Source organism: Sinohyriopsis cumingii, chromosome 1 (assembly GCF_028554795.1).
Source record: "Sinohyriopsis cumingii isolate HCF-2022 chromosome 1, ASM2855479v2, whole genome shotgun sequence".
NCBI lineage: Eukaryota > Metazoa > Mollusca > Bivalvia > Unionida > Unionidae > Sinohyriopsis > Sinohyriopsis cumingii.
This window is the reverse complement of record NC_142961.1, coordinates 76,238,790-76,306,768: the sequence shown is the minus strand read 5'-3', so window position 1 is coordinate 76,306,768 and position 67,979 is coordinate 76,238,790. Positions and strand designations below refer to the sequence as shown.

Genomic DNA, 67,979 nt, shown 5'->3' with positions numbered 1-67,979 from the left:
TAGTGAATTCACCATTTTATGTGAAAATCAACGACGTGAAGAAAAACACCCCTCATATTCGTTACGCGGATGTGAAAGAAAAATACCTCTTATTCACAGGTTGACATAAAGAATGAAAGAGAATGCTCAAATAAATTTTGATGTACAAAGACTCAACACCATTCTTCTCTCTTCAAAATCAACACGATTTAAATAAGCCTCGCTCACTGAAACAAGAAGAGGAAGGATTGGTGCATGTTCCTTACTCTTTTCTTTTATTAATAGCTAAAGCATCAAACATGGACGTATTTACTTAGTTGCTAAAGTCATGGAGTCAGCGTAGTCATTCAGTGGTCTCGTACGGTGTCATTTTGCTATCGATGCCCACTAGTTTATGTGCTAAGGAAAGTAGATATACATTATATTAATCGCTTCGAAAATACGTCACTTAGTGTTATCTAGTCAGATTTGTGATTCTCTCAGCCAAGTGACTAGCAAAATAGGCAACTGTATGTTGTTCTTCTTTTGGGCATCTTGATATCATGACTGCATTTTTGTCTCGTTCATGTTTGGTTTGTGACTGCCGATGTTCTGCATAGAAAATGTCATATTCAGACAGGGGTGCCTCCTTTCACTCACTCTCTTCAACATCTACTTGGAAAGGGTCACGTCCGATGCCTTGGAAGTGTCAGTGTTGGAGGTAGAACGATAACAACCTGCGCTTCGCTGATGATATCGATGTCATTTTTTAAAGCATTATTTACTGACCACGGGTTTTTGAGATAGGTGTTACTATTCGAAAAACTGATTTTAACGTATCTCCTAACTATATCATTTCGAGTGACTCTCTCATATACAGGATGCATCTATTACAATTCGTTTTCGAAATTGTAGTTTCGTGGTGACAGTTCCTTTCGAGAATAAAACATTTTGTGCAAGATCTTTTATGCTAAGATTGATACCGAACATACCATTTACTGACAGGAAGATAATGAGTAAGTACAACGTTTCGGTGGACATGGTATGTGTTTCCTCCTTTGTCGTAAACAGCTATGACAGGATAAGAACAAGAAATCATCTTTCTCAGTTTTTATACCCATCAGTGTTTACGCTTGACACATCTTTGAGCTCTCTTGATACATTAGTTGCACCAATTAATTAGTAATGCATGCGTAAGCTTCTCTCATTCCAAACGTTTTAGACATTCTACTCAAAAGCCGAGCGAAATGACTCATGGGATCTTTAAAATGTCTTTTTTCTATTTTGGTTTAAATGATTTTGCATGCGTTCATGATAACTGTTGGAAAGTCGGTTCCTTGTTCTGAATAATTCTTTGGAAGAAATATTTCGTCGTAAGTAGTAACCAGGAGTGGCACGGGTATCTACAGGATTTAGCATTGCACAGTAGGTGGGAATGAGGCTACGTTGTTACTTTGTTAGGAGCGCTTGACCTCAAATAGGGCTTCATTGATATATCGTTAGAAGTCGCTGATCTCATTGTGGGCCAATGTGGGACATAACGGAAATTTAACATTGTGGGTCTTCAAAAAAATACGATAACAGTATTATATAAAGCAGTCAGTTTTACATTTTCCGAACTTTGATAGAATTCTGTAGATCTCTGAAAATTCATTTATAATGTTATCCTTTGGATTGCTAGGAAAATTCATAATGCTAAACGTATATTAGCAACAAAATAGTTAAAACGTGTCATTAGATATACTTTTGTGTATATACAAGTGTATGCAATGTTTTGGAGGTATTCCACATATTAATATAGATTGTAGAAGGGAACATGAAAATAAAGTTATCGGAGTACTTGAATAAAAGTAGATTAACATACTTTCAGAAAAACTTCTCAGTTCATTTGCTTCTGTGTTATATTTCAGTTTATATGCTTTCTATGTTATATCTCAGTTCATATACTTTCTATGTTATATCTCAGTTTATATGCTTTCAGTTATATCGTACTTCATATGCTTTCTATTTTATATCTCAATTTATATGCTTTCTATGCTATATATCAGTTTATATGCTTTCTGTTATATCGTAGTTTATATGCTTTCTATGTTTTATCTTAACTCATATGCTTTCTACATAGCTAGTTCATATGCCTTCTATTTTATATCTCAGTTCATATGGTTTATGTTTTATCTCAGTTCATATAATGCCTATATTGTATCTCATTTCATATGATTTATGTTATATCTCAGTTGATATGTTTGTATTTTGTGTATATATATATATATATATATATATATATATAAATTTCCATAAGAATGTTTTGTTTTAGGGAGCGACCATTTCGTTTTCGCCACAAACAATAGCCACATTTTTAAAAAAAAGATTTTTAGGGGCTGGAAATTACATTTTATTTTTTTAATAAATCTTATCCATCCCTACCAACCCCAACAAAAAATTAAAAAAATAGTCGTGCCCTTAATTGTCGTTAATATGATAAGAAGGAATTTGGCAAAGTGACGATTCTTATAAACGAGTTTACCTTTTGCCTTGCCAGCTGCTTCGTTTGGCGTTAAGCATTAATAGGTTAGTGTTAGGACTGGTCGGCCCCTCTCTCTCTCTAACCGACATATAACAATTTATTATTGTTATTATTATTATCATTATTATTATAATTATTATTATTTATATATTAGCTTCTAACTTTTCAGTACTGACTCGGTTTAAAATCAACTAATAACAGGACTGTCTCCAAATATATAACACTTTCAGTTTCATACGCTTCCACTAATCAAGACAACTGTATATATTGCTTTATTTCTGGCCATTATTCAACGAATTTCATAAATTTAATATCAAATTATTACCCATTTGTGATTCTGTTTATTACGTAGTTTTTATTTACTGTAAAAGATCAATTTTAGATAGAAAATAAATAATTTTCTTCATTCCGCCTCAGATCATGTACCTTTCATTTGTTGCGCGTAAATAATAGTCCCAAATTATTGTCGATCATCTTGTGGCAGTTTTATACCCAATATAAATTTTAAACCGATTTTTTTATCAAATTAGAATCAAAAGAATAATTGTCCTTCATAATAAATGCAACAATTGACTCAGAGAACATTGTTTCTCAACACAGAATGTGTATGGAAGTTCCGTGTGATGTCACATAGTTTGATTCGTTGAGGTTAGACGATCAGTGTAAGTGTTGATACCTAAGGTATGTCTATTTAAGCAGAAGGACGGGGTGGACCGACCCCTAAAAAATGGCGGTAGAATTTTATTTACCCATCAATACCACCTCCTATGTGGAATCAGACGCTTTTATGAACAAGAGACAAGAAAACAGCAACATTTTCAATTTATTCGAGACTCACAGAAACACCATACAGTAATCTGACCTAAAAAAATAGCAAAAGGAAGTGCCTGCGACCAGATTGAATGACGTTCAATATCTGTTGAATTTTTGGTAATTGTTATATTTTTATTTTTCCATTTCTTTCCCCATTGTAATTGTTGGATTGCTAAATGCGAAAGTTTAGAGATTTAGAGGGTTTTTGGTTTGTTAATTTGTAATCAAGCACTTCCACTCCCCCAAGTGAACCCCGAGTACTTTAGCAGAAAACACCCTTATTGGGGTTCGGAGTGGCCTAGGTAAGTACACCTGGGTTAGTGTTATTTTTATAAGTTTATAGTTACTTATTTAACGATATTTCGTCTTGTTTCATTGCATCATACAACTATAATAGCATATGTCGCAGACGCTGACAATAATTTTATCGCATTTTTTTTTGGAATCGAACCCATAAATTAGTTTCCATTAGTCGATCGAAAGTTTGTCTGCATGCCTTATCCACTCCACCACCGGACTCTTACATATGTACAGCAGAAATTAAATGTATAAATATATCTAACAGATAGACATTAAACATACACAATCATTTAGATAGTATAATTCATTATTCTATTATTTTGAAATTTATATTTAATGTAACAGGTAGATTTCTCTAATGAGTGTACAATTATCGATTTTAACTTTCTAAATCACAGCGAGTTATTAAAAGCACATAGGTATTTAGCGCAGTGAACTACGTGACCGTGTTGTGGGAAACTCTGCGTGTTAGTAATTATAGGTTACTGCATTTGGATGGGAAAATATGAACGAGTTTTTTGGATCGAATACTGCACGACCTTGGGAGTACAATATTTCCATCCGACAAAATGAGTTAATATTTTCCCATATAAATTCAGTAACCTTTTTATTATACGCTCATTTTCTTTTTCTACCTAAGGCTCAATTATATAAACAAAATACACTACAAGAAACAGCGTCAATGAATGTATGCCGTATTCCAAACTAAATACACAAGCGCAGATTCGTCATTACACAACAATGCGCACATAACTCCGCTCAGATACATTTGAACTTGTCGCGCGATAGACATAAGTTTCGAAAGAAAATGGCGGTTTTGTCTACTTAAAATTGAAATTCGGAGTCATATTGTGTATGAAAGCGCATTACAACAAGTTTTCCATTTGATCTGGAATAAATAGATCTTGGTATTTTTGTCGATTCTACGAAATTTCGTGATTATGGACTGGATTCATCTTTGAAAATTGTACATGAAATAAATCGGATTGAAACAGCGCGGGAGAAGCGTGTTTACATCTGCAAGTGTGTTTGTTCTGTCATTGACTATTTGAAATCATAACGTGGGGGAAAATATGAAGTGTTTCAATTGCAATTATCAAAAAGACGCTATTAAATTTAATGTTTATTTCATTTTGAGTGCAGTAAGGAGGATGTAATTGCACTTGGAATATAGTCGAAATTACAGTACAGTTTCGAAATGTGTAATCAAGCTTGAGAACTTATGACATGGTTCATGTAATTCGGATTTGCAGAACTAAGAAAGTACATTTTGAGGAAATTAAGAATGTATAACTGTAAGTATACTTTTTGCCATTCTTATTACCAGCTAAAGGAGACAGTTTATGCCTTTATAACTTGCATGTTGTTTGTAGGTACCAAGCAATTTTAAGAAATCTGGCGTCTATCGCCAAAATCCGAAACATTGTATCAAAAAAGTTAAGTCTGAATGGAGCAAATGAGCTGGTATGTGGCAGTCCACGAAACATCTGCTATAGTTCATTCAGAAACAAATTTAATCAACCAAAACATAAACCGTCTGGTACACGAGAGTAGATGATTTGTTTACAAAGTAGTTCTTATTACACTATTGGGCACACGTGTCCTGCGCGAGAGTGTAATATGAAGGTGTGGAATATCGTAAAATACTGAACGATTCTGACAATGTAAAGTTAACGGAGAGAAAAATTGGTCTGACTTGGATTATTCGCGATTAACTCGACTCTGCTATGAAATCACGGCGACATCACAATGTCGTCATCATAGCCAAAAAAAACCCCAGGTATTTTCACCGGAATCGACAAACCATATTATAATAACACATATCCTGTGACAGCAATTTATTGTTTGATTGAACCAGACATATATGCTCTTGCTCCGATGAAAACAGGCTCGCTAAATTGTGTGGCTCAACGTGTAAGAGAACATGTTGTAAACTCAAAACATAAGGATGGACTTACAGGATCATGAACACATAAAAAAAATGCACAACGGGAAAACTCTCTTGTCAACGAAGCTATGACATATGACATGGCTATTTTAGAAAATAAAATAGCCAATGAAATTTTTAACAGTTCTGGTAAATACTGTAGTAAGGGTGCTCCAATAATATTATATGATCATAATTCACATCCGTGGACCGACTCGGTGACAAAATTTACAAGGGAGAGAATAATACGATTTTATGACTGCGATACTTTTAAAGAAATCTGCAGTATAAGTAAGCCTGACCCTGTATCGGTCTGGCTATTTCAATGAGTCGGATGAATCAACATTTGATCAGTTTATTCTGCCATCAGACGTTCTTTAACGGAAGGAATCACTCCAACGTGCGATGAAACTAATTTTAGTAAAATATGACGGCGACATCGATGATTTACTCGTTAACAGTTTTACTATTTCGTATGTTGTGGCTCATAAAGCCCAACAGCAAAAGATGGCGTTCACCTCCAAAAGAATTTCTCGATGATATATCACGGTGCTGTGTTGAATTTGGCTATGGTGGTCTTTGGAACAAAAAATATAATTCTTCCCATATGATTTATGTTGACAATATCGCTGCCTTTCAGTGAGCTTTTCTTGGACTTGGCGGGTGTCATCGTTATTTGGAACGATTCGGGCATCCACCGTACAAAATGACACGAGTTGCAATAAACGGGCAACTACCAAATATCGATCTTACTGCATTTGCGGAGATTGAATAGTTCGAGTTTTCAGCGAGTATTCATCCGGTTATATAAAACTGGTTTGGTAGATATATTAATAAACCAGATTCCACTGTCAATCTCAACGACATTTGAGCAAACAAATCAGCGTGGCTTGTTTTTAATAGTGTTATTACGACACATGCTCGATGATAAGATTCTCATATCGTGACTGCAAATTCTAAAATAATTTTATACAAATAAGATAAAGCTGCCTGGTTAACACAAGACAATAAAGATATCTGCAGAAAAATTATCGGTCAGTTCACTCAGGATTCGTCATCTGATAATACACGTCGCTGTAAAGATTAATCATGGATCCAGCAGAATTAGGTATTGTTGTCAAGGACTAGCGGAAAAAGGTGTGTTGTTATCACGAATAAATGCAATCATGCAAGATGGATAAACGTAGGTACAAAGGCTATCTACTACGAAGGCAATTCGACTCAGTTTACCCATTTGAGATCATCCATGCTGGCATACTCGTAAATAAATGGGCTGATGAAGATCAACATATTTCATAATGACGTTAGAGTTGCCCCGGATTCTTTCTATATTAGTCGTTTTAAAATGGATCCTGTGAAACCATTTAGCGATAATGCCAGCGATGCCGGTTGGGGGTCGTGCCGAATAAAACACGAACAAATACGTAAATATTCCGAATCAGCTGACGTTAAAGTACCTGATGTTTATTATTGCAATGATAATTTATCACAGATTTAATCGGCACCGTCAGTGTATGATCCAATCGCGAGGCATTGTACGGTCTATCTTAGCGGTTCTGGTGATTTTGGTTAAACAATGCGTGCGATAGAATTACTCATAAATTCAGATATGATTGTGTTGACGCCAACTCACCGGCTTTTCAGAGAGAGATGCACCATCGTGGTGCTTGCGAATGCACATATCAGTTTCTTTAGATGGCGTAGTGATGCATGGATACCCAAACGAATGGGTGAGAAATATATCCCGAGAATATTTATTTGGGATGAAATATGCACGGTGTCCGCATGAAACAAAAACTTATTCTCAGGCCGTATAACGGGCGTTGTCGTTAATCCCATCCTGCAGGACTCTGGGATATGCGATAACAATTCAATTGTCCTAGGGATTAACAATGTCAAATACCAAGATATGGATTGTCGATGATCGCATCGAATGGTAAAGTTTAGTTTATCTGACTGTTTCTAGAGTGACAAAAATATCTTAGTTACATCGGGTTGTTTACGTGTTGGAGCTGCCAACAGCAGCAGTAGTTACGCTATCGCCATCACCAACAACAGATTCACCAGGAATTATCAAAACACTAAAGAAAAAATAGCTGGTTATGCTCGAGATGACAATACAAAACAGCGCCTATTTGATCTTGATGTGGAATTTGTCATGACGCTGAAACAATGACAAAATAGTCATTGTTGAAATATTTTCCTAATGACGTAAGACAATTTACCGTGGATAGAATCAATAGTAGTCTCGGCAACACACGCCAAAATGTCTCTCTGACATGTCTTAAATGTAACGGGCTAGAGGAGATTCGTTCCCCAGAGCTAGTGACTATTGTTAGCTTTTTTTTGTTGGTAACTGGGTGTTTTCAGGAATTACGTTGAAGAGCTGTTGAATCTAGTCTGTAGATTGGAGGCTACACAGTAGATCTTACCACGCTGAAAATGTTATGTGATGTTACACTTCACACGGGATCAGTTGTTCTTGCTGCGCCGCTCTCAAGTTCACCAGGTTCATATGAATACCTCACTGTTACTTTACTACCCAACACTGGTTTTACTTGATCCCCCAGTGATCTTCGTAGTGGTATGTGTATTTTCGCAATTGCATTGACAGATTTCATAATAATTTTACTCGTGACTTCATTGTTTAACGCGGCCACCACATGATTTAGTAATGTAACTCGTTCACGAGATCAGTCCTGAACGCTCAGCATTCCGCTCAGTAATTTTGGGGATATTCATGCCCAAAGAGTTGCTGTAAAAGTGTTTGATTAAATCGTTGAACGATTTCCTGATCGCGATGTATCGTGGCGTGTCCACGGCTGCTTTTAACGTTATGTTGTTGTATTAGCATCGTTACTGAAAAGAAGAAATTCTTTGCAAGGATCAACCTGTAGCAATTGTGGCCATCACAGGCCGCCATGAGGCCCAGATCCTCCCGAATAAATTCGTTCAAATATTGCTGAGACTTCAGTTGCCGTTCTAGACGATAACGGTCCAGCCTCTTTGTATCTACTTGCAACGTCTACAAAGTCAACTCGTATTTGCAATTCGTCGGTTATATACGTCATGTGGTGAAAACAAGATATCTGCCCGATGAACTTCGTTGGGTGTGCTGATATCAAGCCTTCCATGTTGAATAGTTTCGGGACGTGGAAAAAAGGTTCGACATATGACCTGCCCTGACAACGAATCTGCGTCTACATCACGTGTGACACCTGCTGCATCTGCCAGTTGTTAAACTGCTGCTGTACCTGTCAAATATCCCCTTGATCTATAATAAATCGACTCAATTATGTAATTGTTGGCGCTTAATTGCCAGCTCGGGAAGCTACGCTCCCATTACTATTTAACTTTTCATCCCCGATCTTATCAACTAATTCGAGAGCGATTCTCGTATGTTTTTATTCTTTATCAAATTCAGAGTGTGTATCAACTTGACATTCGCAATATGTCGTTGTTGAAGATCTGGATTTTCTTATACGCGACATAATTAACGTGGCACGCGTGATCAATAGCATTTACCGGAAATTCGCCTAGTTTTGTTTGATTTTTTCCCGTCAAGTCTAATATCAAGGCGAGTTCCAGGTCCACAGTAATTATATCCTGGAAGATGTTTGTTCCATGGATACTTAACAAATGGCGTTCCAGGTGTTTTCCCGAGTGCCTTAGCAAAATCGCCACCATGGATGGCAGAGAGATCCAACGTCACAAACGTATTGTTTTGTGTGCCGCATTTTAAACGTTTACTTGTTAGTGTCGGCATGTTATTTTTCAACATGGTTGCTCTCAGAAATTTTGTACCAGTGACTGTCTTGCATCGAACTCATGATTATAAATAATATTACATTTATACAATATGAACGTGACTGTCTTTTCAGCGACATGTGAGCAAGCACCGGTCAAGCATGATCCAGTGTTACAAAATCCCATTCGCGCTATTAAAATTGGTCCATCTGGGTCGGGTATAACTCAGTTGTTGCTCAGCCTGATAATGAGGTGGCTCAAATGCCAAATGGGACAAACCTATAGCAAAATTTGTTCCATTGGCAAGTGCCATTGAGAAAATACGATCAGATTTGTCTCGACAATATGAAACTCTTTTTATGGGGCACCAGACAGATGCCCCCCATCTTGCCAACAAAAGGTGTTATATATATGTATCTATCCTCAAAGGTTTGTTGTATGTTATATTTTAATAAAGAATTTGGAGAAAAAATTTAATTAATTAAATTTGTGATGGGGTATTTATAATTTCCCTGGTGTTATTCAATAGGGTTGATCATCCGAGCTAGGTTTCCTTCACTTTACTCGAAATTCCTACCCTAATAGTTTTTTTTTGTGACCTTTGCTAGAGGTCTCTTAAGTCCCGTGTTCGCTATGTGTGTTTTTGCTATATTGAGTCAGTGCTATATAATGTTGTCGTGTTAGGAGAGCAGTGTTTTCCAAATCTTCCCAGTTGTCTTAGTCATCTTTTTTATTTTTGGATAATTTAATATAATTGAATTTTGAATTTCGACGAGTGAGCGGTGTATTATTTATGCGTACTAAAAAGAAAACCTATTGTTTTATCTGTGTCATCATGTGTGTGGTCGCTCCTCGCTTAAATATTATTGGGATGAGCTGGCTGTATTCGAAGTGAGGGTCCATACTTTATTTATTTATTTGTATATCTCCAGACTCGAATTTGGCCCCTCTTTACTTAATTTATCCGCCAAAAATTTCCAAAAGGTTTAACTATACAGTACGGGAGCTGTATAGTTGATTTGAAAGTCAAGGAGTTAGATTGTGTTCTATACCATGTGTTTGTTTATGTTTCCATGTGTGTGTTAGTGTTCTATACGGGGTGTTTTTCTTAGGCTCTTTTATGGGCTTGACCACTTCGCGAGGCGCCGTGTGATATAACCCCATGGCGTCATTACCTCTTACTTTCCCCATATAGATGCCCTGTCCCACCCTCATTAAGAATTGGTGAAGGAAGTAAAGTAAAGTAACTTGTTTCAAAATTATTTATTTTTAACAATTGAAATTATCTTATAGATACAGTTATGTAATTTAAGATTCGAGGTTATTGGATTTGTTTAAAATACATTTGTTATTCTTTCATTGATATAACTTGGCCATAGGCCATCACTGCTTTAACTATGTAGTCTGTTATTCTGATTATCAAATTTTTTCCAAAGTTGCCATCTAGGTATAAAATATTATTTCTTTGATGTCGTTCTTTTTTGCATATTTCCATGATTAAATTAATTCTTTCCTCTTTTCTTTTCACGCACTGTGCAATTGCATGGCATTTAGTCAAATTTGCTATTTTACATTACGGGCACTTGACAATTGTTCTAATCATTTTTATTATCATAGCTACTTTTCCCGTTAACCATGACTTGTGGAGATACTTAAAGATTAAACTCTGAATATTGTACGAGCCAATGTTGGCCCAGTTCCTCCACACTCTGTTCCACTTTACACTTATGTTTTCCTCTTCTACTTTATTATTGATTTTCTTTGTTAAATTTTCTCTGATCCAGCTGTAGGTATTGCTTTGTTCCGTTTTCCATAACTCTTCCTGATCCCTGTATTTATATAACAATTCTTTTATATATCGAAAGTTCCTTGGTACTTCTAGTTTCTTACTGAGATTGTTGTTTTTGTATATATCTTGCCTATTTCTAACTGAAAAACCATACCAATATATGTATAGAGCCTCCACGGTATGTTGGGTTGTGCATTCAAACGTTTAAACCTGTTTATTACATTTGCATCTTTTTTATAATGGGGATCGGTACTAATAGACACCCTTTTGTTCTGGCTCTATATAAGGTTGATTTTTTTCACATAGTGGGTTTTTAAATTCCAAAAATAATCAATGCTTTTGTTATCTATTTTATCTAAAACATTATTTCGTATGTCAGTCAAGTTTAAAAGGTAATTCATGTTGGAGTACATATATGTTTTTGCAACTTGTACACGCTCCATTATGCATAGTGGCGTCAGTGTCCATATCTGTATATTTTCTTTTATTATCGTAGATACCTTTTTGCAGTTTTCTTTGTCTTCATTCTTTCCAAAGTAAACTTCTAACGCTTTGATCTTTTTTCTAATTAGGTGTGTTATGTGTGTGTGTGTGTGTGTGTAGTCCCGGCTCCAGTTTCCCATTTTCAGAATTTCCGTTTTATCATGGCTAATTTTGGACCCTGGGGCTTTTCCAAATGATTCATATTCCTTGACTAAGTGTTAAAGGAAAAGGGGTCTTTAATGAAGTTCGTGCAATCATCAGCATGTTGGAGCATCTTGAATTCTTCTTTTAGATTGGGAATTTTCATTTCTTCAATCTTTTATACTTAGGGTTTTAATTGCCATTACGTATAATAGTATTGACAGTGGGCATCCTTGCCTCACTGATCTCTGTATTTCAAATTGTTCCGTAACAGCACCATTAACATGTACCCTTGCATTTATTTTGTTATACAGGATTTTGGTCCAGTTTTGGAAAATTAATCCAAATCCAATTTTTAAAAAATACTTTCTGTATAAAGTTGTGGTCTAATCTGTCAAATGCTTTTTCTTGATCAAAAAGTACCATAGCACATTTTGTCCTATTTCTTTTATTTAGTCAATTATAGTTCATGTTTAAAATGTTATTTGAAATGTTTCTCCCTTTCCCTCCACATGTTTGGTTGATATTTTTAATATCATCCATACATTTTTCATTCTGTTAGCTAAAATTTTGCTTAGGATTTTATAATTCCATTTTTAGGAGGGAGATGGGCCTCCAGTTTTAAGCTCCTCTCTATTTCCTTTCCCTTTGTAAATTATAGTTATTAACCCTTCCCCCATGGAATTAGACATCGTTTCGTTGTGTAGAAGTATATAATTGTATAGTCCTTCAAGAATCGGCGCTAACTCACTTTGGAATTGTTGGTAGAAATCCGAGGTGAGACCATATCTCCCTGGGGATTTACCTTTCTCTAATTGTTTTATGGTATTTTTTATCTCTTCGCTATAGATAAGATCATCACCCAGGTCCCTGTGTTCTGATGATATCATATAGCATTGTATTTCATTTAAATATTCTATAATCGTATTTGGTTCTACTTCCTGTTTGGTATATAGATTTTTGTAATAGTCCTTATTACTCTTAATATTTCTTTCTTATCACTTATTTCCTTGCCATTGTTTATTAGCTTTTCATGTAGTTTTTCACCGCCTCTTCCCAGTTCCTCCTTTTAATGTAATCCTTTAGCCTTTTTGTAAATGTTATTATATTTCCCTGCTCTTATTTTTATTCCCTTGTTTTCCTCTTCTATATTGCTTTTAGTCTTTCATTATAATTTTTTCTGATATCATCGGTTAAATGTTTTTTAAGTTGTGTTTTTATTTCATCCTTTTCCATGTTTTGCATGTTTTTTCTCCGGTTTGAATGATAAATTGTTATCTCCTTAATTTTAATTTTCAGTTTATCCCAATCAAATATAACATTCATTATTTTGTCTCTCCCTAGGTTATTAAATTTTTCTAATTCCTTTTGAATTTCTTTAACAAAATCTTCTATCTCTAATTATACATTATTTAATTTAAACCCCTTTCCCCCAACTCTTTAATTTATTTATTTTAATTTTCTTATATATTTTTTTGCGATATGATATTTTGAAATCCCATATTTCTGCTTTACTGTGTGTGTTGTTTTGAAAATTTGTCACATAAAGTTTGTCTAATCTACTTGCTTGGATTTTATATTCATGTGTGTATTCTGTTTTTATTAACTTTTGGTCCCCCAGTAATTTATCCATTATTTGTTTTGAACTGTAGTCATTGGTTGATAATCCTCCTATTCTATCTATATTTTCCCCTATCCAGTTCATATCCCCTACTATTAATAGTGAATCGATAGTATAATCATTTAAGTATTTACTCAGGTTTTGGATAAATTCCTATCTCTTATATCGGGTAGCAGGGCAATAGACGTTTATAATATGCAACTTATTTAGTATTATATGTATCATACTTCCTTTTAATCTTGCAATTTCATTTACTCTCTCCAAGTTAGTCCCTTTATTATTTTTGAAAACTGTTGCAAATTCCCTTTTTATGTCATCATTTGCAGAGTCATTAACAAATACAACTGCGTTCATTTTATCTTCCACTATACTTTTTAACTCATTTGTAAAATTGTTATGTGTTTCTTATAATAAAATAATATCAAATTGTGTTAACTTAATCAGTTTGTTTATTTTCTCCTTATCTATACCATTTGTGTTTATTGAGGCAATACGGAAGTTTGTTCCTTCCATTTTTAAATCCTTCAGTTGGCCGCATTTTTCCAAACTTGCTGTTTATTCATTATTTATTATTTTTGTGTTAAAATTCATTATATTTGTGTGGTTTCGTTGCTGGAGTCATCTGGTCCCCGACTGACTTCGCATTCAGAGTTTTCTACTGTTTTGATTGTATTTTCTGTTTTGTCTGTCACTTCAGTTTCTTGTCCAGTATCATTTCCGTTTCCGTGTCCTTTTCTGTTATTTGGATCCTATATGTTATATGAGAGTCAATGTCTTCGTCGTTGTCTTCGTTTCCGTCTTCGCCATTGTCTCCATCTTTCTTCTGGTTTTCGTCACCTGTGTCAATGTCATCGTCGCTGGTGTGACTTAGATGTTTTTGTCTTTCTTTTTCTTTTTGGGAGCAGTGACTTCGTTTCCCCCCACTGCGGAAAACTCCTCTGTCGGCGTCGTATTTCAACTTTGTGGCGACGCCGACATAGATTTCCTTAGTTTCTTTTTCATTCTTGTGGCATGTATTGGGGTGGAGGTTAGGGGCTTGAGATCTATTAGGTCTATTGGTCCCTCCTCCACTCCCTCTCCCCCCTCATTTGTTTTTCCTTCCTCTTCCATAAGTGTTTGGAATCTGTTTGTCAGTTTTATTGGGGTGCTAGTTAGGGAAGTTTCTTTGCTTGTTTTGTATGCTGTTAAGAAGTTTGCTCATTCGTGAATTGATTGTGGTTCTTCCATTATTTCTGCCACATTGAAATAGGAAACTGCGGAGGAATTTCCGTCTTTGTTTTATCTCTGTGTTTTATCTGTTTTAGGAGTCTTACAATATCCTCCTGCATTTCTCCTTGCTCTTGCGCGTCTTGGTCTATGTTAGCCTCTTGCGTATTTTCATTCGGATCGATCACGACTCATGCGTATGTTTTAACTCTTTCATTGGCATATAGACTTTGCAGTCTCTTGCCTTATGACCAATCTATCTACATCTGGTACAGGGTATTTCTTTTTCGCTCCCCCTGTACCAGGATTTGAGGCGGAATCCCATGACGTAGAAGAATATAGGAATTCTCTTTGTGTCTTGTATCATGAATGTTATTGTCCTGCCTCCTGTTTTTATACTATTGAAACCATAAACCGTAGCCATTGTACTGTTCCTCACAATTACTTGGAACTTTTCTTCTATTTTCTCTATGATTTCTTTATTGCTAATTTCTAGAGGGAGGCCTGATATGTGAACGTCTATCGTTTTTTCCTCAACCTCACGTATTATCGGTTCACTTCGTGAAACCTCTGCCCCGTTTCCTCTAACCTTTATGAATTTTTCTTTAATGAGTAGAGACTGTTTTTTTTTTTTTTGGAATAGAGGGTAAACTTTTCGGGTCTCGCATTTTGTAATCCTTCTATTTCATGAATCTCTATCCCTTTCAACCTAAGTGCCGTTAAAATTTCTGCTTGTCTAGGACAATTTTCAATTTTACCGAAATCTAGCGTTTGGAATCCCTCAGGGTGAAAAGCTATCAAATACTTGTTTCCCTCAGGCCCCTCTAGCTTAGCTATGAAATAATTCCGTAACTTTGTGCGCCCCTGGCGTTGTTCCAGTTGTGCACCCGCTTAAAAGTCAGCGGCCATTGTGTAAGATTAGATGAGTTGTCTGACAGAATAACAGCAATTGCTCAATAATCAGTAATATGAGATGGCAGTACACTTACTCGAGCTCGAAAATATATGTCAACGGCATATTGCCTAAAGAAATCTAGGTGTTTCATCGAAAAATAGTAGATTGGATATAATGTTCAGAATCAGCATTTTGGTCGTTCCCCATAAATGTCATCAACGATGATATGCTCGTGCAACATGATTATTTTCAAAATCCATCAGCATTTCTTGAGATGGTCCTTGATGTCCATTTATCGTCAGAGAGACTTTATTAGCTCCAAATGGGTCGAATACCATATGATTTCGTATTTGAGAATTCTGTCGTCTGACATTCTGAAAAGCTACAAATACATATTTTATGCTGAAACTCTGTTGCGATGCGACATGCCATGCAAATGTACCAACAGTTGTACTTGTAATCGTGTCTGTGGTCATCGTCAACCATGACAATTTTGAGTTGCCTTCTCTGTCCAGGAAAGAGAGCAGCCGTTGTTCTTCAACGAGTGATGGTATCATTGATGGCATTCACAACGAGAGCTTTGTCAGCGTCCCATTTCGATGAAGCGCCACAGTGTGCCAGATTTCATCGTTTTCCGTGGCATTTTGCACAAGTACAACTGTGTTTGGACCCGAAGAGAACTGTTCTAACATTTCTTCAGAAACCAAAGATATGTGACAGCAATATTGCACAGCTAAATCTCCCTTGAGCATCAATTTGATTTTACGTGATAAGAATTCCAAGTTGGAATCAGTGTTGGCGTTGGCAAGCACATCCTCAACAACCGCGTTATTTACTCCACCGTCACCTTTAGCCCTTCGACGAAGATAAGATCGGTTATCGGCTTTGTCCACGGTATCTTTTGAGAACATCATTGATGGACCAGCAGACCGTGAATTATCGTCGGAATATCTTGCGAGACCCAATATCGTCGTGGTAACCTCAATGTTATCATGGCTTACTTCAATTTCTCGATTATCAATGATATATCGTGCACTGTTAAATATTAACAAATCCACCTTGTTGAGCATCATATGGATTACCATCGATTTTTACAAGTCTACCCTGAACTTCAATGAATGCCTTGGCCGGTAGGAAATACCTTGATGTATCTTGGATTTGTCACTCGATTTGTCCACGTTGGTTTGGTTCTCGTGCTTCATAATAAAAGTATTAATAATCAAGCACAGACTCATCCTTGAGTACTGGTGCATACATGTCAAATGCGGGATCAATCACACCCTTGAACATTTTTATTATATTCGCCTTTGTCTAAAACGATTTTCTAACACCGATCAATAAGTGGTTGATCAGCGATGACAACGGGCCAGACCACTACCCGCTATTAGGCTTGCGGTTATGCTTTTTTCTTTCTATCTCGTCGGCAACTTGTTTTGTCAGAGATGGCCTACCAGCTAATTCTTTCAACCGCTCATTTGCAGCTTGATTTATTATTTTGTTGACACTTTCTGGCATAACGTCGGTGCTGGGGAGTTTAACTGGCTGTGGTTTTCGTCGCACCATTCGTGCGATTCTGTCTTTGATCGTCGAGAATGCTTTATAAGCAACATCACCAATGGTGCCAATAACCTTATCACGAACAACATTGATGACTTACATACCTAATTGTTATGTAATCGGAATAGTTGTTGGGGCTTTCCTTCTAAATAAACATTGAATAAGATCGCCGAGTTCATCTCCGTAGATCATTTTATAAACCGGTTATTGTGAATTTATCACCCTGACGTTTTCAGGTTCGCATTGGGCATTGTGTATAATCGTGTTATTTTGTTATCGCCGATCTAATTGATCACTCACTGTAGTAATTGTCGGTAATTTCATCGATCAGACGCTACTGTCCATGAAGCCACCGGTAAATAAACACTGAAAAATATCACCTGCTTCATTAATAACGTCGTCGGAATTGTTGCAGGTTCGGCTACCATCAGTCAGGCTTTCCACTCGATGAACATCAGCGAGGATGTTATCTAAATAAAGTTTATCCTGAGTTACCGGCGATTGAGAGATCACATCAACACCTTGTTTCCTACAAAGTCAATCGCGAGTAGCAAGGCCACTTCTTGTTGGTCCTTCAGGTGGTTCATCATGTGGATCTGGTTGAGGTTCTCAAGAACGCTGCCGGGTGGGTAATTTACTCGGTATTCCGGGTTCCTTTTTTCAGATTTTGTTTTTACACCCGGTTTTCCTTCTTTTTCTACTTTTTCAAGTTGACGCTCCATTTATTAATGGATTTTTCTCCTCACTACCAGTTGCATTTGTCATGCATGCAAATCTACTGCCCTGTTAAAAATTTAAAATCTTCATTATTGTCTTTGAACTGATTAGTATTGGTAATACTACGATATAAATATTTATGCCATTTTTCGTTACTTTTTAAATTTTAAGATATTCAGGTTTTATATATTTTTTCTTTCTTTCCACTCAAGCACGGGAATGTGAAGTATTTGATCTTTATCCCTAATGACATTAATACCTACCTCATAAATTTATCTACCAAATTAATTTCAACTTTTGGTGTAGTTGAACATTTTCTGGTTGATTCTCTGTAGCATCAATCTCACAAGGAAATAACTTGATATCCTTTGTGGGTTGTTGTAATGGTGTTAGTTCAGCAGGTATTTCAGCTGGAAGGTATCGGAGGATTGTTTTGGTTCTTTTAGTTCTTTGTGCTATTTTTTCGGTTGATTTAGTAGTTCCTTCCATCGACGAAAGAAGATCTTTATTTGCTTTTGTGATTGGCTTAAATAACTGTTCTGTATCCTCTGTAAATTTCACATGAACATCATGACGTTGTTGCAGCTGTTGTTTGACAGAATCACGGACTGGAAGATACTTCTTAATTGCATCTAGTCATTGTTGAACTAATTTCTCAGTAGGAGATTCCATAGTAAACGCAGATTCACTCATTATTATTATAACAACGAGTTAATTACAGATCACTAAGCCGGCAGATGTACAAGGTTTTACTGTATTACAGTAAAGTAACGTATTTATTACCAACTACAATGAATTGCCGAAATTGCCAGAATCTAACTCCTACTTACAGTTTAGTCATATCCACTATCACGTATCAAGCAGGTAAAAGTACCTATGCGTCATTAATAACACGCAGGGTTTTCCATTACATGGTCATTTGGTTGACTTCGCTAGATACCTATGCGCTATTAATAACTCGCTTAGATTTACAAAGTAAAAATCGATAATTGTACACTCGTTAGAGAAATCCACATTACTTTAGATTTTATTATAGTGGAGAGGGTACCCGCGATGCAGTGAAATATCGTTAAATGGGTAATTGAAACTTATAAAGATAAAACTAACCCAGGTGCACTTACATGGGCCTATCCGAACTCCAATAAGGGTGTTAATTCTAAAGCACTCGGTGTTCACTTGGGGTGGGGGTGGGGTGCGTGTGTGCTTGATTACAAATTAACAAACCAAAACCCCTCTGAATCTCTAAAATTTCGCACTTTGTGATCCAACAACTGCAATGGAAAAAGAAAAATAGAAAAATAAAAATATAGCAATTACCCAAGATTCAACAGATATCCAACCATTTTCAACCTGGTCGCAGGCAATTCCTATTGCTATTTTTGTAGGTCAGATTACAGTGCTTCTGTGAATCTCGTATAAATTTAGGTCATTCGCGAGAATTGTTTTCTTCTCTTGTTCATAAAAGCTGCTGATTCCACATACTAGGTTTTATTGATGGGTAACAAAAATTTGCCGGCCGCCATTTTTTTTTTGTGGTCGGTCCACCCCCTTTTGCTATTTTTTAAGTATTGGAAGTTGTTGGATATTCATGTGAAAGGGTTATTAGAGGATAGAGAAATTCCATATTTCCTGTTATGTATTTGTGATTGGACATTTGCATTAGTTGATTTGAAACAGGAAATAGTGGGAATCGTATCACATGAGAGAAATTAGATCGTTTGGGCTATTTTACCAATAAAAATACTGCGGTTTGATAGTCCTAACGTTCTGTCAGTTGAGAGACCGGTTTATGTCTATATTTTTCTATGAACAGAGGTGATTTTATATGCATCTAGAAGTTAATATTTAAACCATTATTATATGGGGCGAAATCCTTGTTATACGGTTATCTCCCACCCCTCCTCTCATGCACGCTATCAATGGACCCCCTCATACACGCTATCAATGGACCAATACCGTTAATTCTATTTGTTGTTGTTGTTGTTTGTGGTTTAACGCCAGTTTTCAGGGCATTATAATACATGGCATAAACGAGCTTCAGTGCTATAAATTCGCCATATTCAGAAAGACGTGACCTTTTTTTCCCAATTCCCTTTGAGCAGTCGTTTCGAAAAATAGCCGCTAAAATATTTATAAAAAGAAAAAGTTGTCTTTTTTCCCCATAAGGCGGGGTAAGAAAATTTTCTCACGATCACTAATCAGTAAAGAGAATACTGCTCAAGAATTTCGTGGGCTTATTTGGACCAACAGAAACACATAAAGTGATGTGTTAACGTGTGTTAATATTAAAAAATTAAACTGCACATCCTTTATGTAAAGTGTACAAACTTAGATTACTACTATATAATTTCAAGGTGTGATCTATAATCTAACACTTAAACGTTTACTTTAGGCTTGTGTTTAAATGTCATAGATTAAAACTCATATAATAAATACATCGACTTTGAGTGTTTCTAAGGCGTTTGTGACAATAATCCGATTCTGCCTGAATCATCACTAGTGGGGTTTGGATCACTCAGCTATTTTAGCATTCTTAGTTCAGCTGTATTCTAAACATGAATCCTTTTGTGGTCAATCATAACTAATGGCTCAAGGATTACTGATAAACAAGTTAAAGGAAGAACAAACCATAACTGTATGATTTGTTGAGACATTCAGAAAACGCCATGTTCGAGAGTAAAAAGCCTATTTTATTCAACAGGTATGAATAGACTATTATCAAGGACCAGATAATTTACGACACGACTAGAGGACCACTCAAGCACGCCATTTCCGTACATACGACCATGCCATTGCTGCAGCCGCATGTGTTGCAACCATCAGATGACTTGAAACTGTCTCCGGTATGGTATGTTACTCCATTGTATCTACATCCAAGACCTATATCTATAATAATAATAATAATAATAATAATAATAATAATAATAATCTTGACGACGATGATGATGGTGATGAAATAAAACTGGGCATGAATTCCAAGCAGCATTTCAAAGATAATAGTCTTAATATGCAAATCAAAATGCATCTGGTCCATGTTGTTTGAGGGGTGTAGGTGGGAGGTGGTGCAATTATATCTTTAAATATCACCATCTCGTACGAGGACAATATAAATTAAAGTTAGAAAAGTTACAAGCGTAGAATTTGTTCATGCTAAACACTCGCAGGACACCACTTTAATAAGAGATTAATAGTCACTAAAGAAATTTACTTTCTCACCCTAACACTTGTTAGACAATATCAAAAAAAGAGAGGATGTTTGCTCCATATTTTCACAAGTGGCGAAGCCACGAGTTAAAAATGCTCAAGTTTTCACCCACGATATGAAATATAATATATCCATTATTCTCTCGAAGCAAGCAATTTTTTTTTTTATTTTATACTTAAATGTATTGGCAAACAATTTGTATGACAGACTAAAGTAGCAGATTTCTTATTGAATCCCACACAATGTAAGCGGTTTACCGTTATGTTTTGCTGTGTTTTATGAATGTTCGTGCAGAAAATATACACAGCAACATAATTCTCTCTGATTTAGTCTAAAGTACACTATCTTTAGCAGTTTGAAAAATAGGGAACACAAATATTGCTAGAGTAGATAATACCAGCTTTTGAAATTGCAAAGAATGGATTATAAAATGTATATAAGAAATATAAAAACGTTCGGCTCCTTTTCATTTCTTACATTACAACATTTCTTTCTTCAGTTACAGAAAACTAAACATGAAAAAACTAAACTGTCCATTATTCTACTTACTATTACTCAAGTAAACGAGAAAAAGATTTTCACTCAGAAGGAAAAAGATATATTCATTAGTTTGACTTAGAAATGTAACGATTGCACAAAATAGCAAGATAAAAATGATATTACAGTAGAAAATGAACAAATTGGAGATTAAAAAACAGTACACGTTAATGTGTGAAAGGATAAAGTAAGGATCACTGTACTCGAGCGCGAAAAGATAACTTTTCATTTACTTTTTGAGTGTAAATTATGAGCTATAGGGTAAAGTCATTTTCTCGGAAAGTTATCAATTTTGGATAATTTGTATAATCAAGAGTGAATTCTTTTAACCGAGAAGTCGAGCGCATGCCAGTCGACAATACATCCAGTTAACGATTTATATAGTTCACGGCAAGGCGTATTTGTTTATTGTGTCTAGTCTATGTTATAGTTCAGATAGGGATGCTAACTAGCCAGTAGGGACATATATTAATCTTCTTAACTAGGGTTATCAGCTGTCAGACTGCGACTAGAAGACCCGAATTATACTCTATTCGAATTAAGATATGACGATATCTAACACAACGAGAAAGGGAATAATGTTCTAACCCATACGTGAAAACCCGACAAAATATTTAGGTTGCCTATTTATCTACTTTACAAGGGAAATTGCTCCATATATACCTGAATCCAGAGAGGACAGAGAGGAGACAACCAAATTACGGGTGATGACCGGAAAGAGGCTGGAGAGAAAGAGAGAGAGGAATACGTTGACTCTGACATGTAACTAACATTGAAGGTGGTAAGACCAGCAAGCATCCAGGTTATGCAGGCATACTGGACAATTGAGTTCGATCGCTCACTCGATTTCATGATGAAATTTATCTTACCGGTATAAACAGAATGGCTAATTGCATTGCTTTAAATCTTGGTAGTTATATTTTAAGAGAAGTATTTCCTTCAAATGTTTTATTCAGTTTCATTTTATTTATATAATTAATTAAATTGTTAAATACACGGGGGCTCAGGTCTCGATTTATTCCGTCTATAAATTTAATAGTTTATTATGTACTTGATCGGGCAATAACACCGAGGTCGATCATCGTCTAGATAAGGACAAACCAACCAAACATCCCGTTACAGATCTATATATTTTAAGAACAGTGTATTACGAAGACAATTTAAAAATTGGAACAGCTTTTCAAAATCACATCACCGAAAATTATGATAATCTGTTGATCGTGATGCTCTATTTTATGACCTAGAAGTATTATAATGAAACGATTTAGCATCGTTGGCATATAAAACCAATTACAGAAATCCAAAATTTCCAAGCTATAATATAAATCTACCGCCAATATATATGCATACATTTTTGTAATACTTCGTTGTTGATAAACAGCATGTAACAATACGATTTTAAAGTATACTAAAGAAATCCAAATGGGTAAAATTAAGCAGAAATGAAAGATTATAATATAATAATCCTCTGTCTGACGCGTCTTGTCTGATATGTGATTCAATGTAAATACGAAGTTCATTTTGCAAACACATATATATATGTATGTGTGAATAAACATTTATCTATATTGATACTGGTGGCTGCAAGATCTTCTATTGTTTTCTTTTTTAAAATGTTTTTTGAATCATTAACTTTCTGAGATCCATTTGTTTACACCTTCCAATTAGAATGCAAACAGCAAACCCCTTAATACCAAAATTCACACGGTCAGCTACGAAAATCCTGATTTAGTCGGCACTTTTAAGGTATCAGTTTATTAAACTGCTAACGATTGCAGGTACTGCTGCTGCTTCCTTCTCTAGCTCAAATGGATGATTGTTAGTATTTATTAAGTGTTTTAATTTTAGAAAGAAACCATAGTCTTTCATATACGGCAGTACCTTCTCCACCATCACATCTCCTTTAATCGTTTACAAATTTTATCATAGACAGTTGATAAAGTCATGCGTATTGCAGTGGCGAAATCAGATATTGTTATACCGGTTTCTTGAAACAATTGTTTCAAATTTTCTCCACTGAGTATTTTTTTATATCTATTTAATTAATCTTTATCTTGTTGTCTCTAAAAACGCTCTCAAACTGTTTTAAATACCCAACTAATTATACTCTTTACTTCCAACATTTTTCCTATCTTCTTTTAATGTAGTATTTTATTTAGATCGATGTCTTTGCTGACATACATTTTAACATCTGGTTTTATAGATTCTATTTATGACTTGACAGCTGCTATATCATTTACATAACCACATAGTTATATTTTTACTTGTTCTGTGAATAATATTTTCACTATAGGTGGAAGCTCTCCACTTTGAACTCTTGTGAAGTATGCTTCAATTATAATCGCAACTTCCTTTATAAGTTCATTCGTAACTATTATTTGCATCTCTGTTCCATTGGGTACGCGTATATTTATTGGATGCCTTTGTTCCCAGGTGGGTTGTATCGGATATTTATTTTGTGTGGGATTTTGTTTAGGCTAAGCCGTTGTCTGTCTCCAATGTTTTCTGTTATCCCCTAGTCTATTTAATAAGTTTTGAATTCCTAAGTTAGGGTGATAGTAGGAGGAGCAGTTGGACTCTTTCTTTAATCTTTAGTATTTAATTCAATAATATTACTTTTCACTTTATTGAACCCGATGTTGAGTAGGAATTTTTAACCACCATTTTGAATGATCTTCAAGTCAGTCACACTTCCAAAATCAGATGTATAAGTCGTCATACGTATCTTTAGACATGTCTTACTTATTTATTTAACATGTCTAGTTCAAGAGTTCATTCCATTTATTTTCATTCTAAGCCACATCTGTATGGTATAGAGTGGTAAAATTAGGACAAAAAAATATGCTTACCGGTACCAGTAGGAGTCTGACAAGTGTGTCCACATCCGTTTGAGCAACATTTCTGAACCCCAGAACATTCGGAATCTGAGGAACACATTTCCACACAGAATCCGAAGCCGGATGTTCTTGGACAGTGTCCGGGCTTGATTGCTGAAAGAAATAGGTTATATATATATATATATATATATATATATATATATATATATATATATATATATATATATATATATATATATATATAAAATAATTGATTTTTTAAAAACCTTTTTGGTCTTTTGTACCGTTGCATCAGATTCACTTTTACTGCATTTAATAGCTTTCAATATAAGTCGGTGTTTCAGTCTGACATTTTGTTATGTATTTTGTCATACCCTTATTTTAAACAACCGAACTGTTGTTCCCATGTGTGTTTAATTAGCCAAGTGGAAAAAAGGACGAGAAATCAGTTATGGAAATGTTACCACTCCCTTCTTTTAGCTTCCGCAAGACAAGTAACAAATGGTAAACCATGTGATGAAAACATTTTCGAGAATAGACGAAAAAGAAAAGAAGAATAGTTTGTTTTGTTTTGTCCTGTCTATAACGAGTGCTGAACAAAAGGCCAAAGATAATTCTACTATTGCTTGCTATGATATTTATCATCGTCTGTTCACCGTCTTTACGTTAAAAACATTTTTAGAATGTTGTGGATCGCCAGACATAACAGTCACAATATCGAATGTCCTAAATCGTTCTTGTCAGTGTCAGCGTCCATATCGTTCAACAAGAATTAAACAAACTTAATACTCAAGCCATCGGAGAATAGGTTGGTGGATTGGAGGGTGAAGCAATATATGTAGATCTGTGTTTCGTTGTAAACCTTATTTGCCCATAATATGTAATGTGTACGTACAGTTGCTCAGAATACACTGTACTTGACGTCGAGATATCATCGTGCTTTTCATTTTACCCTATGAAACATCCAAACGGACAGTGAGTTAATGTAAGTCACGCTCCCTCCATCTTCAGACATTTCCTCCATCCTAACATAAAGACATACACTCGTGCGCCATATATAGAGCTAAAGTGACTGAAAACGAGACAGCAATGTCAGCATTCTTCGCAATGTTAGTTTTCAACAAAATGTAAGTGAAATATTTTTGCATTGCCAAACGAGACTTGCGAAGAAATTCTGTGCCATAGAGACACATGCTCTCACGAGGCATTCATGAAATGGCAATATATACATGTACTTGACGTTACGCAATACATACATATACTTGACGTTACGGTGGTAGGGTTCTGACACGTGTGTCCACAGCCATTCGAGCAACATTTCTGGCTCCCTGCACAATCGTCGTCTGAGGAACAGCCCTGAAGACAGATCCCGATCATGCCGGAGGAATCAGGGCATGACCCCGACTTTGCCGCTGAAACATAATATAAGAGACTGATAAGTATATTAATCAATTATCCTTATCGTACGCCTTAACCTATGTAATTTTTTTTGTTGCAAATATATAAGCACACGTTGTCAATGCGTATGGCAACAATAATTTAATGTGCGTTTTTCCAGTTTGTCAGAAAGATTTAGTGAGAGGTTTGTTTTAAATATGTACATTTATAAATGTAGTTTTCAAGCTTTCATTCCAGTTTAAAATTGCTTCTTCTTCCTTACAAACGCTTTCAAAAACTAGAAATGTTTTAAACTTTGTTTTACATTTGATTTAACGCTGATATCTGAAAATGATACCATTATATTTCAATCATATATACTTGTTGTGAAAAATGATTCAGAGACGATCATTTGCATGTTGTGTTCGTCATTGGTTTTAACCATTCCGACACCTTTGAATTATTACTTTCAAATATTGAAATACATTGGAGGAAGTTAAAACAGTGACACAAACGCATTGTCAATACTTTTAGTTAGAGAACAGACGCTGTTGTGCCATCGTACCCTATTTATTTTATCATGTTAATACCTTTTCATTTTCAATGCCAATATTAAAATTTAACGTTTCCACTGAATTCTTACTTACAGCGATCGATGAGTTCTATTACATATTTAGGTCAAGTGAAGCAAGATAGTACTTATCAAAGTTCCGTGTCTCATCAGATAAACAAACATGCCAGTAGAAAGATACTTTATCAAGAAGTGTTTCAATCAATTGCAGTGTTTGTTCAGGTTTAATAATATCGTGATCATGTGTAATGTAATGTTTGATTGGAACTTAGATATATTTGAAGAGTTATGTGCTTTCCATATGTTGTAATTTTGCGTACGAGGTCTATTTAATAGGTAAATTGTAGAAAGATAGCAAGTTAATCTGATGCAAAGATTTAATGCAGAAGTTTTTAAAAGTTGTATATATATGCCTTTTGATTTTACCATAATTATTATTATTATTATTATTATTATTATTATTATTAATTTGAATGATATAACTTTGTGATGCTTCTATTGGGGTTAAGTTGCATTCAGCAAAACGCGCTGAAGCATAGCTAACTCAGTATCAGTTAGTGTTAGAGTTGTAATATTGGCATTTATAATTATATAATGGCCCTTATTTAGTTTCTATTTGATTACTTCCAACTTGGACGATGAAAAATGAGTATTATGTTACATATATCATTCGGAAAATCTAACACTCTTGGTTAGATAAAAACAACACTATACATCACAACATTAGTTTTGTTTACTTATCTAACCCATATTTGTATTCTACTAACTTGTTTTGAACTTATTCCATGAGATGGAAAACTCCTTTCAAACGTTTTCGTGTTCAATTTTGATATTAATATCTCTATTTTTATCTCCAATTTTTATTAAATATTTCCATTCTACCACTTAATGCTAGATATTGTTTTTACTCATTTCGATTTTGAATGCATATTAATAAATTAAAAACTTTTATTCTAAATTTTCTCTGGGTAGTTTATTCGTTGGTTTTCTTCATCACTATTAGTTTGTACGACACCAATAGTATTTACTAGTTCTTGATCTATTACTTTGTACGACACCAATAGCATTTACTAGTTCTTGATATATTAGTTTGTACGACACCAATAGTATTCACTAGTTCTTGATCTATTTGTACGACACCAATAGTATTCACTAGTTCTTGATCTATTACTTTGTACGACACCAATAGTATTTACTAGTTCTTGATCTATTAGTTTGTACGACACCAATAGTATTTACTAGTTCTTGATCTATTACTTTGTACGACACCAATATTATTCACTAGTTCTTGATCTATTTATACGACACAAATATTATTCACTAGTTCTTGATCTATTACTTTGTACGACACCAATAGTATTCACTAGTTCTTGATCTATTTGTACGACACCAATAGTATTCACTAGTTCTTGATCTATTTATACGACACTAATAGTATTCACTAGTTCTTGAGCTATTACTTTGTACGACACCAATAGTACCGTATTCACTAATTCTTGATCAACCAAATCGTTTCAATGTGTTAGATTATTCTTCTCAAGCAAGCAGTAAGCCCATATTCAGTTTGGGTGAAATCAATCCCTAAACATTTCCCTTTTTCATCAATCTGTTTTCTTTTCATTACAACTTTGTTCGATAGCTGTTTATTTATTTTTAGTTATTTCTCTTCTACGCTTGAATAATTTTCACTGTATTAGCAATTAAAGTTTTATTTATCTATGTATCAGCATATTTGTGTATAAACTTCCAAATAGATAAATTAACTTAATTTACTTGATCAACTAAATTTGTAATGCGGTTATAATTTAAGTTTATGCCATTGCTTATTGATTTACCTAGCATTGGATCTCTCCTTTTACATACTCTATAGATTTATAAAGTGGAAGATCTCTATGATTTCTTAAAGGTATTTTTCAGAGTCACGGCAATCGCTATTTACTTCACCTGAAAAATAGGTAATGGGCACACCATCAAAATATAATGCTTATCTGTATTTATCTTTATTGATGATACTTAATCTGTGTATGATAATTCTTTATAAGTGCCTGTTATGACCATGAATATTGTATAAAATCAGGTCACCACGTTAAATAATTTCGTCCGGTGGAGATTCAAATAACCACGAATAAACATAGAGTAATTTTATGTGCTATTTATTTGATCATAAAAAATATATGGATGTGTTTGCTTATGATATCCACAAATTGAATAAGATTCAGACGATGTCTGTATAGATTTTCCCCAATTCATCTTCGCAGTTTAGATTCATAGTTGTTCACATACAATATAGGTATAGTTGGTTATGTGTATGATTATTGCTTGGAGTGATGAGAACGTATGAGTTGCTGTAAGGACGTGATTTGTCTTTAACATTGCCATATTTAGCAGTCAGACCTGCTTTGACATTGTCGATGAACATTTCAATCTTAAGCAGTTGATCTGAAAATAAAATGAACCTTATTTGATGTTTTCGTTGTTGTAATATAATCTTAATTTCTCACCATTTTTGAGGTAGTAAGGTGTGGGTGACAAACAGGCACTACTTTATACACTAGACAAACTGTCAATAGCTGTTATCCGTATTAAGCGTTGAGTTAAAGCAACAAATCTTGCTCCAGCTTTCTCAGTTAACAGAGAACCTTAAAGTGGAGATGCCACTGAGACTGAAGTCCAAATTAATGGAGATGTCACTGAGACTGAAGTACGAATTAGATGGAGATGCCACTGCGACTGAAGTGCGAACTAGATGGAGATGTCACTGACAATGAAGTACGAATTAGATGGAGATGCCACTGAGACTGAAGTACGAATTAGATGGAGATGCCAATGAGACTGAAGTGCGAACTAGATGGAGATGCCACTGAGAATGAAGTACGAATTAGATGGAGATGTCAATGAATCTTAAGTGCAAACTAGACGGACATGCTACTGAGAATGAAGTACGAATTAGATGGAGATGTCACTGTATCTTAAGTGCAAACTCGACGGACATGCTACTGAGACTGAAGTACGAATTAGATGGAAATGTCACTGCGACCGAAGTACGAATTAGATGGAGATCCCACTGAGAATGAAGTACAAATTAGATGGAGATGTCACTGAATCTTAAGTGCAAACTAGACGGATATGCTACTGAGACTGAAGTACGAATTAAATGGAGATGTCACTGAATCTTAAGTGCAGACTCGATGGAGATGTCACTGAGAATAAAGTACGAATTAGATGGAGATGTCACTGAATCTTAGTGCAAACACGATGGAGATACCACTGAGACTGAAGTGCAAACTCGATGGAGATTGTCACTGAAATTGAATTGCGAACTAGATGGATATTGAGATACCACTGAGACTGAAGTGCGAACGTGGAGATGAAACTGAGATATGGAACATGGGACTTTAGTCTCAACTGCTATTAGCTAGGGCACTAAATATGGAACAGGAAAGATATAACAGAAGTATTCGGCAAACTAATTCCTTCGGGTATTACGAAAACTGCATACTGTTCAAACGCTATAGTGCAAGACTACAATGTTTGCTTGGAAGCCCGTTTGAAATAGATTACAACCTGTGGAAAATGGTTGATTTGGAAGCCTAGTAGTCGCATTAGACAACATCACGATCTTATCAGGACACGGGATCTTCGAGAATAAGCCATTCTGAACTATGTCTGGAATCGGACACAGTTTGTTATAGATAAAATTCACTCAACGCACCTTGTTGACGTGCATGACCTTGAATATTTATAGAGGTAAGAATATAGAACTACATTTCCTAAAATCTTTATATAGATACAGTTATGTACATCTTGGATTGCCCGATATCCTGAACTAGCCAATATATATGTTGGACAAGGATCTGATGGCATGAGATTAGTCACACTTAATTGGAATTTAAAGGAATGAAAACCCCCAGTTTCGTTTGCTTTAGTTACACACCACCTTGATTCCTGTCCCGTCCACTTTCGGATCATCATTTTCCGGCTGTTAATCTTGTCATGTTTAGTGTAGTCCGTAATTGAATCTTACTATGTCGTACGGTTCGCTGAAATGCGAATCTCCAAAGATCGGCAAAAGACGGTTCTCAGACAGACAATGGCTTTATTCAGCGTGATTGGAATAAATTAAATGTTTTACAAAGGTACAAATAAATAAGCCGATTAATACTGCTGTATGTCTGGAACGTTTTCTTTTAAACTGCATGTACACCAAAACAGTAATCAGTTGATATCTTTAGCGGATTATTCGATCTTACAGATCACTATGTATATCTATAGTCTCCTCTAATCGACACCCCCACCCCAAGTAAGATCTTGAGAAGAAAATAAAATAAAATATTTTAAGGTTTTAAGGTATTTCTAGCCACCGACAGGAACCGCAAAGCACAAATATTCGGAAAAAAAAGTGTTTGACATGAACAACATTTACTATTCGAGAATATACTTTATATATATATATATATATATATATATATATATATATATATATATATATATATATATATATTCGATGATAGGAGTCATTTCTTTGTTGGCGGACGTCATTTCTTCGTTGGCCTGCCAAACAGAAATTTTCTACCTGTTGGCCACTCTTTGCAATATGTATTTATCGGATGCTTCCCAACAGTTTCCATCGTGACTAAAATAACCATTTTTTATTTTGTATTTATTTACTGGGGCAAAGGAATATTTTATTTTGTATCTGTTTATGGGGGAAGAGTATTTTATTTTGTGTCTGTATATGGGGGAGGGGTAGCGTTTTGGCATCACAGAAAAAAACTTATTTTACGTTTGATAATTTGAACAATTACAAATTCGCTGTTATTGTCACTAACAGGCAACTAAAACAGTTAAATACACCGGATGGTCATTCTGAAAAAAGAAAGTATATGCATATACGAATGCATATCACACATAAAATACATAGCTATATTAATATGGAGTACATAATCCAGTACCTAGCAATGCAGAGTTCAAAACATTCACACTCACATAGTTAAAAAACATTGACGACATTGGTCATATGATGTAGAAAAAACATACGTAAACAAGGAGAACGGGAAAGGTATGAACCAGAACGTATTTACTTATCCTGAACACGTGGCAGGAAAACGTTTACACCGCCCTAGGAGCGTTATAACTTATGAAGGTGTTTGTCAAATTGCGAGCGGTATATTTATTTTGCTTTGCCGTGGCCAAACACAATACGTGACATTTGCTCAATTTTCCATCAGTTGCCATGCAAATAACTGGAAGCGTAACATTATTTTCTCCATAGAGACAGCAGCTACGTGGCTCATTAATTACCTATAGTATTAGTACAGTCGTGATTACACAATGCATTAGTGTTTTGACTATATGATATGTATGTATGGTTTCTTGTCCTTAGGTGTGAAGACAAAGAAAAAATGATAATTTCTTAAAACATAAATTGAACATTTTTGATTTTCAAATGTGTGTATGTGCATATGAGAGAGAGAGAGAGAGAGAGAGAGAGATTACTTACCCAGAGCAACACTAACTACGAAAAGTATTATGATACCGATTTCTTTCATAGTAATCATGTAATGCGCTTCACCAGCTCGTATCTTAATCGGTGATTCAATCTGAATTTAAAGACATGTACATATCTATATATAGACTAGAATGGTGTGTGGGAAGGGTCTAGTATTAATCACGTTTTCTGTAGAGAGTGCGCTGAGCAAAGCAAAATATGTTTGATTCCTACATGGCTCTGGAGCCCATACTTCTAGAGTTTAAATATATCCCATTGTTTTACTAGGTTTCCATGGATGTGCCCGATGAAGACAAAAAAACAAACAAAAAAAACCCCCAACAAAACAAGCAACAACAACCCCCCAACTTTGTAACAATATCTGATGAATGGTATACATGTTGGCAAAACTTAAGGGCCAAAGAGGAATTGACATTATGCCATAGGTTTACATATAGGCAAGACTTAAGGATTAATGGGAATTAACATTGTCCCATACGTTTACATGTAGGCAAAACTCAAGGGTCAAACTGGATTTAATATTAGCCCATATGTTTTCATGTAGGCTACATTTAAGGGCTAACGGGATCAGCATTATCCCATAGGTTTACACTTAGGCAACACATAAGGACCAAACGGGATTAAACATTAGCATATAGGTTTACATGTGGGCAACACTTTAGGTCCAAACGTGATTTAACACTAGCCCATAGGTAAAATGAAGGCAAAGCTTACAGTTCAAGCCAAATAGCTCCCGCATGTAAGGCTATCGAGTCTAAGAATGTATAGCCTCAACGGGAATGCTAATATTAACATTTTTATCTAAAATCCAACACACACCTTTACAATCCAACACACCACAGTTGTGTTCATATCACCTCGCATAGGTAAGGCTAACGAGTCTAAGAATTTATAGCTTAACACGACTGGAGTATAGGACAATATCATCCCCGCCAGGACTGAATACCAAGGGGACAAAATTGCTCCTGCAAAATGAAAGATAGGACATAATCTCCTCCACCAGTCTAAGTTTTTTGTGTGACCGTCACAAGTATACATCTAAACTTATAACTTCTAAACGGTCTGTTGTTATTATTATAGAACGGGGTAACGGACGCTTTATTGGAATATTTTGAAATGTAGGTATCCTGGGGGGTGGGGTGGACGGCGGTGATTTTGTGTGTACCCCGCACGATTGTATGGTTTTAGAAAGGAATGATATTGTTAACATTTGTATCTATAATCCAACACACACACACACACACACATTTAGAATTAAATGCAGCACACATATATTTGAGGCCATATCTCCTCCCATATGTAAATCTATGAAGTATAAGAATCTATAGCTCAAAACGGTAATTCTATAATTATAATTTGCATCTGCAATCAATCACACACCACATATACTACCCAGCAACCGATTTTTGATTGCTATCACACACACACACACACACACACACACACACACATGAAATCCAACGTCAACTTTTTCATTACTATCCAAACATACAACCTACAAACCAGCATACGGTATTTGATTAGTATCGAAACACACCACATAGACTGTCCAGCACCCAATCTTTGATTACTATCCCACCGTACAATTCAGCGAAAAGCGTAGGCGTTTATACACATAATTTACTTACAAATTCCAGATATGCTATCATCCTAGAGAGGGGTAGGATGGAGAAGAAAAAAAAAGAGGATGAAAGAGAGACACCAAACATACCATATTATCATACACAAGTAGGCAAGGGTAAGAATGTTTATGCACACTCTATACTTACATTCAAATAGGGGTCTACGGGAATGCAATATTATCGTTTTTAGGTACAATCTCACATACACTTTTTGACACACTTTCTAGACACACATCCCTACTATCCAGAGACAATTGTTTTATAACAATCAAAGTCCACACCCCTGTATCCAACATATAATCTGTGATGATTCACCCACAAACACACACCCTGCTATCAAACGAAGATGGCAGGTTTTTATATATGTACTATACTTACATACATATGTGCATGTTATACAACAAAAAGTTACGAGCTTCTATAAACTTGAAAGGCTTACATGTATTCTATCCAAGGATAAAAGAAGGAGTGTATACTGACGCACGCTACTCTTACATACAAACATACAATTACGCAAAGATAAGAGTAGTTGTAAACGCGCTATAATTAAATACATACAAACCTACTGTCACAAAAGAAGGCGGTATATAGGGTGTAAAAGAAAGGGATGAAATATAGACATAATAATACATACACAAGCAAAGGTAGTAGTGTTTGTTCATACATGCACACAACATCCTGTCACACCACATCAAAGTAAAGGTTTTTTTTTTTTTTTTTTTTTTTACGAAAAGGAGGGGATCTTCACAACCCAAGAAATCTTAACTTTCTATGACTACATCAATAACAAAAAAGTGATAAGGTCCGATTTAGGATTTTCTATATCTCTTACAAAATAGATATTACTCAATGACTGCAAATAAAATAAAACTTAAATCCATTTCTCCCATGATTCAATGGTAAGCATAAGCGAGTGTGTTTCGGTGTCTTATCCATACTAAATGAAACAAATCAAGACAAAGAGACACGCATTATTTTATTTGGTATATTCTTTTTCAATCAGCATCACAATGGAATTTTATTATTTCTTTTGCTGTCTGTTTCGTTTTCGCTGCTTTTCACTTGCATCGATTCTTCTTCACTCTTTTTTAGTTGCCTTGCCTTCTTGAATTCCTTGACGTGTAAGTTATTCTGTTTCTGAAGAATGCTCCTCCTTCTGGTCCTTTCCAGTTCGTTATCTTTTTTATTGGGACAGTCTGAAGACCAGTGATTTCGACCAAGGTCATCACTTTGAATTCACATTGCTTCCAAAGTGTACGCCTTAATTTACTCTTACCAATCGTACGCAGCGTTTCCTAAATTTTTCCCGAGATAATCATTTTTATCGTGAGACTTTGGATAGCATAGAATCTCTGTATTACGTTGGAATTAAATTCCCTTTGGAAATGAGTATTTGACATGGGTTCCTATCAAACGGTTATTGTTGGTAGCTCAAATGTTTACTGTCTCAGGACAGCGTTGTGATGCTCTGGTCAAATCTCAAAGTGTCGTAGATGTTGGCTTTTCCAGTTTAACAATGACATGGCGGGGGGGGGGGGCCGAAAAGAAGAAAGGTTGAAATGGACACACACACACACACACACACACACACACACATCATTTATCGTCATTGCCTCTACACACTGCCTGCATTTATATAAGCTTAGAATGTTAGGTCTATCAAAGCCATCAAGGTCAGCAGCGTAAAGAAGTCGGTCATTATATATGCAGTGATATTTTTCTTTCCCTTCGCTGGTTAATATTTCCGGAATATACCCCTTTAAGCTACATGGTGGTGGAGGCACAGTTGCATCCACGTATCTTTGTTTTTCAGCCTCATAATCATCGATTTATTCTACATACATTCCAGAGTCACTGATTCCTTTGTTCTCAGTAATTCGGCAAGGTTTCTCGCGATGGTACCACGCGACATCAACATAATTTCATAAATGTCCACGTTGGACGTGGGAGTTTTAAAGTTTGATCTTGAAATATCACAAACTCACCCGTTTCGTTATATGTAACAACTCATGTGTTAAACTCAATCAAATTTGCTTTGGTGGCAAGTCTGGTTAAATCCTCGACACCACGTCAGGTCCCTGCACTCAAGCGCCCATAAATATTAACAAACATTTTGTATACTATTAAGCGTTTTGTTTAAGTGACACTACAAAATCAATAAGTGCAAGCTTGGCCCGGCTTGAGGAAACGTTGCTTCTTACTAGATCAACCGCATTGTTAAATTAAGTACAGTTGCGCTCGGGCACCCTTGACCTGTATATGTAAATAATCAACACTTTCATATGGACGTGCAAACTAGTACGAGTACAATTTCAAAAGATGCATACAGGTGAGTTCCAGATCCTGTCAATAAATCCAGATTAACAATGCTGGTTTCCCAAGTGCTGCGAATCATTGATACAAGTCCATCTAGCATACAGACCAGCAGGAAATGCTTGACTTAACTTGTCATCGCCAGTAGATCAAAATTGGTGAACGGTGAGGATATAATTAATACGTCACAGCATACGTCGCAAGAGCTATTCTCTCCCTTAAAAAATATAAATAGAGACAACCTAAATTTTCTATTGTTTATGAATACAGGGACTTGAATTATCCCCATCTTGTTATCAGAGCTTACTATCGGTACTAAACAGATGCTAAGGCTGTCAGTCGGCTCCACATGTTCAATAATGACCCTAGTTAGTCGAATGACTAATTCATCACGCATTAATATCACACATTAACACCACACGAAGCATAACGGTTCCGAGCCAGCCTCAGTTTACACAAATGAATAAATGAGATACATTATATGGCTTCTACGTCATTTCAGTTAAAACACTCCCTTAATCATACGTGAAATCGTCTAAATTCGGTTATTCACACGGATTCCCGTAACTCATATTAACTAATGTAATGCATACAATTCTTAGAGCCTAATTCTTACGCAAACAAGACGACAAATTAAAAAGAATTTATCAAACTTATCTAAAGAAGATTAATGTACAACTTGCTATATATAAACTCAACACAGTTATATTTCATAAAGCAAATTGATATGAATGTAGAAATTAAATTCATGCAAATAAAAGTAAATAAATTCAGCAAAGCATTATATATGGCATCAACAAATTACATGGAATTGTGACAACTACCTTTGCTTTCAATGTTCCTCGCTTTATATTGCCAAATTTATTCGTAGGTTTCCTTCGACAACAGTCCTAATGGACAACAGTTTTGCGAGAGAATTTCTCCCAAAGTTCACTCGGTGTCTTCTTTACACGTGTTTTTCTCTTGTAGAAACGTTTAGACTGATTCAAATTTTCGATGTGGCCGATATTAGCGATATTAGCGTAACCAATCCGGATTATGTTTATCTGCCGCCTCTTTCCAGAGACACCAAATCTGTGGTCAATTTGACCTTCTACGTTGCAGCTATGGGTTAATGGAAGATCTAAATTTGTGACAGTTTTACCATAAATCAGAGTTTACCATGTCCTTATTAGTCCGTCTGGCTGCTATTATTATTATTATTATTATTATTATTAATGTTATTATTATCATTATTATTAATATGGTATCTTCTAGCCTGTCAGTTCTGACTCGATATAAAATCAACTAATAACAGGACTATCTCCAAATATCTAATACTGTCAGTTTCATACGCCTCCATTATCAAGAAAACAGTGTATATATTGCTTGATTTCTGGCCATTATTCAACGAGTTTAATAAATTTAATATCAAATTATTACCCATTTGTGATTCTTTTTATTACATAGTTTTTATTTACTGTACAAATCAACTTCAGATAGAAAATAAATAATTTTCTTCATTCCGTCTCAGATGATGTACCTTTCACTTGTTGCGCGTAAATAATAGTCCCAAAATTGTTTGTCAACACTGAATGTATATGGAAGTTTCGTGTGATGTCACATAGTTTGATTCGCTGAGGTTAGACGATCAGTGTAGCAGTGTTGATACCCAAGGTATGTCTATTTCAGCAGCAGGAGTGGGTGGACCGACCCCTAAAAAGTGGCGGCAGAATTTGTTTTACCCATCAATACCACCTTCGATGTGGAATCAGACGTTTTATGAACAAGAGACAAAAAATATTTTCTCGCGAATGACCTCAATTTATTAGAGACTTTGAAAGCCACCAGGCTGTAACCTGACCCTTAATAAAATAGCAAAGGGAAGTGCCTGCGACCAGACTAAATGTCTTTCGATATTTGTTGAATTTATCATAACTGTTATGTTTTATTTTTCAAGTTTTCTTTTCCCATTGCAAATGTTGGATTTCCAAGTCAATTTGTAATCAAGCACTTCACCTGCCCCAAGTGAACCCTGAGTGCTTTAGCCTTCGGAGTGGCCCAGGTAAGTACACCTGGATTAGTTTTATTTTTATAAGTTAACAATTACTTATTTAACGATATTTCGTCTTGTTTCATTATATCTTCCCTCTATAATAGCATATGTCTCAGACGCTGACAATATGTATATCGAATCGAACCCATGAATTAGTTTCCACTAGTCGAGCGAAGGTTTGTCTGTATGCCTTAGCCACTCCGCCACCGGACTCTTACAGATGTACAGCTGACATAAATATGTCTAACAGACAGACATTAAACATACACAATCATTTAGATCGTATTATTTATTTATCAAGTATTCTATTATTTTGAAATTTCTATTTAATGTAACAGGTAGATTTCTCTAACGAGTGTACAATTATCGATTTTTACTTGTAAATCACAGCGAGTTATTAATAGCACATATACATTTAGTGCAGTCAACCACGTGTAAGTAAGTGTGCCCCTGTATCGGTCTGGCTATTTCACAGAGATGAATCTGAGTCGGATGAATCAAAATTTGATCAGTGTCTTCTGCCATCTGACGTTCCTTATCGGAAGGATTCACTCCGACGTGCGATGAAACAGATTTTAGCAAAATATGACGGCGACATCGATGATATACTCGTTAAGTATTTTGCTATTTCGTCTGTTGTGGCTCATATAGCCCAGCTTAAAAAACGGCGCCCACCTCCAAAACAACAAAAAAATCTCGTCCATCTCCAAAACCGTATTTCTCTATGATATATCACGGCGCTGTATTGAATTTGGCTATGTCGGTCTTTGGAACAAAAAAGATAATTCTTCCGATATGTTTTATGTTGACAGTGTCGCTGCTTATCAGGCGGCTTTTCTTGGAGTTGGCGAGTGTCATCGTTATTTTGAACGATTTGGGCATCCACCGTACTAAATGTCACGAGTTGCAATAAACTACATTTGCGAAGATTTAATCCTCGACTTTTTCAGCGAATATTCATCCTGTTATATAAATTTGGTTTGGTAGATATTTTAATAAACCAGATACCAGTGTCAATCTCAACGAGTTTTCAGCAAATAAATCTGCATGTTCTTTCTTTAATAGTGTTATTACGACACATGCTTGATGCTAAGATTCTCACATCGTTAACTGTAGATTCTAAAATAATTTTATACAAATCACAAACATCTGTCTGGTTACCACAAGAAAACAAAGATATCAGCAAAAAAGTATCGTTAAGTTTACTCAGGATTCGTCATCTGATGATACACGTCGCTGTACAAGATTAATCATGGGTCTAGCAGAATTATATTTTGTTGTCAAGGACCAGCGGCAAAAGGTGCGTTGTGGTCACGAATAAATGCAATCATGCAAGATGGACGAAAAAAAACGTAGGTAAAAAGGCTATCTACTACGAAGATGATTTGCCTCAGTTTACTCATTTGAGATCATCTATGCTGGCATACTTGTAAATAAATGGGGTGATGATGATCACCATATTTCATAATGATGTTAGTGTTGCCATGGATTCTTTCTATATTAGTCGTTTTCAAATGGATCATGTGAAACCATTTAGCGATGTTGCCAGCGATGCCGGTTGGGGGTCGTGACGAATAAAACACGAACAAATACATATATATTTTGAATCAGCTGACGTTAAAGCACCTGATGTTTATTATCGCAACGTTAATTTATCACAGATTTAATCGGCGCGGTCAGTATATGATCCAATCGCGAGACATAGTACGATATATCTTAACGGTTCTGGTGATTTTCGTAAAACAATGCGTGCGAGAGAATTACTCAAAAATTCAGATATGATCGTGTTTACGCCTACTCACCGGTTCGCCAGAGAGATGCACCATGCTGATGGTGTTAATGAATGCACGTATCATGGGTGAAAAATATATCCCGAGAATATTTATTTGGGATGAAATATGCACGGTGTTCGCCTGAAACAAAACTTATTCTCAATGATATTATCGAGGTTCCAGTAGATTCTGTAAAACGGGCGTTGTCGTTATTCCCATTCTGCAGGACTCTGGGATATGCGATAAAACTTCATTTGTCCTAGGAATTAACAGTAGTAGATACCAATATCTGGATTGGCGATGATCGCATGGAATGGTCAAGTTTAGTTTATTTCTGTGTCTAGAGTGACAAAAATATCTTAGTTATATCGGAATGTTTATGTGCTGGAGCTGTCAACAGCAGCAGTAGTTGCTCTACCGCCATCATAAACAACAGATTCAAAAGAAATTATCAAAACAGTGAAGAAAACAATAGCTGATTATGCGCAAGATGAGAATACAAACCAGTCCTATTTGATCTTGATGTGGAATTTGTAACAACGCTGAAACAACGACAAGAAAACTTTTATCTGTCGGATCATGTGTGTCTCTCCTCGCTTAAATGTTATTGGGATGAGCTGGCTGTATTCTAGTGAGGGTCCATACTTTATTTATTTGTATATCTCCAGATTCGAATTTGGCTCCTCTTTACTTAATTTATCGGCCAAAAATTTCCAAAAGGTTTAACTATACAGTACGGGAGCTGTATATTTGATTTGAAAGTCAATTAGTTAGATTGTGTTCTACACCATGTGTTTGTTTATATGTTTCCATGTGTGTGTTAGTGTTCTATATGGGGTGTTTTTCTTAGGTCCTTTTATGGACTTCACCACATCGCGTGGCGCCGTGTGATATAGCCCCATAACGTCATTACCTCTTACTTTCCCCATATAGATGCCCTGTCCCACCCTCATTAAGAATAGGTGAAGGAAGTAAATAAGGTAACTTGTGATTTGTATCAATGTTTGAAAATTATTTATTTTTAATAATTGAAATTATCTTATAGACACAGTTATGTACTTTAAGGATTCGAGGTTATTGGAATTTTTTAAATACGTTTGTTATTCTTTCATTGATATAACATGACCAGATGCCATCACTCTTTTAACAATATAGTCTGTTATTTTGATTATTACATTTTTTCCAAAGTTGCTATCTAGGTATAAAATGTTATTTCTTTGATATAGTTCTTTTTTGCATATTTCCATTATTAAATTAATTATTTCCTCTTTCAGTTTCACACACTGTGCAATCGCATGTTATTTAGTCAAATTTGCTATTTCATATAACGGGTACTTGACAATTGTTCTAATCATTTTTCTTCTCATGGCTACTTTTCCCGTTAACCATGAGTTGTGGAGATACTTAAAGATTAAACTCTGAACATTGTACGAGCCAATGTTGGCACAGTTTCTCCACAATCTGTTCCAGTTTACACTTATGTTTTCCTCTTCTACTTTGTTATTGATTTTCTTTGTTAAATTTTCTCTGATCCAGCTGTAGGTATTGCTTTGTTCCGTTTTCCATAATTCTTCTAGATCCCTGTATTTACATAATAATTCTTTTATATATCGAAAGTTCATCGGTAGTTCTTACTGAGATTGTTGATTTTGTATATATCTTGCCTATTTCTAACTGAAAATCTATACCAATATATGTAAAGAGCCTCCCACGGTGTTGGCTTGAGCATTCAAACGTTTAAACCTGTTTATTATATTTGCATCTTTTATATAATGGGGCTCGGTCGTGCTAGACCCCCTTTTCTTTTGGCCCGATATAGGTTGATTTTTGTACACAGTGCGTTTTAAAATTCGAAATATAATCAATGATTTTAGTATCTATTTTATCTAAAACATTATTTCCTATGTCAATTAAGTTTAAAAGGTAATTCATGTTGGAGTACATATACGTTTATGCAACTTGTACACGTTCCATTATGCATAGTGCTGTCAGTGCCCAGATTTGTATATTTACTTTTATTATCGTAGATACCTTTTTGCAGTTTTCTCTCTCTTCACTTTTTCCAATGTGAACTCCTAACGATTTGATCTTTTCTCTAATTAGGTGTGTGTGTGTGTGTGTGTGTGTGTGTGTGTGTGTGTGCAGTCCCGGGTGATTACCCTTCAAGTTTCCTATTTTCAGAATTTCCGTTTTGTCATGGTTAATTTTTGGACCGTGAGGCTTTTCCAAATGATTCATATTCCTTGACTAAGTGTTTAAAGGAAAAGGGGTCTTTAATGCAGTTAATGCAATCATCAGCATGTTGGAACATCTTGAATTCTTCTTTTAGATTTGGACTTTTCATTTCTTTAATCTTTTATACTTAGGTTTTCAATTGCCATTACATATAATAGCATTGACAGTGGGCATCCTTGCCTCACTGGATCTCTGTATTTCAAATTGTTCCGTAACAGCACCGTTAACATGTACCCTTGCATTTTTTTCTTATACAGGCTTTTAGTCCAGTTTTGGAAAATTAATCCACATTCAAATTTTTCTAATAATTTCTGTATAAAGTTGTGGTCTAATCTCTCAAATGATTTTTCTTGATCAAAAAGTACCTTAGCACATTTTATCCTGTTTCGTATGTATAGTCAATTATAGTTCCTGAGTTTAAAATGTTATTTGAAATTCTCCCTTTCCCTCCACATGTTTGGTTGATATTTATAACATTATCCATATATTTTTCATTCTATCAGCTAAAATTTTGCTTAGGATTTTATAATCAATATTTAGGAGGGAGATGGGCCTCCAGTTTTTAAGTTGCTCTCTGTTTCTTTTCCCTTTCTAAATTATAGTTATTTACCCTTCCCCCGTGGAATGGGACATTGTTCTGTTGTGTAGAAATATATTATTGTATAACCCTTCTAGAATGGGCACTAACTCACTTTGGAATTTTTGGTAGAAATCTGCAGTGAGTCCATCTCTCTCTGGGGATTTATCTTTCTCTAATTGTTTTTCGGTATTTTTTTATCTCTTTGCTATAGATAAGATCATCACACAGGACCCTGTGTTCTGATGATATTATATCGCATTGTATTTCATTTAAATATTCTATAATCGCATTTGGTTCTAGTTCCTGTTTAGTATATATATTTTCGTAATAGTCGCTATTTACTCTTAATGTTTCTTTCTTATCACTTATTTCCTTTTCATTGTTTATTAGCTTTTAATGTAGTTTTTCACCTCCTCTTCTCAGTTCGTCCCTCTAATGTAACCCTTCAGCCTTTTTGTAAATTTTATTATATTTCCCTGCTCTTATTTTAATTCCCTTGTTGTCCTCTTCTATGACTGTTCTTAGCATTTCATTATAATTTTTTCTGATATCATCGGTTAAATGTATTTTAAGATGTGTTTTTATTTCATCCTTTTCCATGTTTTGCATGTTTTTTCTCCGGTTTGAATGACAAATTGTTATCTCCTTAATTTTAATTTTCAGTTTATCCAAATCAAATATCACATTCATTATTTTGTCTCTCCCTAGGTTATTAATTTTTTCTAATTCCTTTTTAATTTCTTTAACAAAATCTTCTGTCCCCCAATTCTTTAAATTATTTATTTTCATTTCCAGAATTACTATTTTGTGATCTGAAATTTTGAAATCCCATATTTCTGCTTTATTGTTTGTGTTGTTTTGAAAATTTTCCACATAAAATTTGTCCAATCTACTTGCTCCGTTTTTATATTCACGTTTGAATTCTGTTTTAATTAGATTAAGTCTTCTGTATATATCTATTAAAGTTTGGTCCCCCAGTAATTTATCCATTATTTGTTTTGAACTGTATTCATTGGTCGATAATCCTCCTATTCTATCTATACTTTCCCCTATCCAGTTGAAATCCCCTACTATTATTAGTGAATCCATACTATAATCATTTAAGTATTTACTCAGGTTTTGGATAAATTCCTGTCTCTTATATTGGGTAGAAGGGCAATAGACGTTTATAATATGTAACTTATTTAGTATTATATGTATCATCTTTCCTTTTAAAATTGATATTTCATTTACTCTCTCCCAGTTAGTCCCTTTATTATTTCTGAAAACGAGATTTAAAAAATGGTACTAACAGCTGCTTCGCTTGGCGTTCAGCATTAAGAGGTTAGTGTTAGGACTGGTCGGCCTGGTGTCAGGATAATGTGACTGGGTGGGACATCATGCAACATGTCTGCCGCATGATGCCCCAGTGCTAGACATCACTATAAACTGCCACATTGCAGACATCGTAGCGATATGACTGAAAAATTGTTAAAGCTACGTTAAAAATCAAAATCACATCACATCACATTTTTGAAAACTGTTGTAATTCCCCCTTTTATGTCATCATTTTTAGAGTCATCAACGATTACAACTGCGTTCATTTTATCTTCGACTATACTTTTTAGCTCATTTGTAAAATTGTTATGTGTTTCCTGTAATAGAATGACATCAAACTGTGTTAACTTAATCAGTTTGTTTATTTTCTCCTCATCCAAACCATTTGTATTTATAGAGGCAATACAGAAGTTTGTTCCTTCCATTTTTTAATTCCTTCAGGTGGCCGCATTCTTCCAAACTTGCTGTTTATTCATTATTTATTATTTTTGTGTTAATTGATGATATTTGTGTGGTTTCGTTGCTGGAGGCATCTGCCCCCCCCCCCCCGGCTTCGCATTCAGAGTTTTCTACTGTTTTGATTGTATTTTTGGTTTTGTCTGTCACTTCAGTTTCTTTTCCATTTCCGTTTCCGTGTCCGTTTTTGTTATTTGGATGCTATTTATTATATGAGAGTCAATGTCTTCATCGTTGTCTGCGTTTCCATCTTCGCCATCGTCTCCATCTTTCTCCTGGTTTTCGCCACCTGTGTCAATGTCATCGTCGCTGGTGTCACTTAGGCAGGATTATTTTTGGGAGCAGTGACTTCGTTTCCCCCCACTGGGGAAAACTCCTCTGTCGGCGTCGTATTTCCACTTTGTGGCGTCTCTGACATAGATTTCCTTAGTTTCCTTTTCATTCTTGTGCCAGGTATTGGGGTGGAGGTTAGGGCTTGATACCAATTAGGCCTATTGGTCCCTCCTCCACTCCATCTCCCCCTCATATGTTTTTCCTTCCTTGTCCATAAGTGTTTGGAATCTGTTTGTCAGTTTTATTGGGTTGCTCGTATGGGAAGTTACTTTGTCTTTCTTGTATGGTGTTAAGAAGTTTGCCCTTTCGTGAATTGATTGTGGTTCTTCCCTTATTTCTGTCACATTGAAATCAAGCAAATGATTTTCCGTGTTTGTTTTACCTGCGTTTCTTATCTGTTTTAGGAATCTTACAATATCCTCCTGCATTTCTCCTTGCTCTTGCGCGTCTTGGTCTGTGTTAGCCTCTTGCGTATTTTCATTCGGATTGATCACGACTTCTGCGGATGTTGTATCTCTTTCATTGGCATATAGACCTTTGCAGTCTTTTGCCTCACGACGAATCTGTCTACATCTGGTACAGGGTATTTCTTTTTCGCTTCCCCCTGTACCAGGATTTGAGGCGGAATCCCATGAAGTAGTATAATATAGGAATTCTCTATGCGTCTTGTCTCATGACTGTTATTATCCTGCCTCCTTTTTTACACTATTGAAACCATAAACCGTAGCCATTTTATTATTCCTCACTATTACTTGTAACTTTTCTTGGATTTTCTCTATGATATCATTAGTGCCAAATTTTAGAGGGAGGCCTGATATGTGAACGTCTGTCGTTTTTGCCTCAACCTTACGTATTATCGGTTGACTTCGTGAAATCTCTGCCCCGTTTCCTCTAACCTTTATGAAGTTTTCCTTAACGAGTAGAGACTGTTTTTTCTTGTAGTAGAGGGTAAACTTGTTGGGTCTCACATTTTTTAATCCTTCTATTTCACGAATCTCTATCCCTTTCAACCTAAGTGCCGTTAAAATTTCTGCTTGTCTAGGACAATTTTCAATTTTACCGAAATCTAGCGTTTGGCATCCTTCAGGGTGAAAGGCTATCAATTGCTTGTTTCCCTCAGGTCCCTCTATTTTAGCTAGGAACTAATTCCGTAACGTTCTGCGCCCCTAGCGTTGTTCCAGTTGTGCACCCGCTTGAAAGTCAGCGGCCATTGTGTAAGATTAGATGATTTGTCTGACAGACTAACAGCGATTGCTCCATAATCAGTAACATCAGATGGCAGTGCACTTTCTCGAACTCGAAAATATGTCAACGACAGATTCCCTTAACAAATCTAGGTGTTTCGTCGAAAAAAAGTAGATCGGATGTAGCGTTCACAATTATGATTCTGATCGTTCCCCATAAATGTCATCAACGATGATATGCTCGTGCAACATGATTATTTTCAAAATCCATCAGCATTTCTTGAGATGGTTCTTGATGTCCGTTTATCCTCAGATAGACTTAATTAGCCCCAAATGGGTCGAATACCATATGATTTCGTATTTGAGAATTCTGTCGTGTGACATCCTGAGAAGCTATAAATACACCCGGTGCTGTAACTGTGTTGCGATGCGACACACCATGCAAATGTACCAACAGTTGTGCTTGTAATCGTGTCTGTGGTCATCGTCAAACATGACAATGTTGAGTTGCCTTCTCTGTCCATGAAAGAGAGCAGCCGTTGTTCTTCAACGAGTGATGGTGTCATTGATGGCATCCACAACGAGAGCTTTGTCCGCGTCCCATTTCGATGAAGCGCCACAGCGTACTAGATATCATAGCTTTCCGTGGCGTTCTGCACAAGTACAACTGTGTTTGGACCCGAAGAGAACTTTTCTAACATTTCTTAAGAAACCAAAGATTTGTGACAGCGATATTGCATAGCTAAATCTCCCTTGGGCATCAATTTGATTTTACGTGATAAGAATCCCAAGTTGGAATCAGTGTTGGCGTTGGCAAGCACATCCTCAACAACCGCGTTATTTACTCCACAGTCACTTTTAGCCCTTCGACGAAGATAAGATCTGTTATCGGCTTTGTCCACGGTATCTTTTGAGAACATCATTGATGGGCCAGCAGACCGTGAATTATCGTCAGAATATCTTGCGAGACCAATATCCTCGTGGTAACGTCAACGTTATCATGGCTTACTTCAATTTCTCGATTATCAATGATATATCGTGCACTGTTAAATATTAACAAATCCACCTTTTTGAGCATCATATGGATTACCATCGATTTTTACAAGTCTACCCTGAACTTCAATTAATGCATTGGCCGGTAGGAAATACCTTGATGTATCTTAGATTTGTAGTTCGATTCGTCCACGTTGGTTTGGTTCTCGTGCTTTATAGTAAAAGCACTGATAATGAAGCACATACTCATCCTTGAGTACTGGTGCATACATGTCAAATATGGGATCACACACACTTTTGAACACTTTAATTATTTTGGGTTTGGTCTATAACGATTATCTAACACTGATCAATAAGTGATTGATAAGCGATGACAACGGGCTAGACCACTACCAGCTATTAGTTTTGCGATTATGTTTTTTTTTCTTTTATCTCGTCAGCAGCTTGTTTTGTCAGAGATGTCCTACCAGCTAATTATTTCAACCGCTCATTTGCAGTTTGATTTATTATTTTGCTGACACTTGCTGCCATAACGTCGGTGCTGGGCAGTTTAACTTCCTGTGGTTTTCGTCGCACCATTCGTGCGATTCTGTCTTTGATCGCTGAGAATGCTTTACCAGCAACATCACCAATGGTGCCAATAACCTTCTCACGAACAACATTGATGACTTACATACCTAATTGTTATGCAATCGGCATAGTTGTTGGGGCTATCCTTCTAAATAAACATTGAATAAGATCGCCGAGTTCATCTCCGTAGATCATTTTATAAATGTGAATTTATCACCCTGACGTTTTCAGGTCCACATTGGACATTTTGTATAATCGTATTATTTTGTTATCGCCGATCTAAGTGATCACTCACTGTAGTAATCGTCGGTAATTTCATCGATCAGACGCTGCTGTCCATGAAGCCACCGGTGTATAAACACTGACAAATATCAGCTGCTTCATTAATGACGTCGCTGGAATTGTTGCAGGTTCGTCTACCATCAATGAGACTTTCCACTCGATCAACATCAGCGAGGATGTTATTTAGATGAAGTTTATCCTGAGTTACCGGCGATTCAGAGATCACATCAACGCCTTGTTTCCTACAAAGTCAATCGCGAGTGGCAAGGCCACTTGTTGCTGGTCCTTCAGGTGGCTCATCATCTACTGCCCTGTTAAAACTTTAAAAGATAATTTCTTTGATCTGATTAGTATTGGTAATACTACAACATAAATATTGATGCCATTTTTCATTACCTTTTAAGATTTTAAGATATTTAGGTTTGATACGTTTTTTCTTTCTTTCCACTCAAGCACGGCAATATGAAGTATTGGTCCTTATCCCTAATGACATTAATACCTACCTCTGTAAATTTATCTACCAAATTAATTTAGCTGAACATTTTCTGGTTGATTATCTGTAGCATCAATCTCAGAAGGAAATAACTTGATATCCTCTGTGGGTTGTTGTAATGGTGTTAGATCAACATGTGTTTCAGCTGGAAGGTATCGGAGGAAAGTTTTGGTTATTTTAGTTCTTTTTGCTGTCTTTTTGGTTGATATAATATTTTCTTCAATCGACGAAATAAGATCTTTAGTGGCTTTTGTGATTGGCTTAAATAACTGTTCTGTACCCTCTGTAAATTCCACATGAGCATCGTGGCGTTGTTGCAGCTGTAGTTTGACAGAATCACGGACTGGAAAATACTTCATAACTTCATCTAGGCATTGTCCGTCTAATTTTTCAGTTGGAGATTCCATAGTAAGCGCAGAATCACTCATTATTTTTACAACAACGAGTGAGTGGGGTGCGTGTGTGCTTGATTACAAATAAAGAAACCAAAAACTCTCCGAATCTCAAATATTTCGCACTTAGTGATCCAACAATTGAATGGAAAAGGAAAAATGGAAAAAGAAAAATATAACAATTATCCAAGATTCAACAGATATCCAACAATTTTCAACTTGGTCGCAGACTCTGCCTATTGCTACTATTTTTTAAGGTCAGATTAGAGTATGCTGCCTCTGTGAGTCTCACGTAAATTTAGGTCATTCGCGCGAAATTATTTTCTTATCTTGTTCATAAAATCGGTTGATTCAACATAGGATGTTTTATTGATGGGTAACAAAAATTTGTCGGCCGCCATTTCTTATGTCTGTCCACCCCTCTTGCTGCTCTTTCAGGACTGGAAGTTGTTAGATATTCATGTGAAGGGGTTATTTCTAAATGGAGAAATTCCATATTTCCTATTATGTATTTGTGGTTATGTATTTGTGATCGGATATTTGCCTAAGTTGATTTGGAACAGGAGACAGCGGGAATCGTATCACATGCGAGAAAATAAATCGTTTGAGCTATTTTACCATTAAAAATTCTGCGGTTTGAGAGTCCTAACGTTCTTTGAGCTGAGAGACCGGTTTATGTCTATATTTTTCTATGAACAGAGGTGAGTTTGTTTGCTTCTAGAAGTTAACATTTAAACCACTATTATATGGGGCGAATTCCTTGGTATAGGATTACCTCCCACCCCTCCCCTCATGCACGCTATCGTGGGACCGATATCTTTAATTTTATTTGTTGTTGTTGTTTGTTGTCTAACGCCATTTTTCAGAGCATCATAAAAAATGGTATAACGAGTCTCAGTGGGATAAATTCGACATATTCAGAAAGACCTGACTTCTTGTTCGTTGTGAAATGTCGAATTTTGAAGTATAGAAAATTGAATGCATTTAGGAATTAAAGTTACCGCACTTAAGCCAGGAAAGTCTTTGTTAAGGGTCACGCTGAACTTTCGTCGTTCATCAACCCCTTGTCAATGTAAGCTTCAAAGGAACAATATTTCCGACCCAGTGATATTGACCGGGGTATCTTAAAACGGTTTTTAGAAGTTAACATTTGAGCCACCAAGCCTAACCGCTTGGTAGGAACCTATGTCCACTTATCATATTTTCAAAGGAAAAATTGTCACGCACTGTCGTACATAGATTCTGAGCTGTCTAAATTTGACGAAAGAAATTATTTCTTTAGGAAGGATTAGGGTCCCTTGATTAGAATTGGGTAGAATAAATTAGGGCGCACACTTTAGAGCAATCTGACTTTAAAGTGACGACTCTAGTCGAACTTCTTTTGTCCGAAAATTTCCTAGAAGATGAAACTTTGTCTCATCTTCGTGGAAGCCTAAGATTAGTGCTTTCCTCGTGAAACTAGAAAGGGACTAGATGGTGGTGGTGTTAAAGGAAAGGCATGTTTAGTGCTAGGACGCGCAAGTCCTGAAAATACAGCGACGAGGTACGCAATTTTAGTTTCACGTAATATTCTATTATTTGATTGCTTGTTTTATGCAAATGTGTTTGCTCTGACTAGGTTTCTACATTATGTATCGTTTATTCAATTAATGGAAATGTGTTGATGTTAAAGTTGTTATGCAACTTGCTTTATTCAACTTCATGAAAATATGTTGATGCCAGAGTTATTATGCCATATATTTTATTCAATTTCATTGAAAGTGTTGATGATAGAATTGTTATGCAAGTTATTTTTTTAATCATACAGTGTTTAGTTCATTGGTAGAATTGATTGCATGCGCTCCAAATGTTCATATGGTTATATGAAATAACTCCCTTTGTTGTTAGGACGATACAGATCATCGTGAGTTAACGATAATTACCTAATTATATCTGATTTTGTAATGCTTGGATAATCTTGTAGTTAAGGAATGCCGTGAGTTACATTTCTTTTCAATTTCATGCAATATTGATCGAACATGTAGTAGCATATGTAAATTAATACGGTAATACTTAGTAGTCACGTAGTAATTTAAGACTTGCCGCTGGAAAGCAGGTCAATGTCCTACCATACTAAGTCAGAATTTACTCAGTATGTGGATAGCCACAGGCTCTGAATAACGATTAAGTGAATTGTATACATGTCCATAGAAGGTATACGGTATTATGGGGTAAATTTGTCCTTTAAGGAACGGCTTTCGGAGAGAAGGCCGAGACTGTCCGAAGACAGGAATACGGAGAAAGGAAAGAAAGAAGGACGAGGTTAGAATAAAGGGACCAGGAAGTTCATGAAGGGGAGAACCTAGAGTTCATGAAGGATGAATTAGGAGACGTTGATATACGGTAAAAGTGAATGAATGTGATGCAATCAATCGTGGACATTGCGCTCTCTTCACCTCGCGTTATGATCATGCAAATACTCCAAATTGGACACACCTGTTAAATTCTACTCATATATTCTAACTTGAATTTGAATTACTGTTTTAATTTGTCTGATTAAATTTGTTTTTTTTTTCCTTTTCAAAGGGGTCTCGTATTGTTTTGTTTCTTCCTAGTATTCTCGCTCAGTTCTCTGTTGAAATTCCATTCTTCTTTCACTCCCGTCGGGCTATAATATTGAGGGAGGTCATCCTCTGGATAACGCCAGTCAAACCCAATTAACCACCCATCTTTATAAGAGGTCTGCGTTACATTCTCAATTCCATTTGGGGAATCGTTTCGACAAATGGCTGCTAAAATATTTTTGTATTAGTTAAAATAAAAAGTTTTATTTCCCCATAAGGCAGAGTAAGAAAATTTTCCCACGATCGCTAATCAGTATAAAATACTTCTTAAGAATTTCATGGGTTTATTTAGACCAACAGAAACACATAAAGGGATGTGTTAACGTGTGTTAATAGTAAAATACTAAACTGCACACCCTTTATGCAAAGTGTACAGACTAATATTACTAGTGTATACTTTCAAGGTGCGATCTATAATCTAACATTATTAAACGTTTTCTTTAGGCTTGTGTCTAAAAGTCATTGATTAAAACTCATATAATACATAAAGTGCGAGTGTGTCTAATGCCTATGTGACAATAAATCTGGTTCTGCCTGAATCGTCACTCGTGTGGTTTGAATCACTCAGCTGTTTTAGCGTCCTTAATTTAGCTGAATTCTAAACATGAATCCGTTTGTGGTCAATCGTAACTAATGGCTTAATCATTACTGATAAACAAGTTAATGGAAGAACAAACTATAGCTGTATGGTTTGCTGAGACATTCAGGAAACGCTGGACAAATGTCATTTTCGAGTGTAAAAAGCCAATTTTATTCATCATCTTCGAGTGTAAAAGCCTATTTTGTTCATCATCTTCAAGTGTATATAGCCTATTTTATTCATCATCATAAGTGTAAAAAAAACGATGTTATTCAGCAGGCATAAATATACTATTATCAAGGACCAGATAATTTACGACACAACTAGAGGACCGGGCAAGCACGCCATTAGCGTACATAAGACCATGCCATTGTTGCAGCCGCATGTGTTGCAACCATCAGACGACTTGAATCTGTCTCCGGTATGGTATGTTACTCTATTGTATGTACATCCAAGACCTATAATAATAATAATAATAATAATAATAATAATAATGATAATAATAATCTTCACGATGATGATGGTGGTGATGAAATAAAACTGGGGTGGAGGGTGGAGCATGACTTGCAAGCAGCATTTCAAAGATAATAGTCTTCATATGCAAATCAAAATGCGTTTGGTCCATATTGTTTGAGGGAAGTGGGAGGTGGCGCAATTATATCTTTAAATATCACCATCTCGTACGAGAGCAATACAAATTAAAATTAGAAAAGTTACAAACGTAGAATTTGTTCATGCTAAACACTCGCAGTACACCACTTTAATAAGAGATTAATGGTCACAAAAGTAAAGAAATTTACTATCCCACCCTAACACTTGTTAGACAATATTAAAATAAAGAAAGGATGTTTGCTTGAAACGGTTAAATAACAGATATCTTTCATCCAGTTGGTTTTCACCCACGATATGAAATATATCCATTATTCTCTCGAAGTAAGCAACTTTTCTTTTTGTTTTTTACTAAAACGTATTGGCAAACAATTTGTATGACAGATTAAAGTAGCAGATTTCTTATTGAATCCCACACAATGTAAGCGGTTTACCGTTATGTTTTGCTGTGTTTTATGAATGTTTGTATAGAAAATATAAACAACAACATAAGTATCTCTGATTTAATCTAAAGTACACTATCTGTAGCAGTTGAAAAAATAGGGAAAAGAAATATTGCTAGAGTAGACAATACCAGCTTTTCAAAGTGCAAAATATGAATTATATATATATATATATATATATATATATATATATATATATATATATATATATATATATATATATATATATATATAAGAAATATAAAACAGTTCGGCTCCTTTTTCATTTCTTATATTACAACATTTCTTTCTTCAGTTACAGTTACAGAAAATTAAACATGCCAACTATAAACTGTCCAATGTTCTTCTTATTATTACTCAAGTAAACGAGAAAAAAGATTTTTCACTCAGAAGTAAAATATATATTCATTAGTTTGAATTGGAAATGTAAAGATTGTACAAAATAGATGAAATGATATTACAGTATAGAAAATGAAGATTGTATAAATAAAAAACAGTACACGTTAATGTGGGAAACAGTAAAGTAAGGATCATTGTACTCGTACACGAAAAGATAACTTCTCATTTACCTTTTGAGTGCAAATTATGAACTATAAAGTAAAGTCATGTTCTCGAAAAGTTATCAAATTTGGATAATTTGCATAATCAAGAGTGAAATCTTTTAACCGAGAAATCGAGTACATGCCAATCAACAATAAATCCAGTAAACGAGTTATATAGTTTACGGCAGGGCGTACTTGTTTATTGTGTCTAGTCTATGTTATAATTCAGTTAGGGATGCTAACTAGTCAGCTAGGGACATACATTAATCTTCTTGACCAGGGTTATTAGCTGTCAAACTGCGACCAGAAGACCCTAATTATAATTTAGTATCTATTCGAATTAAGATATGACAATATCTGACATAACGAGAGAGGGGATAATGTTCTATCCCAGAAGTGAAAACCCGACAAAATATTTAGGTTTATCTACTTTACAAGGGAAATTGCTCCATATATACCTGAATCTAGAGAGGGCAGAGAGAAGGCAACCAAATTAATGACCGGAAAGAGCAGAGAAAGAGAGAGAGAGACAGAGAGAGAGAGAGAGAGAGGGGAATACGTTGGCTCTGACGATTAACCTACATTGAATGTGGTGAGACTAGCAAGCAACCATGTTATGCGGGCATGCTGGGCAATTGAGTTCGACCGCTCACTCGATTTCATGATGAAATTTGTCTTACCGGTATAAACAGAATGTCCAATTGCACTGCTTAAAAACTCGGTAGTTATTTTTTTAAGAGAAGTATTTCCTTCAAATGTCTTATTTCATTTTATTTATATAATTAATTAAACTGTTAAATTCTGTATACGGGGTCTCAGGTTTCGATTTATTCGGTCTATAAATTTAATAGTTTAATTTATTATGTACTTGATCGTGCAATAACACAGAGGTCGATCATCCTCTCGATAAGGACAAACCAACCAAACACCCAGTTACATATATATATATATATATATATATATATATATATATATATATATATATATATATATGTATATATATATGTATATATATATATATATATATATATATATATATATATATATATATATATATATATATATATATATATATTAAGAACAGAATAAAAATAGGAATAGCTTTTCAAAATCACATCGTATAAATTATGATTCGCTGTTGATCGTGACGCTATATTTTGTGACCTGGAAGTATTATACTAGAAAGATTTAGCATCGTTGGATATAAAAACAAATTACAGAAATCCAAAATTTCCAAACTATAATATAAATCTACCGCCAACCTGTATGCATACATTTTTGTAATACTTCTAGGGTTGATTAACAGCATGCAATAATACGATTTTAAGATATACTGAAGAAATCAAACTGGGTAAAATTAAGCATATATATATATATATATATATATATATATATATATATATATATATATATATATATATATATATATCTACCATAAAAAAAATGTTCATCTATATTGATACTGGTAGCCGCACGATCTTCTATTGTTATCTTTTCTACAATAGGTTTTTGAATCATAAACTTTTTGAAATCCATTTGTTTATACCTTCCATTTAGTATGCAGGCAGCAAACTCCTTAATACCGAAATTCACACGGTCTTCTACGAAAGTCCTTATTTAGTCGGCACTTTTAAGGTACCTGTTTATTAAACTGCTAACGATTCCAGGCAATGCTGCTACTTCCTTGTCTAGCTCGAAGGGATGATTGTTAATATTTATTTAGTCTTTTAATTTTAGAAAGAAACCAGTGGTCTTTCTCTCATACGTCAGTACCTTCTCCACTATCGCATCCCATTAAATTGTTTACAAAATTTGTCATAGACAATTGATATAGTCATGGGTATTGCAGTAGCGAAATTAGATGTTGTTATACCGGTTTCTTGAAACAATTGTTCTAGCCTTTCTCCCAAGAGTAATTTTTCTATAACAATTTAATTAATAGTTATGATGTTCTCTCTAAAAACGGTCTCAAACTGTTTTAAATACCAACTAATTACACTGTATACTTTCAACATTTTTCCTATTCTTTCACTGTATTATTTTATTTAGATCGATGTCTTTGCTGACATACATTTTAACATCTGGTTTCAAAGATTCTATTTATGATTTGACAGCTGCTATATCATTTACATAACCACATAGTTATATTTCCACTTGTTCTGTGAATAATATTTTTACTAGCGGTGGAAGTTCTCCACTTTGAACTCTTGTGGAGTATGCTTCAATTATAATCGCAACTTCTTTTATCTGTTCATTCGTGACTATTATTTGCATCTCTATTCCATTGGGTACGCGTATATTTATTGCATACCTTTGTTCCAGTGTGGGTTATAACGGATATTTATTCTGTGTGTGGTTTCGTCCAGGCTAAGCCGATGTCCGTCTCAAACGTTTTCTGTTATCCCTAAGTCTATTTAATATGTCCTGAATTCCTCTGTTATGGTGATGGTAGGAGCAGTTTGACTATTTCTTTAATCTGTAGTATTTAATTCTAAACAAAAATATGACTTTTCGCTTTATTGAACCCGATGTTGAATAGTTTTTTCAAACCACCATTTTGAATGATCTTCAAGTTAGTTACTCTTACTTCCAAAATCAGATGTATAAATCGCCATCATAAGTATCTTTAGACATGTGTCTTACATGTTTATTTAAAATGTCTAGTTCGAGAGTTCATTCCATTTATTTTTTGTCAAAATCTCATCCACATAGTACTACAGTGGTGTGGCAAAATAACTACAAAAGCTATACATACCGGTTGGAGTCTGACAAGTGTGTCCACAACCGTTTGAGCAACATTTCTTTTGTCCCAAACAGTCGGAATCTGAGGAGCACATTTCCACACAGGTTCCGAAGCCGGATATTCTTGGACATGTTCCGGGCTTGAGTGCTGAAAGGAATAATGTATTTTTTTCTCCATAAAATATTTAAAAAAAAAGGATTTTACCTTTTTGTTCCTTTATGCCGTTGTATTAGACAAGATTCACTTTTACAGCGTTTATTAGCTTTCACTGTTAATCGGTGTTTCAGTTTGACATTTTCTAATGTATTTTGTCATACCCTTATTTTAAACAACCAAACTGTTGCTCCCATGTATTTAATTAACCCAGTGGGAAAAGAACGAATAGTCAGTTATAAAAATGCGATCACCCTCTTCTTTTAGCTTCCGCAAGGCAAGTAACAAATTGTCAACCATGTGATGAAAACATTTTCGAGAATAGACGAAAAGGAAAAGAAGAATACTTTGTTTATTTTTGTCCTGTCTATAACAAGTGCCAAACAAAAGGCCAAAGATAATTCCACTTTTGATAGTTATGATATTTACATCGTCGTCCGTTCACTTATTTGGACTGCAAGAGCAAACTTAAAGACCTAATAATATTTCCTACCTTAAATATTTTCAGCATGTTATTTTTTATCTTTTCTAATTTCATGATGTTTGTTTTTGTAATCATATCATTATATATGTTTTTTTTTATGTTATAGGTGTTGCCCAATGCTATAAAGAGATTAGAGCTTCTAAAATTAGGAGCTATATAAAGTCCTTATTATTATTATTATTATTATTACTTCCAACTTGTACGATGAAAACCGAGCATTCTCTTGCAAATATCATTTGGAAAATCTAACAATCTTGGTTTGATAAAAACAACACTATACATCACAACATTTGTCGTATTTACTTATCTAACCCATATTTGAATAGTGTTATATATTTTTATAATAATAAAAATAATAATAATAATAATAATAATAAGAAGAAGAAGAAGAAGAAGAATTTGAATGATATAACTTTGTGACTTTGTAACTTGTTTTGAACGTATTCCATGAGATGAAAAACTCCTTACACTCATTTTCGTGTTCAATTATGTTTTTAATCTCTATTTTTATCTCCATTTTTTTATTAAATGTTTCTATTCTACCACTTAATGCTAGAGAATGATTTTACTCATTTCGATTTTGAATCCATATTAATAAATTAAAATCTTTTATTCTAAATGTTCTCGTGGTAGTTTATTCGTTGGTCTTATTCATCACTATTAGTTTGTGCAACACCAATAGTATTTACTAGTTCTTGAGCTATTGCTTTGTACGAAACCAATATTATTCACTAGTTCTTGATTTATTAGTTTGTACGACGCCAATAGTATTTACAAGTTCTTGATCTATTACTTTGCGAGACACCAATATTATTTACTAGTTTTTCATCTATTACTTTGTACGACACAAATATCATTTACTAGTTCTTGTTCTATTACTTTGTACGACACCTATAGTATTCACTAGTTCTTGAGCTATTACTTTGTACGACACCAACAGTATTCACTAATTCTTGATCAGCCAAATCGTTTCAATTTGTTAGATTATTCTTCTCAAGCAAGCAGTAAGCCCATTTTCAGTTTGGGTAAAATCGATCTCTAAATATTTTCCCTTTTTCATCAAACTGTTTTCTTTCCATCACAACTTTGTTCGATAGCTATTAATCTATTGTAATTTTTTCTCTATACGCTTGAATGATTTTCACTATATTAGAATTTAAAGTTTTCTTTATCTATGTATCAGCATATTTGTGTACAAACTTCCAAATAACTAAATAAATAAACCTTATTTGATGTTTTTGGTTGTTGTAATATAATCTTAAGTTTTCGATTTTTTGGGAAATAAAGCAATAACCAAAAAAGTATCTGTTTTCAAATGTATAAATTACATTTTATGTTGCGAGGCTGTCTGAAAAAAACACAATTTTATTTCAAGGGAACGATATATAAATCGATTCGTTTGTATAAGAAATATATCTAAATTTAGATGGTCAAGACTTAACGAACTAGATGGAGATGCCACTGAGAATGACGTACGAATTAGATGGAGATGTCACTCAGTCTTAAGTTCAAACTTGACTGACATGTCACTGAGACTGAATTGCGAACTAGATGGAGATTGAGATACAATTGAGAGTGAAGTGCGAACATGGAGATGAAACTGAGATATGGAGTATAGGATTTTAGTCTCAACTGCTATTAGCTAGGGCACTAAATATGGGACAAAAAGATATTACAACCAAAGTAGTTCCTGGCGTGTTTGAAGTATTAGGCACACTAATTCCTTCGGGTGTTACGAAAACTGCATACTGTTGAAACGCTATAACGCCAGACTACAATATTTGCATAGGAAGCCCGTTTGAAATAGATTACAATCTCTGGAAAATGATTGATATGGAAGCCTAGTAGTCGCATTAGAGAACATAACGAAAATAAGCCATTCTGTCCTATGCCTGGAATCGGACATAGTTTGTTATAGGTAAAATTCACTCAACACATAATGTTGACGTGTGTGAGCTTCAATATTGATTGAAGTAAGAATATAGAACTACATTTCCTAAAATCTTTATATAGATACAGTTATGTATAACTTGGATTGCCCGATGTCCTGAACTAGCCAATATATATGTTGGACAAGGATCTGATGGCATGAGATTAGTCACACTTAATTGGAATTTAAAGGAATGAAAAACCCCAGTTTCGTTTGCTTTAGTTACACACCACCTTGATTCCTGTCCCGTCCACTTTCGGATCATCATTTTCCGGCTGTTAATCTTGTCATGTTTAGTGTAGTCCGTAATTGAATCTTAATATGTGAATATCGCGCGGACCGCTGAAATATGAATCTCCGAAGATCGACAAAAGACGCTTCTCAGACAGACAATGGCTTTATTCAGCGTGATTGGAATAAATTAAATGTTTTACAAAGGTACAAATAAATAAGCCGATTAATACTGCTGTATGTCTGGAACTTTTTCCTTTAAACTGCATTAACACCAAATCAGTAATCATTTGATATCGTTAGCGGATTATTCGATCTTACAGATCACTATAAATAGCTATAGTCTCCTCTAATCGACACCCCCACCCAAAGTAAGATCTTGAGAAGAAAATAAAATAAAATATTTTAAGGTATTTTTAGTCACCGACAGGAACAACAAAAACACAAATATTCGAAAAAAGTGTCTGACATGAAGAACATTTACTATTTGAGAATATACTGGATATATGTATTCGATGATAGACGTCATTTGTTTGTTGGCCTTCAAAGATATTTTTAAAAGTACATTCTTAAATTGTATCAGATGGAAACAAACATATGAAATTTTCTGCAGATTGGAAGAAGACCAACAAGTCCTTCTCCGCCTTTTTTATTTAAACATAACTGGTGGATAAGGACAGCTGTGTGAAAACAAAGTTCCTGTTGTCCTTGGATTTGAATTGCTGAGGCATGCGTGGACACCAACATCACCCCATGGCAAGAGCAAGGTTTAGTAACGGTACCGATCACTAGTCAGTTCCCGTTATTGTTGTTGAAGTACCAATGGCTTAACAAGAAACCAGGAAAATCCACAGCAAGAACATCCGACCTATGGTAAGCTACTGGCAACTTTCTCACATACTCACTTTAGCAGTGCCACCATGGGCCCCATCATTTCCCGTTGATATATGCCTTGCTAGTCAAGTTAGGCCCTGCCAAACATAAATATTGTACCTGTTGTCCACTCTTTGCATTATCTATTTATCTGGTGCTTCTCAACGGTTTCCATCGTGACTAAAAATAACCATTTTTTATTTTGTATTTATTTACTGGGGACAATGGAGTATTTCATTTGGTATGTATTTATGGGGGAGGAGTATTTTATGTTGTGTCTGTATATGGGGGGGGGGGGTTAGCGTGTTGACATCACATAAAGAAACTATTTTACGTTTGATAATTTGCACAATTACAAATTAGCTGTTATTGTCACTAACAGGCAACTAAAACAGTTAAATACACCTGCTGGTCATTCTAAATAAACATAGTATATGCATATACGAATGCATATCACACATAAAATACATAGCTATATTAATATGGAGTACATAATCCAGTACCTAACAATGCAGAGTTCAAAACATTCACACTCACATAATTAAAGAACAATGACGACATTAGTCATATGATTTTGAAAAACATACGTAAACAAGGAGAACGGGAAAGGTATGAACCAGAACGTATTACTTATCCTGGACACGTGGCAGGAAAAAAATTCCACCGTCCTAGGAGCGTTATAACTTATGAAGGTGTTTGTCAAATTTTGAGTGGTATATTTATTTTGCTAGGCCGTGGCCAAACACAATACGTGACGTATGCTCATTTTTCCATCAGTTGTCATACAAATACCTGGAATTGTAACATTATTTTCTCCATAGAGACAGCAGCTACGTGGCTCATTAATTACCTATAGTATTAGTACAATCGTGATTACACAATGCATTAGTATCATGACTATGAGTTATGTATGTATGTATGATTTCTTGTCCTTAGGTGTGAAGACAAAGAACAAATGATAATCTCAGAAACATAAATTGAACATTTTTGATTTTGAAATGTGTACATGTTTGTATGAGAGAGAGAGAGAGAGAGAGAGAGAGAGAGAGAGAGAAATGTGTGTATGTTTGTATGAGAGAGAGAGAGAGAGAGAGAGAGATTACTTACCCAGTGCGACACTAACTACGAAAAGTATAATGATAATGATTTCTTTCATTCTAATCACGTAATGTGCTTCACCAACTCGTATCTTAATCGGTGATTCAGTCTGAATTTAAAGACATGTACTTACTTATATATATATATATATATATATATATATATATATATATATATATATATATATATATATATATATATATATATATATATATACTAGAGTGGTGTGTGGGAAGGGTCTAGTATTAATCACGTTTTCTTTAGCCAGCTCCGCTGAGCAAAGCAAAACAACATGTTTTCTTCAAACATGAATCTGGAGCCCATACTTCTAGATTTTTAAATATATCCCATTGTTTTACTAGGTTTCCATGGATGTGCCCGATGAAGACAAACAAAAAACAAAACAAAGAAACAAACTTTGTAACAATATTTGATGAAAGGTATAAATGTGGGCAAAAGTTAAGGGCCAAAGAGGAATTGACATTATGCCATAGGTTTACATATAGGCCAGACTTAAGGATCAAATGATAATTAACATTGTCCCATACGTTTACATGTAGGCATCACTCAAGGGCCAAACTGGATTTAATATTAGCCCATGTTTTCATGTAGGCTACATTTAAGGGCTAACGGGATCAACATTAACCCATATGTTTACACGTATGCAATACATAAGGGCCAAACGGGATTTAATATTAGCAGATAGGTTTACATGTTGGCAGTACTTATGGGCCAAGCGGGATTTAACATTAGCCTATAGGTAAAATGTAGGCAAAACTTACATTTGAAGCCAAATAGCTATCGCATGTAAGGTTATGGAGTGCAAGAATTTATAGCCTTAACGGTAATGTTAATGTTAACATTTTTATCTAAAATCCAACACACACCTTTACAATCCAACACACCACAGCTGTGGTCATGTCTTCTCGCATAGGTAGGGCTATGGAGTCTAAAACTTTATAGCTTCACACGAATGGAGTATAAGACAGTATCATCCCCGCCAGGACTGAATACCACGAGTAAAAAGTGTTTTGTGTTACCGTCACAAGTATACATCAAACCTGGTAAATTATAAACGGTATGTTGTTATTATTATAGAATGTGGTAAAGGATGCTTTATTGGAATATTTTGAAAATGGAAGTATCGAGGGGAGGGGCCGAGATTTTGTCTGTAACCCGCACGATTGTATGGTTTCAGAGGCGAATGATAATGTTAACATTTGTATCTACAATCCAACACACACACACACACACACATTTAGAATTAAATGCACCACTCATACATTTGAGACCATATCTTCTCCGTATGTAAATATATGGAGTCTAAGAATCTATTGCTCAAAACGGGAATTCTAAAATTAGAATTTGCATCTATAATCAATTACACGCCACATATTCTATCCAGCAAGCGATTTCTGATTGCTATCCCAGACGCGCGCACACACACACACACACGAAATCCAGCATCAGGTTTTTTATTACTATCCAAACACACAACCTAAAAACCAGCATGCGGTATTTGATTACTATCGAAACACACCACATATACTGTCCAGCACCCGATCTTTGATTACTATCCCACAGTACGATTTAGCGAGAAGGATAGGTGTTTATACACATGTTTTACTTACAAATCACAGATATGCTATCATCCTAGAGATGGGTAGGATGTAAAAAAAGAGGATTAAAAAGACACACCAAATATACCATATTATCATACACAAGTAGGCAAGGGTAAGAATGTTTATACACACGCTATAAATACATTCAAATAGGGGTCTACGTGAATATAATATTAACATTTTTAGATACAATCTCACACAATATCGGATGCTTCGCAACGGTTTCCATCGTGACTAAAATAACCATTTTTTATTTTGTATTTATTTACTGGGGCAAAGGAATATTTAATTTTGTATCTATTTATGGGGGAGGAGTATTTTATTTTGTGTCTGTTTATTGGGGAGGGGTAGCGTGTTGGCATTACATAAAGAAACTTATTTGTACGTTTGATAATTTGAAGAATTACAAATTAGCTGTTAAATACATCTGCTGGTCATTCTAAAAAAGGAAAGTATATGTATATACGAACGCATATCACACATAAAATACATAGCTATATTAATATGGAGTACATAATCCAGTACCTAACAATGCAGAATTCAAAACATTCACACTCACATAGTTAAAGAATATTGACGACATAGGTCATATGATGTAGAAAAAACATACGTAAACAAGGAGAACGGGAAAGGTATGAACCAGAACGTATTACGTATCCTGAACACGTGGTAGGAAAAAAATTACACCGCCCTAGGAACGCTTTAAACTTATGAAGGTGTTTGTCAAATTGCGAGGGGTATATTATTTTGCTAGGCCATGAACAGACAGATTAATTGACGTATGCTCAATTTTCCATCAGTTGGCATGCAAATACCTGGAAGCATAACATTATTTTCTCCATAGAGACAGCAGCTACGTGGCTCATTAATTACCTATAGTATTAGTACAATCGTGATTACACAATGCATTAGTATCATGATTATGTGCTATGCGTATGAATTCTTGTCCTTAGGTGTGAAGATAAAGTAAAAAAAATGATAATCTCATAAAACATGAATTGAACATTTCGATTTGAAATGTGTATATGTATATATGAGAGAGAGAGAGAGAGAGAGAGAGAGAGAGATTACTTACCCAGAGCAACACTAACTACGAAAAGTATTATGATAATGATTTCTTTCATTCTGATCACGTAATGTGCTTCACCAACTCGTATCTTAATCGGTGATTCAGTCTGAATTTAAAGACATATACTTACCTATATATAGACGAGAGTGGTGTATGGGAAGGGTCTAGTATTAATTACGTTTTCTGTTGAGAGTGCGCTGAGCAATGCAAAACAACATGGAGCCCATACATCTAAATTTTTAAATATATCCCATTGTTTTACTAGGTTTCCATGGATGTGCCCGATGAAGACAAAAGAAAAACAAACAAAAAACAACAACAAAACAAACAAAACACGAAGTTTTTAACAATATCTGATGAAAGGTATACATGTGGGCAAAAGTTAATGGCAAAGAGGAATTGACATTATGTCATAGGTTTACATATAGGCATGACTTAAGGATCAAATGGGAATTAACATTGTCCCATACGTTTACATGTATTCATCACACTCAAGGGCCAAACATGATTTAATATTAGCCCATAGGTTTTCATGTAGGTTACATTTAAGGGCTAACGGGATCAACATTAGCCCATATGTTTACACATAGGCAACACTTAAGGGCCAAACGAGATTTAATATTAGGCCATAGGTAAAATGTAGGCAAAGCTTACAGTTGAAGCCAAATAGATCGCGCATGCAAGGCTATGGAATCTAAGAATGTATAGCCTCAACGGGAATGTTAATGTAAACATTTTTATCTAAAATCCAACACACATCTTTACAATCCAACACACCACGGCTGTGGTCATATCACCTCGGATAGGTAAGGCTAACGAGTCTAACAATTTATAGCTTAACACGACTGGAGTATAGAACAATATCATCCCCGCCAGGACTGAATACCAAGGGGACAAAATTGCTCCAGCAAAATGAAAGATAGGACATAATCCCCTCCACTAGTTTTTCGTGTGACCGTCATACATATACATCTAACCTGGTAACTTCTAAAGGGTCTGTTGTTATTATTATAGAATGGGGTAAAGGATGCTTAATTGGAATATTTTGAAAATGGTGGTATCCTGTGGGGGGGGGGGGCGGTGATTTTGTCTGTACCCCGCACGATTGTATGGTTTCAGTAAGGAATGATAATGTTAACATTTGTATCTACAATGCAACACACACACACACACACACACACACACACACACACACACATTTAGAATTAAATGCATCACATACCTTTGAGACCATATCGCCTCCCATATGTAAATCTATGGAGTCTAAGAATCTATATCTCAAAACGGGAATTCTATAGTTAGAATTTGCATCTACAATCCATCACACACCACAAATACTATCCAGCAACCGATTTTTGATTGCTATCACACACACACACACACACACACACACACGAAATCAAGCATCAGCTTTTTCATTAGTATCCAAACACAACCTACAATCCAGCATGCGGTATTTGATTACTTACGAAACACACCACATATACTGTCCAGCACCCGATCTTTGTTTACTATCCCACCGTACAATTCAGCGAAAAGATTGGTGTTTATACACATAATTTACTTAAAAATCACATACATGCTATCATCCTAGAGAGGGGTAGGATGTAAAATAAAAGAGGATGAAAGAGACAGACCAAAGATACCATATTATCACGCACACGTAGGCAAGGGTAAGAATGTTTATACACACTCTATACTTATATTCAAATAGGAGTCTACGGGAATGCAATATTAACATTTTTAGATACGATCTCACACACACTTTTTGACACACTTTCCAGACACACATCCCTACTATCCAGAGACAATTGTTTTATAACAATCAAAGCCCACACCCCTGTATCCAACATATAATTTGTGATGATTCACCCACAAACACACACCCTGCTATCAAACGAAGATGGCAGGTTTTTATATATGTACTATACTTACATACATATGTGCATGTTATACAACAAAAAAGTTACGAGCTTTTATAAACTCGATAGTCTTACATGTATTCTATCCAAGGATAAAAGAAGGAGTGTATACTGACGCACGCTACACTTACATACAAACATACAATTACGCAAAGGTAAGAGTATTTGTAAACGCGCTATACTTAAATACATGCAAACTTACTATCATAAAAGAAGGCGGTATATAGGGTGTAAAAGAAAGGGACGAAATATAAACATAACATTACACACACAAGCAAAGGAGGTAGTGTTTGTTCATACATGCACAGAACATCCTGTCACATCACGTCAAAGTAAAGGTTTTTTTACGAAAAGGAAGAGATATTCACGACCCAAGAAATCTAAACTTTCTATGTCTACATTAACAACAAAAAATCTATGACTTACTTCAACAATAAAAAGATGGTACGGTCCGATTTAGGATCTTCTATATCTATTATAAAATAGATATTACTCAATGACTGCAAATCAAATAAAACTTAAATCCATTTGTCCCATGATTCAATGGTAAGCATAAGCGAGTGTGTTTCGGTGTCTTATCCATAATAAATAAAACAAATCAAGACAAAGAGACACTCAACATTTTATTTGGTATATTCTTTTTCAATCAGCATCACAATGAAATTTCATTACACATCAGAAAAGTCCATTTTCTTCTTTATTTCTTTTGCTGTCTGTGTCGTTTTCGCTGTTTTTCACTTCCATCGATTCTTCTTCACTCTTTTCTAGTTGCCTTGCTTTCTGGAATTCCTTGACGTATAAGTTATTCTGTTTCTGAAGAACGCTCATCCTTCTGGTCCTTTCCAGTTTATTATCTTTTTTCTTGGGACAGTCTGAAGACCAGTGTCCATTTAATTCACATTGATAGCAGTTATAATTACTTTTGTCGATGATTTCTTCTTTCTTTCCTTTTGTTTGACGGTGTGGACATTTTTGAACACTGTGTCATTCTGCCTGACGGACATGGCAGATATCTTTATTGTTATCGAGAGAGTAGTAATCATAAGTCTTGTTGAGGGTGTATTTTGAAATCATACATCGTAAATCTCTAGCAGTAAAGTAAAAGACGGTTTCTGGCCCAAAGACCATATTTTTGACGTGACAAGTAAAACCTTTCACGTTTCCCATTCCCCCTGCCCACTCTTTGACCTACGTAAATGTATCGTCAAGGCGACGGTTAGCTCGCGTCCAAGCTTAAATATACTGAGAACCTCTGTTGTGAAAAATGTATTTTTAGCGAAAGATATGGTCTTCAATCCAGAAACGCTCCTTTTTCCCTTACTGCCAGCAGATAAACGAAAATGTTAGATAAAATTATCATACTAAATCGTCAGATAAAACTTCAAACCTCCCCTGTGATCACCAGCTGCTATCAGAAAAATGTCATGATCATGTTGATACAACTTAACTTTTCCACCAATTTTCTACGGCATTCAAACAATTCTTTCATCTTAATTTTACTAAGCAGATACTTACTACTAGAGCTGTATCTGTATACTTTTGATAGGTCAAGGTCAGTCGCTAACTTTGTATATCTTTATTGACTGATCGGATCATGAAAACTACTGAAGTTTTCAGATAATATGTTTATCAGATCGTTAATCAACTTGAAATACTGGCTGTCATCAGTCCGAACAAGACAAAGATTTAACTTGTTAAATCATCCCCTAAAACATTCTCCACTGGCTTGTTTGTTAAGTGTAACGGTAAGTGGTTTATTGTTTATTAGTATTTGTTTTATTTTACTGTTTTTGTTTTCTGTTACAGTTAGAGTGTCCATATAGTAAACTTAAAATCAGGGACTCATACTCATCATGCGGCTTTCATTGGAAAATCCATTTATTGCCATCGCCTTGTCAAATAGAATACATCTTCTGGTGTTTTCAATCCATCAGTAAAGTAATCAGATACTTTCACACATGGACAAAGAAAGAATGTGCTTGTTAACAAATGTATTGTATACATTTTAAAACCCTGAGAGAGAGAGGGTGAAGTGGGTCACTGTCGTCCGCGTGGTAATCATGACAGGATTATTATCAACGTTTGATAGATTTGACTGCCTGCCTTCAACCCTCAGTCTATTGAGAAGTCTGGATACACTACTAATTAACACGTTAAATTAGTCGATCTTTTAGAACTTATTCTCCCCCTCTTCCTTCCCAAGTTATTATACTAATTACAATCCCACCAGCGCCCCAACCCCAAAATAATTTTTAAAAAAGAACATTAATTCAAACCAGCCTTCCATAACACCCTGTTCCAAATTACTCTGCTGTACCAGTTTAACAATGTTCAACTGCTGTTGACCTGTTCTCGATGTCATTTTGTTCTTCTGCAAACCTTTGAAGATTAATACAGTGTAATTACGTAATTCATTCACAAATTCAGCGACAATAGATAGCAGGTTAACGGGCTTTTAGTAACACTTCTCAGTTCATATGCTTCTATATTATATATTTCAGTTCATATGATTATATATCTCAGTTCATATACTTTCTGTTATATCATAGTTTATATGCTTTTTATGTTATGTCTGAGTACATATCCTTTCTATGTTATTTATAAGTTGAAAAGCTTTAATTGTTTTATCTCAGTCCACATGATTTCTATGTTATATCTCAGTCCACATGATTTCTATTTTTTATCTCAGTTCATATGCTGTCTGTTATATCATAGTTTATATGCTTTCGATGTTATATCTGAGTCCATATCCTTTATATATATATATATATATATATATATATATA

At 35.2% G+C, this 67,979-nt stretch overlaps 1 protein-coding gene across 1 annotated transcript; it reads right to left on the bottom strand.

The window, feature by feature from the left end:
* Window positions 1-20,347: 20,347 nt before the first annotated feature.
* On the bottom strand, window positions 20,348-63,364 carry LOC149807152 (kielin/chordin-like protein). Its single transcript, XM_089951668.1, has 7 exons — window positions 63,278-63,364; window positions 55,824-55,958; window positions 51,790-51,932; window positions 31,706-31,805; window positions 25,514-25,669; window positions 24,270-24,410; window positions 20,348-20,564 (listed from the first exon to the last, which is right to left on the bottom strand). The coding sequence occupies exons 1-7, from the start codon at window positions 63,324-63,326 to the stop codon at window positions 20,413-20,415; spliced, it is 876 nt and encodes a 291-aa protein (XP_089807794.1). The 5' UTR covers window positions 63,327-63,364; the 3' UTR covers window positions 20,348-20,412.
* Between the last annotated feature and the right edge of the window lie 4,615 nt (window positions 63,365-67,979).

What these genes read in the sequence shown, in the direction of transcription:
- LOC149807152 (XM_089951668.1), bottom strand. Translation starts at nt 63,326, where the DNA reads ATGAAAGAAATCATTATCATAATACTTTTCGTAGTTAGTGTTGCTCTG. An exon ending in CGTAGTTAGTGTTGCTCTGG is followed by an intron (nt 55,959 to 63,277) that starts GTAAGTAATCTC and finishes TATTCCTTTCAG; the next exon opens with CACTCAAGCCCGGAACATGT. An exon ending in CCGGTCCTCTAGTTGTGTCG is followed by an intron (nt 31,806 to 51,789) that starts TAAATTATCTGG and finishes CTTTAAATTCAG; the next exon opens with ATTGAATCACCGATTAAGAT.